We start from the raw sequence: 67,776 nt of genomic DNA on the forward strand, positions 1-67,776 counted from the left end.
AAAACTAAGGGACAGTACCCAGGCTGAGTTCAAACTCTAGTACCAGCACAATGCTTGCCAAGATGTGTCTCCACCAGAGCTACAAGTTAGCAAAACACAATAGACTTTATATTTCTCATGGTTATTTGCTTTCAGAAACTATTCTTCCTTTGAGATATTTTTCCTTCCAAAGCCTAGTTATTCTAGGGGTGGTTAGAAATCGCATGTGTGTGACTCCACAACCGGCTGTGTGTTGCAGACCACCGGAGTGGACCTGAGTTGGTTGCATGAAACTAAAGATTTATCAAAACAGGTGAGACAACACGCAAAATGCAATGGCGACGCCTCACAAGGCCTTCGGCGCTGGGCTGAGGGCCGACTTCGTCCTCCGCAGCAGGCACAGACCTGGAGGGGCGGGCGGGTGGAGGGGGACGGGCCACCCAGGCAACGTGTTGGTGCGGAAAAGGCACTGGAGGAATCCTAACCTTGCAAAGCTCTTCCCTGTGTGTGGCAGCAAAACTACATTAAGATAGCACCCTGAAAAATTTAACTATTCTAGAATCTTCCTCCTACTCAATGTTTCCATGTCTAAACTTAATATTTCTAACATTCATTTCTCTGTTGATTTTCAGTTGCTACACAAAGGATTAGTGAAAATAAATCCATCTAATATGAGTAATAGCTGGGAAACAGGCCCTATCCTAGAACCCACAAGCAATCTGAACTCCTACAGTAAAGATATTAAAACAGCAAGACATAAAATAACATCATGTCTAAAACCTGGAATTTATGTTTGTTTGTTTTTGTTGTTGTTTTTGTTTTTGCCAGTCTTAGGCCTTGGACTCAGGGCCTGAGCACTGTCCCTGGCTTCTTTTTGCTCAAGGCTAGCACTCGGCCACTTGAGCCACAGCACCACTCCTGGCCTTTTCTATATATGTGGTGCTGGGGAATCGAACCCAGGGCTTCATGTATATGAGGCGAGCACTCTTGCCACTAGGCCATGTTCCCAGCCCCTGGAATTTATGTTTTGATATTGAGTTCAATCATGAGCTTTGGCCAGTGAGTGTGTATTTAAAAGAAAGCATGAACAACAACTTTCATCCTACTGATGGGAAATTGAATACTGAGTTAGTACAAACTGGGATGCAAACATTGGCTTTGGTTACTCAGGACAGTGATGGACCCTTACCCTTAACGCGGACATTTTATCCCTAATTCTAAGCAAGTGGTTTCTGTTATAGCATCATGGATAAATCAATCATCTTTTGGGATACAGTTTTCAACTTATCTATTAAATAAAAAATAATACATACCTCACGATGTTATTACAAAACAAGGAAGACAACAACATTCCACTTTTGTATTTCAATTAAGCCTGTCATCTGAATAGGAATGTAGAAGCATTTGTGTGTGTACATACATACACACACACACACCTTGAGGCAGAGCTACGTAGTACTACACATCACAGAAATACACGGAACTTTTACAACTAGAGCTAGCCATGTTTCCATCAACCTATTAAGCACTTTTTTTGTTTCCTAAAAAACATAGGAGCTGATTTTTCCTATACCCCAACTTAATTAGTGGTTATCTGAGGGAGCACAGGCAGACTGCCACACCAACAGCAGGTGCAGGCAGCTAGCTGGGCCCTGGGTAGATCCTCTGGCCGCAGGGGCCCTGAGGATTTGGAGCAGGGGTCCGAAATGCCACGGGGGCAGGTGTCCAGGTATCTGCATGGCTCTCAGGGGCCTCGGAAGTATTTGATGTGGCTGTCCACGGCTTGCCCGGAGCCCACGTGGAATAAGACAGCTGGCGGAGGATTAGCAGCCTTGGGGCGTGCAGGTCCGCACGCACGCGCAGCAAGGCTGATGACGACACTCCAGGTGGGGCCAGGGGTGGTACAGTCACCCCCCCCCCATCATCGCAGGCCCCTTCCACCCCCCCACCCCCTCCTGGTGGCTTACCTCTAAGCCACAGGCTCCTGTCTTGCCTCTGAGCTCCCCCCCCCCCCGCCCTCCCCCCCCCCCCGAGGGCCCCACCCCATTCTTCTCCCTGGAGACTGGCACTCCCTACTGGCCTAAGCTCCATGCACTTCCAACCTGTGGTTACAGACGAATCACCCTAACTGGCTCCACAGGCTCCCCAAGTGGGTGCAACTGAGGAAGCACAAAACTGAACTGAAAGAAGGGCGTGACGGACAGATGTGTCTGCAAGCAAAGACGACAAGAAACTACAGGTGGTTCACACATGGTCCTGGTGACCAGAAGCAATATCACAACAAGGACAGATTTATACAGTGACAAAACAGAGAAAAGCAAGATGGAGACTGTAGGCCTCTAATCCCTTTGTATTATTTAGGAAGTAGTGATTAACTAGACTTTGAAAGTCACACGTGCAGCATCAACGGTAAATATCATCATCGATAGAAATTAACCGCATCATTTTCGAACCTACACGGTGCTCTGGAAAAACGGTTGTCTGGTACCAATGGCAGCCTATTTCCTCACACAGAGCTGCTATTCTAGCTGCCTGTGAAAGGTCCTTTGGTCCTCCAACTGACGTGGGGCCTTTCCTCTCCACCTGACGTGGGGCCTTTCCTCTGCCTGACGTGGGGCCTTTCCTCTCTGCCTGACGTGGGGCCTTTCCTCTCTGCCTGACGTGGGGCCTTTCCTCAGCTTGTGGGGCCTTGGCTAAGCCTCCTTTAGAGGCAGTGAGGTGGTCTGTTTCTTGGGCTGACTTCCCATGCCTTGCTCATCATGTGCACCACGGTGTTTGGTGTTTGACACGACAGCCACCCTCATGCTTGTTTAATACAGATGTGACTTGCTGATGGTCACAGAGAAATAGTGTGAGCACCCAGGGCTGGGGATATGGCTCAAAGATACAGCACTTGCCTAGCATGATCAAGACAAGAGGAGAGGAAGAGACTAGACAGACACACAGACAACCTGATCACACGCATAGACTGAAGCTGGGTCCTGGGGAACTGAAGTGGTTCCCAAACCCCACATTGTCATTGTTAGGGTGAACCCTTCAGAGACCTTGCTACGCGGTAGTGTGCATCAAGACGCTGTCCGTGGACTCACTGCCTTTCGCCATGGATTCAGTTCTTAAATTGTGTCTACTTCATCCACTGAGACGATCCTTTCTCTTCCCACAAAAGGAAACATCAGAAGGGAAAACGTGCTGTTCTAGAAAGACAGAAAGAAGTCCGTGTGTAGCGGGGCGCCCACGCAGGCTGGGGCGTCTGGCAGCGGGACTGGGGGGCCCCGCGTCTGCGCACATCACCTCGAGACCCCAAGCTCAACTTCCTGGCCCGGCCTGCACCGGGGGCGCGAAGCTCTCCGCTCACCAATTAGTCCTCCTGGACGCCTTTCACGGGACCACCGAGCTTCACCAAGAAGGGAGCGGACCGCCCTTAGAACGCTCAGTCTCCCAGGGCCGGTGACAAGGTGGGACCCAAGGGACCCAAAGAGATTTTTTTTTTTCACAATTAGCATTTCTATCAAGCCTTCATTCTGCAAACAGAAAGCGCAATGCGGAGCCTGAGTTCTCGGCTTGGCATGGGTGACTCCAGCTGTCCTGGGCTCTGAATCCGTGGATTGTGATTGTTCTGCTATTTAAAATAGCGCTTTCTCTCACTGTTCTTTGTAGTTGTTCAATTGCAGGGCTTATTGTTTTTGCCTGTGAACACTTACGTGTTTCCAGGGCCTTTTGTGGTTCACATTGGCTAGAGAAAAATAATCTCTATTTCTCCCAAGTGATGAGATGAGATGAGCCCAAGGGGCAGATGCGGGGTTCACGGACAGGAGGGGGGCGTGGGCCGTCATCCTCCACGCAGATGTGGGGTTCACAGCACGGGCCGTCATCCTCCACGCAGATGCGGGGTTCACGGACGGGAGGGGGGCGCGGGCCGTCGTCCTCCACGCAGATGTGGGGTTCACGGACGGGAGGGGGCGTGGATTGTCGCCCTTCATCTAGGGGAAGTTCTGTCCTAGAGTCCCTCTGAAACGTTTCCTGTGAAGGCGCCGTAAGGCCTTTGTGAACAATAGACGCTTGGGTTTGTGAATCAGCCCCTGGGTTAATTAGAACTCAGACTCGCAGCCTATGCTCAGCTCATAGAATAAGCACTGTTTTCCTGACCTAATTACAAGGTGTTCTCAAACATCATCATTTGGTAAAAGACCGTGTGACTACAAAATCCTTGGTGAACTACATTACTGAGACTCAAAATGTGCCTGTAATTGGGAGACGATGTTTACGATTTGTTCACGAGGGCACACCACAAAGCCCCGTGCTGTTCAGAGGGAGCACGGCGACTGTGTTGGTGTGCGTTCCTCTCGGCTTCTCACCTTTCACCTTCCACTTCTGTCTCACAGACGTTCTGCCGCGCGTTGACTTCGGGGATATTATAGGCTATGTAATCATTTCTTGCCCTAAGCTTCAACAACAGCTTTCCATTGCCACAACTGACTTTCAAAAATCCAACCAATGATTTTTTAAAAATGTTATGCCGTTACCACTATCAACCACAACAAAACTCAGAATCAAGAAGATCAACATTTGGATCCCGATTAAATGGCGAGGTTGCATTTTGGATTAGCTTCATTTGGCTATCAAACTCTAGTTTGACTGAAAAGTTTGCCTAGGCCGAGGAAGCCCTGCAAAGCCCTGGTCTGCACTGGTGCCCCAGTGCCACATGGGAAAGTATCTAAGCTAGGAAGAAGCACATTGTGTGCACCCATCTCCCCTGCCAAGATTTCGGTGGCGAAGACTCTGTTCTTGAACACGCCACCTCCTTCTGGGGAGGCGTCCTGATGAAGATGACGCCAAACCTCCTACAGAAAGCATCAGAAGAGCCCCAGGAACCGGCAGCCGGGCACACTGCTGCCGCGCAGGTGAGCTGCAGCCTAGCCACCAGCAGAGGGCAGAGCAGGCCGCTGCTAGAGACGGCCGAGTCCTCCCGCGTGTGCTAGTTCATCTCCGAAAACCGCCTCTATGCAGAAACCCCGGTGAGTCGCAAGCACTGAAGGAAATGCACTGAGACAAAATTTCAGGGGAAGTAGATTCAGGACTTCGATAGCTTTTGTTCAATAATAAAATATTTCGGGGCTAGGAATATGGCCTAGTGGCAAGAGTGCTTGCCTTGTATACATGAAGCCCTGGGTTCAATTCCCCAGCACCACATATATAGAAAATGTCCAGAAGTGGCGCTGTGGCTCAAGTGGCCGAGTGCTAGCCTTGAGCAAAAAGAAGCTTGGGCCTTGAGTCCAAGGTTCATGACTGGCAAAAATAAAATAAAATAAAATATTTCAAGCAAGGCACCCCAGTGGCCCATGCCTGTTATCCTAGCTACTCAAGAGGCTGAGATCTGAAGATCATGGTTCAAAGCCAGCCTAAGCAGGAAAGTCCATGAGAGTTAGCGCCAATAAATTACACAGAAAAGGCCAGAAGTGGCGCTGTGGCTCAAATGGCAGAGTGCTAGCCTTGAGCAAAAAGAAGCCAGGGACAGTGCTCAGTCCCCGAGTTCAAGCCCCAGGACTGGCAAAAAAAACAACAACAAAAAAGAACTGCCTGTGAGAACTTTCTAAATTGTTCTACAGAGAAGCCTAGGGGAAGCCTATTGCATTATTTTCTGGTGAGATTTCAGTAGAAAACAATAGTCCAATTAGGGACATAGGTTACAGCATTCTCTTTGAGCCACAGGAACGATTGGTCCTTCCATTTCTGCATAACTATTACCTGCACTTCCTCTGCCTGGGGTGGTTTGTAGATGAAATGTATTAGGAAGAAAGGAAGAAAGAATAAAGGAAAGGACCCCTGGTCATGTAGTTATTGAAATGGAAAAGGAAAGAAAAGAGAGAGGGAAAGGGAGGGGATGAGAAAGGGAGTGAAGGGGAAGAGGGAGGTAGGGGAGGAAGGAAGGAAAAAGGAAGGGAGGAAGAGGGGAAGGGAGGAAGGGAGGGGGATGGAGGAGGGAGGGGAGGGAGGGAGGAGGAAGGCATGTAGAAGGCTCACACACAGGTAGAGATGATTGTGTTTGTCATGAGACCCCTTGCGCATCTGGAGGTCCCGCGCCCCCCCACCCACCCCGGGACTGGACCCTCTTTATTCTGGATTGGCCGGGGCAGCCCCTCTTGCTGGAGGCCTTTCATGCAGGATGGGAGGTGACGTCTCCGTCTTACGCACCTACGCAGTGAGCGCCTCCTCTCCTCTGGGCGTCACGCCTAAGCTCTGCCTCGTTTTCCTCCTGCTTTCCAGACTATTCTTCCTCATCAGGAATGCTGGAAGGACCCAAGTTGCTGTTGGCAGCGAATCCGGCTGCCTGCACTGTCCTGCTGTCCTGCGGCCCCCCTGGTTTATCTTGCGGCCCCCTGGTCTGTCCTGTGACCCCCCCGGTCTGTCCTGCGGCCCCCCCCTGGTCTGTCCTGCGGCCCCCCCTGGTTTATCTTGCGGCCCCCTGGTCTGTCCTGTGACCCCCCCTGGTCTGTCCTGCGGCCCCCCCCGGTCTGTCCTGCGGCCCCCCTGGTCTGTCCCGCGGCCCCCCCGGTCTGTCCTGCGGCCCCCCCTGGTCTGTCCCGCGGCCCCCCTGGTCTGTCCTGCGGCCCCCCCCCCGGTCTGTCCCGCGACCCCCCTGGTCTGTCCTGCGGCCCCCCCTGGTCTGTCCTGCGGCCCCCCCTGGTCTGTCCTGCGGCCCCCCCGGTCTGTCCTGCAGTCCTCCACCCGGATTGGAACGCTTTCACATCTGCCTTTCACATCTGCAGCCGTGTTCCTTGGCCAGCCATTCTCAAGCTTTCCCTTAGGAGCCCAGAGCCGTGTGGAGAGCGCGCACGGTGAGGAAGGGAGGGTTCCGACTCCCAGAGAGGCCTGGAGAAGATGGCAGGCTCCCAGAATCACACCCGGGACTCCCTGGAAGAGCCGCACCCCAAACCCCAGTCCACCGCTTCCCCTCTCCCTGGAGAACGCACTTCCATTTTGAGCCCTCCTGCCTCCGGCTGCAGCCCATTGCTCCCTCTGCTTCTATGTTTAGAATGGCTTCCCCGGCACGCGGCCAGCGGAACAGGTGCGAGAGTTGAGCTTAGTTCATCCGTCCTCCCTGAGCCACTCCAGATTCTGGGGGGCGGGGGGGGGGGCGGTGGCTGCCTTCGGAACCCCCCGGGACCAGAGCTTTCCATGTTCACAACAAATCTAAGGGCAGAAAAGAACGGAAGAGGTGATTTTAGCAGTCATAACTAAAATTACTTTTAATGACATCAAATAAAATGAAAGACGGTGGCGGTGCAGTTTCCCTGTGCTTTCAACAGAGCGCGGAGCTGCCCCTGAGAGTTTCCGCGCAGTTCTCGGCACCCTACCACTCGAGCCGCGCCTCCCCTTCCGCTCTGTGGTCGTTGCTTGGAGACAAGAAAGCCTCCGACGCCAGCCTGGTGGCAGCGAGGATGACGGATGGACCACTGCCACCGGCCTCTGTGTGGTCAGCCGAGAGAGACTCAGACGCGGACTTCACGCTGGAGGAACCGCCAGTCGCGCATTTAACGTATCACGCTTAATTCCTATCTAAGTTCTTCCCTACTTTATGTGGTACTTTAAACTCCAAGGCACTTTTATCTCCCAACCACCAAATAAAGCAGGCTTCTAGGAAAAACAAAGAAGGAAACGCCAAAACAAAAAGCAAACACACACACAAATGGCTACCAGTGGCTTACGTGACATAAAAATATGAAGTTCACCTCGCCAGGTTGCTCAGGTCTCTAACCTCGGCTACTTAGGAAGCTGAGACCTGGAGGACTGAGGGTCGAGCCATTCTGGACAGAAAGGTTGACAAGACTCCACCTCCAATTAGCCTGCAAAAATCTGTGTCAGAGGCATGGCTCAAGTGGTTGAGTGCCAGCTGTGAGCCACACACCCGCGTAAGCCCAAAAGGCCCTGAGTTCAAGCCCCAGTGTTGGCGCGCGCGCACACACACACACACGAAATTCACTTCCTCTTCACAGGCTCTGTGACCTAGTGGTAGGTCAAGGGGCATTCAGGGGAGGACGCGTGCTCCTCCGAAGGGCACCGACCCCCCTCCACACCAGAGCAGGTCTCCTGGCCCCCCACTGACTATCCCCACATTCCACCCCCCTCTGAGAACTGCACCCGAGTGGACAGAACACCTCGCTTCCCCTCAGAAGGCTGAATGTAAAAGCCGAGTCCAGAACTTGGGACAGGCAGTCACTTCCTGCTCGCTTCATAAGAAACAAAACTTCCGGCCCCTATTCCAAGTCCATGGCGGGCTACTTTTTTATTTTTAACTCTGGCTTAAAATTTCTCCAGGTACCCGTATTTCTCCCCAGAGAGCAAGTCAAGCATGGAGAATAACAAAACACACTGTGAGACGGCAGACTGTCCACACACTTCCCACTCCTGAGGGGGCTTAGGGCAGGTGCACGCGCGGCTGCTTCTCCCCGCCGCTGCGGTGGAATGTAGATCGTGTTTGCCCTCCACGTGAGCCCTGCCGGTCAATGTGAACAGGCTGTCTGTCACACACATTACCTCAGTGTGCAGCCGCACTCATGGACAGGCCGGTAGAGATGAGTCTTCTGAGGTAGCTAGGGATACTTTATGTTGAGTCCAAGCGTGCTCCGGTAGCCTCTCTCTGCTGGGAAGGTTTGTACCGTTGAGGGAGGCCTTGTCTGTATTAGCTCAGATATAAGGGTATGGTGATCTCTAATGCACAGATGAGACGGGTACAGAAAAGGTCATCTGTCTCCATTTCTAATTAGAAATGTTGGAAGGAGGCAGAAGCCCTGCTCCTGAACCGCAAGGTTGAGTCTCGCTCCCACACTGCTGGGTGTGAATACGGTTGTGTGCATTCTGCCATAGCGTCTGTTGTCCTCGTTCTCGATCACACTGGGAAACGCCTGGGAATGACCTCAAACCACTTTTAGAAACCAGACGTACAAACCTGAGGCTCCCAAGCCACCCACCAGGGCGGCCCTCCCAGAGAGGCCCGTCTGGGACCCTTCTTACTTGCAGGCTCAAGCAGCGTCACGTCGAGCTGCCATGTTGCAAAAATCACATTATTCAAAACAGTTTCTCCACCAGGCGATGATCTGTGGCTGCCAGGAAGCCATTGAAATAACAAGCTCTCGAGAGACATTTGGTTTCATTGGTCTTGTTTAATTTTTAAATGCTTCATTTCTGGAGTCAACTAGGACACTGGTCAGACTGACAAGGATTTGTTTGCTGTGCGGGGGAAGTGCATCCAGTCACGGCTCCCCCCCTGGAGAGCCGGATGAGCCGACACTGGGTAATGTGATTCTTGTGAAGGCTCTGCCTCTCCCAAATTCATGTGCTGAAGTCCTAACCTCCAAGAGGAAAATGGGGGCTGATTACAGTCCCAATAAAACAGAACCACACTAGGCCTGGTCATCCCAGTCACCGTGGAAAGACACTGGGAGGAGACATGGCTGCTATGAACGAAGAAGTGAATCCTAGAGGTCAAATCAGCTGGAGCCTTGATCTCACACTTCCCAGGCTCCACAGCCTTGATCTCCGACTTTCAGCCTCTGGGGCCTTGAGATGTGTCTGTTGCTATGAATCCACTTGGTCTGTGGTGTTTCATAATAGCAGCCCCAAAGGACAAACACAGAAGACAATGTGCACCCCGGCCAAAACTATGCAGTCGCAACAGGAATAGAAAAAAGGATCTACTCAAATAAATACATTGAGTTCACTATGAAGAAAGAAAAACTAGAGGGAATTTCATTTTGGAGTAGGATAATAAGTAACTATCTCCAGTGTGTGAAACTCTCCTTGTATGAAGTCTAAATGGCCGTCTCCGTGTCTTCTTCCGACGCTGTCCTTGGTGACTTCCTGGTGGGGAGCCGTCGGGTGAAAAGGTGTTACTAGCAGGCTGACCACACACACCAGCCTGTCCTCCCTCCAGGCCCCAGCTCCCCCTCCCGGCCCCTCCACCCTCTCTGCCATTATCCAGATTCTTTCCCTTTCTAGCACCAGGAAGATTCGCCTAAATTCTGGCTAGTGTGCTATTCTTTATTCCACGGGTTTATGGTGCACAAATGCTGGCCCTGGCTACCGCTCTGCCTCCAGTGCCTGCAGCTCTGGCGCACCTAGCATCTCCCTCGACCTCTCTCCTCGCACACAGAAGGCCTCGAGTGATGAAGGGTTTACTTCCTGACACACTCGCTGTGAAGTGGGAAACACTGGGCGTGGAGCGCGTTCACTACACACGGTCCACAGTCTCACTCGGCAACCCGGCATGCTGCAGCGCCCCCTGGCGCCCCCAGGCGGCCCTGGGCGGGATCGCGGGGAGCAGGTGTATCACTGTTATCCCATCACAAAGTCAGGAACTGTGGATTAGGGACCATCTAGAATCTTCACGCACACTGTTCCTTCTTCCTGAAACTGCTCTCCAGGCTCTGCGTGGGGGCCCCCTGCTGCTTTCAGTGTAGCCCCCTTTCCTCAGGAATACCATCGCTCCTCCCACAAAGCTTCCTCCAGGTCCCCTCTAGATTAAAACGAGGGCCACAGTGACATTCTCCTCCTGAGGCTTTGTCTCCATGAATAAATGGCAGCTCCTTCAACCTAGGGGACCTCTGTGGTTTTTCTCCTGTTGTTCTCTGTTGCGTGTTCAGCTTACACGCACCTCGGAAGCATGGGACACTTGCCAAGGGCCAATCCCCTTTCCACACCCTGCAGCCCAAACCCTGGCTGGAGCATAAACCTCTGCACCAGGCTTTGCTGGCTTCTGGATGAGGGTAGACAAGACGCTTCCTCTCGCTGACACCCGCCCCAGCACCCAACACCCAGCACCCAGCACACAGCACCCAGGCTCAGCCCTGAGAAGGCAGGAGGGGAAGTTGATTGCATTAGAATCACACCAGGAAGCCACGCACGGGACCTGACCGCAGTCAGACCAGGCCACGCTCCTTGCTACTGGATATGAGCCACTGAGCCATGCATGGGGCTGAACTCAAAAAGCAGAAGGCCAGAGATAAAATTACTGAGAATTCCAAGATAACTGCAGACCTTTAAACCCATCTTGACTCCCATAAGCTGGTCCTGGACAGAGATGAGAGATATTGAGGAGGGGAAAGTGGCGGTCGATTTCCACTGTCAATAGGCAGGTGATTTCCAAAGAAATAGGAAAGACACCTGAGTAATATTCAAGGCCTGCACCTGTGAAAGATTCCATAGGAATCTCCTGTTGCCTATGTAACAGAAAAAATTAAATTACGTTGTCTTTTAAACTTGTTGCTGGGCTGGGGATATAGCCTAGTGGCAAGAGTGCCTGCCTCGGATACACGAGGCCCTAGGTTCGATTCCCCAGCACCACATATACAGAAAACGGCCAGAAGCGGTGCTGTGGCTCAAGTGGCAGAGTGCTAGCCTTGAGCGGGAAGAAGCCAGGGACAGTGCTCAGGCCCTGAGTCCAAGGCCCACGACTGGCCAAAAAAAAAAAAAAAAACTTGTTGCTAAAATTTAAATTTTTGAAAAAAGTCCCATGTTGTTATAAAGGAAGAAAAGAAGTCAGTCGTATGTAAATCTCTAAGCCCTTATTAAGGAGATATTCAGATCCAGTGTCTGGATCCTAATAAGGAATTGGTTGAAAATAACATCCCCACAAAAAATGAGGCATCTTATAGATGCTAATTCACAATGATTTAAGGTAGGCTTACCTGAAACTTTCTTTACTTTTTTTTTTTGGCTAGTCCTGGGCTTGGACTCAGGGCCTGAGCACTGTCCCTGGCTTCTTCCCGCTCAAGGCTAGCACTCTGCCACTTGAGCCACAGCACCGCTTCTGGCCATTTTCTGTATATGTGGTGCTGGGGAATCGAACCTAGGGCCTCGTGTATCCGAGGCAGGCACTCTTGCCACTAGGCTATATCCCCAGCCCACTTTCTTTACTTTTGACATAGGCATCTAAAAGACGAAAAGTAAAGTCTCATTCGTCCACCCACCCATGAATTTGTTCAAAACGCCTTTAGACTGCCAGTGTGTGGAGCGCCCGGCCGGAAGCACAGAGAAGAGCACAGGAAACAGAGGCTGTCATGCCGAGGGGAGGATTAAAGAAAGCCTTTTCCCTCCCTTCCTTGGAGAGTCAGCCATTTCAGCAAGGAACACCGGGCACTTTCTACACTCAGACTCTTAGTGCTAAAGGAGCGGCCCTGCTTCTTGGCTCACAGTGAGCAGAGCATATGAGTGTGTGCTCACACTTGCACACACGGTGGATTGACACCATGACAGCAGTTCCAAGGGCTCATTCTGTTTTCCATATCCATCGACCTGTCTGTAAGGGAGGAGGAACCTTGCCCCCATTCTTGCTGGTCTGTCTACTGCGGTCTCCAATCAAACACAGAGGAAGCAGAGAACGAAAGGCGGGACGGCGGGGCACGCACGCGCAGGCAGGCAGGACGGCGGGGCACGCATGCGCAGGCAGGCAGGACGGCGGGGCACGCATGCGCAGGCAGGCGGGACGGCGGGGCACGCATGCGCAGGCAGGCAGGACGGTCGCCCTTCTGCCACAGTGCAGCGGGCCGGCTGCGCATCCACCTTCCCCCTTTCTGGTTTGTCAAAGACGTCCGTCTTCTGCTGATGACATTAAAATTTAACTCCCAGCGGCGGTTGCCGGCCATCCGCGCAGCAAGCTAATGGAAGTTCTACTGTGCTCCAAACACTTTTTCTACCAGAAATGTCAGACGGTAGGAGGTGGTGTGGCGGCGCGCGGGGCCGGGCCGGGCCGGGCCGGGCCGTGGAGGAGCGAGGACTGCGTCGGGAGCCCCTGCGAGGGCTCGCGCCGATTTCGTTTCACTCCGACCCCTCCCTGCGTGAAGGGCACGAAGTTAAGACTTAGCAGAGTAGACTTGTGGATAGCACCCCGGAGGCACACAGCCGTCCCGCCCTCCACACATCCTGCCCCTGAATTCAAGCCTGCCCCCTTCAAGATGAGAGGCAGAGCTCGGTGGCCGAGCTGAACACGCGCAAGCCCTCAAGGTCAAACCTAGCTACCCGCGATCGCACACACACACCACCCTTTTCATTCCTTTCACTATATCCTTCCTTTATGTTAATAACTAAAACCCTCCTCCCTATTTTCCCATTGACCTTGCCCTCAGACCTAATCCTGGATTTATTTACCCAGGATAAGGTAGAAAGGCAAGGTCAATGGGAAAAAGAATCTGTGATTCTATCCCATAAACCATGTATGACATCTTAGGTAGTTAAAAACAGTTAGGGCCCATACAAAATCTGTCCCAGCCAAAAACTGTGAATGGTGACTATGAACACTGATCAGTACAATGTACATATAGATTGATGACTATGAGTTATGAGTATAAATATAGATGAGTGTAATACACATATAGGTAACTATACTATGTGTACAGAAGAGTACAATGTGTATGAGCATGAGTCTATAGATGAATATGATGCATATATAGATACTATAATGAGTATATAAAGGAATAGTAGGAGTACAGAGCTGAGTATGTAGATGAGTATAATAGATACATAAACGAGTATAATGGATGTATGTTTATAGATGACTATAATGAGTATATAGATGGATAATGCATATATAGATAAATATATAGATGACTACGTCTACAGATGAGTATAATGTGTATATAGAATATGAGGAGATGAGTATATAGGTGACTACAATGTGTATAAAGGTGAATATGAATATATAAATGAGTATAACGAGTATATACATGAGTAAGAATAAATGAGTATAAGCACACATAGATGACTATAATACATATATAGATGAGTACTATGAGTATATGGATGAATATGAATATATAGACAAATACATGGATGAGTATACTCACATAGGTGAGTATAATGTATATACAGACAAGTATGAATATATACATGAGTATTATGAGTATATAGATAAATATGAGTATACAGATGAGTATAATGAATATACAGATGAGTATAATGCACACATGCACGCACACACACACACACACACGCCCACATGGTTCATTATTATAGGACATCACTGTCCCTGTTGTTTTGAGAGGGCTAGTGATGTTTTCCTCCGAGCTCTCCTTCAACCTTTCATTGTGCTTCCTCTGTACTGTTTACTCAGTCATAAAATTTAGTCGTTTTGGCTCTGTCCAAAGTTTTAGTAGAGAGCATGCCATACTGAATCATGAGCTCCAGCTTTTACTGGACTCTGCTCCTGACAACTTGAGTGAGATTAAGCAAGTCGCCTTGGAACTAACTGCAGATCGGACTTTTCCATCCCAAAGTAAAAGGCTGGAGGTAGGTGCTACACTTTTCTGATTTTATTTCTCACAATCCCTATAAGAGAAAGTGGAACTTCATTCACTCACCTGTTCCAGTTTGTGAAATGGGTGCTGGTGAAAGAGAGATAAGGAGATGGAGAGGCTGAGCACCTCTGTTACAGGAGACAGAGAGTAAGCAAAGGAACACAGGATGTCAGCTAGGGAGGAATGCAGGTAACCGGATGAAGATGCCTGGAAGCGACTCAGCCGACCAGGGAGGATGTTCCTCGGGAGACGGCCTCCAGGGGGAAGTAACAACAGGCCACGTGAGGAACTGGCAAGACACAGGGAGTAGGCGCAAGAAACTGCATGTTTAAGGAGCATTTGGGGAAGTGAGGTAGAAGAGACCGGAAGAGCTGAGAGCAGGAGGCAGGGGCCAGTCAGAAATGGCGCTGCGCTTCCCGATGCCGCCATTTCATTAGAGGTTGTACACAGAGAAGTCACAAGAAGCCCCACCTCGGGGCTGCTCAGTTGGCCGCAGTCAGGAGCTACTGCACTGGGCACGAGCCGCGCAGATGGACTTGCGGCAGCTTTGGTTATATGCGGCAAGTTTAAGAGAGGGAGTGGAGTCATCCAGGATCCCTCTTGGTTTTAGGACTGAGGAACTGAATGGATTCTGGTGTCACGGACCTAATATTAGCTGACCTTGTACTACAAGCTTTAAATCCAGCAGCCCTTCCCATCTTTCTTCTTTGTGTCCCTGTTTGCCTCATAAACACTTGGAAGAGCTTTCTTTCTTCCGTCTGCCATGTATTTACGGGGTGCCTACCACATTCTAGGTGCCATTTTAAAGGGACAGAGCTATTTAGTCCATTGTAGTACAGTTAATTTAAACAGCTCAAGTTGGAGCCTACTTAATCGGTAATCTAAGCCACTGGTGAAATGAATTCTTTTTTTAGCCTTGGCACACCATCTGCAACAGATGAAGCTGCCTTAGCTGCGTGTCAGCTGTGAGCAAATAGTTATGGCTCTCCATTTGTAATATTCCAGAAATTCACAGGAGAGAGACAGCAGACAGCTTAGCTTTGTCAAACCTGGGCTCGGCTGTATCAGCTGAGAATTTCGCTTGTTAGGAAAGAAAGCCCCAGATCCAAAGCCTGCTCTGCACTGTGTTCTGGGGATGTACGCGGCCAGCGGCCCCCGAGACGTGGCCCTCCTCATGGATGCTTTCCAGAGGCACATCCGAGGATGGTGTCTTTAATTTTTGTATTTAAGCGTGGAAATCAGAAGCTGAGGTGATGACCCCCAGTAGTCATATTGAGTTATGCTAAAAATTAACTAAGACCCTTTATAATCGAGGCAAAACAAGGCCTGTTCAAATGGCTTGACTTCTGGAAGAGGAATCTCCGCCGCCTCTGGCATCGCCCTGCGCCAGCCCCCACCAACTCTAACATTCCTCTAAATCCTCACAAACTTGACTGCCTTACTCACACACAAACCCTTACTTATCTCTGATCTCTTGGATTATCGTTTTAAGATTCTCCAGAGAAGCAGGTGCAAAGCCATTCGTCAAGGCCTCCTAGATTTTGAATATATTCAGTTGCATTTGTGCACATTTCAGGTCATTTCCACTTGAGCAAGGATGGCAGCACACGCTCTCATTCGGAGTTTATTCCTAGTGTCAATCTCTGCGTGGCTGGAGCCATCTCAAAAAGCCACGTACGGCCAGACACTGGTGGTTCACACCCTTAATCCTAGCTACTCAGGAGCTGAGATCTGAGGATCGCGGTTCAAAGCCATCCCAGGCAGAAAAGTCCCTGTGAGACTCTTGTAGCTAATTAACCACCAGGAAACTAGAAGTGGCCCTGTGGCTCAAAGTGGGAGAGTGCTCGCCTTGAGCAAAAGAGCTCAGGGACAGCACCCTGGCTCTGCGTTCAAGGCCCACAACAGACAAAAAAAAAAAGTCCTGTATTCATTGCCTGAGAGACTCACCAATGAGTGCTCGCCTCCCAGGACCTCACCCCTGGCACTGCCCAGGGAGAGGCTTCTTGTTATAGGTTGTGCTGCCAAAGGGCCAAGAAGAAGAAGAGAACAGCACTGCTCACCGCGGGGGCTGGTGACGGGCGATGGAGGAGCCGAGCTCCTGCTCCCCACTTGCCAACCCTGCCCTGGTTACTAAGGTCACCGAGGGCACTAAATAAAAACGGCTGAGAGTGGGGCTCGGAGGGTACAGCCCAGGGCCCTGAGTTCAAACCCCAGGATCACAAAAACATGAAAATAGGCAGTAAAATAACAGATGTAGAGACATTGGAATTCAGTGTACAGTTCTTCCTATTGATGCAAAAAAAGAAGTACATCTTCACCTTCATTTTTGAGTTTCCTCTATTTTGTTATCCAAAATAGTTTAGAATACATTTATTAACTTATGTATCAGGTACTTATTGTTCTATAATCAGGGAATAAAGAAATGAACAATTTTCTCCACAATGAGTGTAGGTTATTAAAATGCAACTCCAATAAAAATTCCAAGCAGATTGAATGTGACATGGGAATTCTAAACAACTCTAGAGAACAGTAAAGATGAAACTTGTTTCTCAAAATAACAAAGAATAAGAGACTTGCTTCTTCACCACTTCTAGAAAACTACAGAAATTAAAACATATTCAGCTAGCCTTCACAGAAGGCAGAGAGATGAGGAGAGAGCAGCTTCTACGTGCGCGGTTCTAAGCAAGGAGGCCGGACGGTGTCTGCCCAATGGATGGTGCCAAGAATGGGACTCAAGTGAAAGAAACAAGGCAAAGCTCTACCTAGGTCAGAAGTAACATGTCTATTTTGCGTGTGGATTAGTCATCGGGTGGATTAATAAACGCAACCGAAGTAGGAGATAAAGAAAAATCAGGGATATTACATATATATATGCGTGAGTGTGCATATGTGTATAAGTGTGTGTGTGTGTGCGTGCACACATGCATGCCGGTTCTGGGGCTTGAACTCCGGGCCTGGGCACTGTCTTTGAGCTGCTGTGCTCAAGGCTAGCGCTCTGCCCCTCGAGTCGCAGCTCCAGCTTGTTTGGTAGTTAGGGATCAGAGCCTCGGGAGCGGGCACCGATGGCTCACGCCTGTCATCCGAGCCACTCAGGAGTTGGGAATCTGAGGGTCGTGGTTCAAAGCCAGCCCAGGCAGAAAAGTCCCTATGTGACTCTTCTCTCCAATTAACCAGAAGCTGCACCGTGGCTCAAAGTGGTAGAGCGCTAGTCTTGAGCAAAAAACCCTGAGGGTCAGTGCCCAGGCCCCGAGTTCAAGTTCTACGACCAACAACAAAAAAAGAAAAAGCTCATGAACTTTTCTTCCCAGGCTGACTTTGAACTGCACTCTTCAGAATCTCAGCCTCCCGAGAAGCTCGGCTTACAGGCGTGAGTCACAGGCGCTCAGCCAGGGATATATATTTTATCATCTTGGGATGAGGAAGCCTGTTCTAAGTAATGAAATCGATGGAAAAAAACGACACACTCAAATGTAAAAATGGAGCATGCCTGTAGAACTTGCAAAACAAATTTGGAAAGGAACAAGAGACTGGAAGGCGACACGAGAGCACACACAGCGGAGGGTGGATTCGTGTAAGGAGAAGACAAGCAACGAAAGGGCTTCATGGAGCCAAAGGCAATCCACTGACTAGAGTGAAGAAAAGCACAAGTCTAAGAGGGCTGACGTTCACTCCGTGGGTGGAAAGGGAGAGCAAGGAGGCCCACGCGGGCCGCACTCTGCTAGAGCAGTGAGCAAGGGGCTACTGATCCTTTACTTCCCAAGAGAGCTGGGTAAGGCGCTCGAGGACCAGGCAAACGTGGGGGTCCTGTTTAGCCACAGCAAGGATTCCTGCCTCCAGAACCCCACTCGCCCCTTCCTCCACTCAGTTCTGTGGTCCTCCATGAGTCACCCCTTGCACACATGCTCAGTTCGCTCGCTCTACCACTCCGCTGTACTCATGTCCCTTTGAGTGTGTCTGTCCATCCATGTACTTGTCCAGTTAGTAAGCAGTTTACCCTCTCCTTCATGCCAAACACGGTTTCAGACACTTGAGATTCACTCGCGAACAAAACAGATGGTTATCGTTGCGCTCGTGGGACTTACACCTGAACCGACTGTGGCTCGGGCCACTGGGAGGGCAGGGCAGGGGCAAGTCCACGGGAGAGGTGCGCACTAACGACAGAAACAACCTAGGTTGGATCCTCTTGCTGCACAGCAGCCTCCAAAGCCCTTGTGCAGGGCCCCCACCTCACTCTCAGAGTCGGTCTTTTCTTCAGATGTCCCCAGCAGGCCCCATTTCTGACAGTTTCTTCCACCCAGACAATTTTTCCAGAATGCAGAAAAGTTGTCAGCATGCCACGGTGGTAAGGTAATGCTCAACGTATCCTCTGGCGAACGAAGAATAGCTAGAACGTTTATTTTCCACGATCTACCTTACCTTTATTGGAGCTGATTATCCTGTTAACGCTTGCAGCATACATCTCACACTCTTGGGGCCTATTAAAAGCTTGTGGTCAGTTAGGATGCTCTGAGTTGTTTATCTCGCATGGGATGTTGCAAGAGTAGATATGGCCCTACACACGAATGCATGGCGGGGGGAGGGGTTATCACTGGATAAATGAGAACTGGTCACAAGCCTGGCTTTGCTAAACTCATACTGAAGTGCTACAGAAAGTCCTGCGGCCTGGTAAACATGTGCTCCGTTTCTAAAGAACAATCTATTTATAGCCCCAATCTTCTCAAAGGACCTGACGTGACCAGGCTACTACCTTTCTAGAACCTGATTTTTACCAACAGCATCCCCTTCCTCTACCCACATCCCTGCCTCAGGTAACTAAACATCTGTGGATGTTCTTTCTTCATATACAGGTTGACTTGGAGGCCTTGACTTAGAAAGAATAAAAAAAAAAAAAAGAAACTGTCCAGGTCAAGAAACCCAACCCCCTCTGCAGCCACCGGAGCTCCGCCCTCCGCGTGGACGGCCGGCCTTGCAGGCCAAAGAGGGAGCGAGGGCTGGGCTGCTGCTCCTCCCGCAGGACGTCAGGGGATATTCTAGAAGCTCTGCGGCCGGCCGAGGCTGGTCAGGTGGCTGCTGGTGGCTCCCGCGTCTTCCTCCTCCCTCCCCGTCTCCCCGCAGGTGTCTTCCCGGGAGGACTGAGCCCCGCAGGGCCGGCCGGCTGCCGCTTCCCGGAGGGAGAGGGCTGGAGCACGCACGCACCGGCTCGCCCACCCACGCCGTCTTCGGGATCCCGGGTGTGTAAGGTGCCTGTGACGGGGAGGCGTGCTGGGGTGGCGGGGGTGGGGGTGGGGGTCCCCGGTCTCCAGCTGGGAGGCAGAGAAGGTTGTGGTAGGATTTGAGAAGCCGACCCAGTCCTGGGACAGCATGGGGGGGCGGGGGGCTGCCCTACAGACGTGGGGTCGCTCCATTTCCAGTGCTAAGCTGAAGCCACCCGAGCGAGTGGGACATTTTTCTTTTACTTTGTGGAGAAAAAAAAGAAGGAAGAGAATCAAGATTTTGTGCGCAGAGCGTAGAGCTCCATCTTTGTTTTATCTCGGAATCCATTTGTACACTTGGGGTCAGCTCAGTGATGCGTTATTCGTTTTAACTAAATTGGCAGCACAGAACCATACAGCCTCTGCCCACAGCTCTAGAAGCTGTGGACGACGTAGAACTCCCCCCGCAAACCCCTCACGTGTGTTTTGTGGACAAGAAGGTCTTTAAGAGCACGCCTAGGGCTCTGGAGAAGGGTGCTGGGGTGAAGCGGGAGTGGAAACCCCTCCCGTGCGCGGTGTTGGTTAGCAGGACCGGCGCGGCCAGGCCGTTTCTATTCCGGGAGGCCGCGCTGACGGGCGCTGACAGATGCAGCCCTCGGAATGCGGCCGGGACCGGGAACAGGCGCAGCTGATTCGCACCCTTGGCAGGAGCACACCCGGGGATCCCAGCTCCTCCGGCCGGGAGGGACAGGGACAGTGACAGCTCAGCACATGTGGCTCCTCGGCGGCCCCGTGCGGAACCTCTCGGTGCAGGGCTGCGGGAAGGGTGTCTGGAGAGCGAGGGTGCCGCAGTCTTGCCTATGACTGCATGACGACCCTTTTTTATAACTACTTCACCGGGGGTGGGCGGAGCAGGGAGTCACGACTTTCTCGTAGACAAAGGTACAGTTGTGTCATCACTTCTTAGCAGCCCCCAGTCTAGTGGCTGGGCCATGGGCCTTTCTATGAAGCTCATCAAAGAAGCTGCGCCACTGACAAGTACCTAGAAACACAGGCGTGGTTTGCTTCAGGATTCTGCAAGGCTCATGAGCTCTCTGAAACGCACCTCACAGCCGGGGTGCGAGATAAGACAGACCTGCTTTATCGAGCAGTCAAACCACAAATCATCGTTTATCCCATTAAATTTAACTGGATATCAGTCGTGAGTATTGACTGGGGCTGTGGAAAGCCAGATTGAGGAGAGAACTGAGGCAGGAGAGACCTTGGCACTGGGAGCAAAACCCAGCTGTGTTCCCAACGGCCAATTTTAGAACTGAGAGGAGGCCCCTTTATGCGACAGGTGATTCAACTGGGAGGATTACTAAAGCCAGGTTTCAGTTTTGCTGTGATCAAGAAGACATCAGATCTTAAAAATGCAACTGCAAGCCTGTTTGCTTCAACAAACACAACATGCCAGGGAAGAGAAACTTTATTAAACTTTCACAAACACCAAAATATTTTTTAATTGCATTGGGTCCTTTTATCGTATATTCAGAGAATTGCAGTTAATTTTGTGTATATTTGACCAAATCTAGACACAGGCTCTGTTCTTTAAACCAATAGGATAGTGACGGTCTCTTTAAACAAAAATGGTAACTGCCTATTTAATCTAATATTTAAAGGACGTGCCTGATTATCTGATCAATAACTTCATGCGAGCCTTCTTTGCACCTATTTCTATTTTTGACTAACCCAACCTTGAAATTTTGTATCCTTCGTTCCCTTAAAAAGACAGAGAAATTGGTAGGATTTGCACATCAAAAAAACATCTTTTACACTCAAAAAGACTGGAGCTAGGAAGAACCGTCTGTGTTCTCCATGCCCCAGATTTGATCTTCTGACCCTCAGCTCCTCCGCTCAGTCTGTTTTCTCAAGCTGGGGAAAGCTGGCTGTTCATCTGCAGGTTTTAACCCACCCTGAGTTCAGGGCTCCGTTCTAGGACAAATCCTTGCTCTAACACACAACATACCTACTTGTCTGACCATGGACAAGCTGCCTTTTTACTTTTTCTAGGCCTCGAATTCCTTACAAAACACACAAGCACAACATAATCTACCCTTTGCAGTATTTAAACTTAAAAAGAAAAACATAGAAGTAAAGACCTAAGCCAGGGTCCCCACGGAGCAAGCTATTGATGGATAAATCCCTATCTGTAATTATGTTAGGTAGGAATGGGAATATCATTTTATCATACAACGTAGATTTGCGTGTGGTGACTTACATTTAGGAATAAACGATTTCAAACTGGACAATTCTAAAGGAGGCTGTAAAACGCGACTTGCATGCCCAGCACTTGGCAAGTGTTGATTCATGGCACTGTCACCCTGGATCAGGAAGAACCGGGATCTTTGGGGGGGCTCTGGGGATTTGGCTCTGTCCCAGAGCTAAAGTGCAGCTCTTTCACAGGTCTAAGAGGCTCCTCTCGACTAGGCAGGGTGGGGCAAGGCTGTGGTACCCCTATCCAAGGAGGGGACCTCTCTGGGTTCCCTCCAGGAGTGAAGGATAGAACTCCTTCTACAACCCTCTCTGCCTGTGCAAAGTCTCTTCTCTGACCCAAGAAGGAAGGGACAGAGGGGACCGGCAGGGCCTCCAACTATTGGCCCATGGCATTACCCCACCCCAGCCGCCGCGGGGGCCCGCTCCGCTTGCCAGCGTTGCTGCGATGGTACGGCCGCGTGCCCGCCAGCAGCCCCCGGACAGCTCCACCCGGAAAGGTTTTCCTCCCTTTGGCCCGAAAGGAGGAAACTGATCACAGGCCCCCGGGCAGAGAGAGGCAATCAAGGCAGCTTAGCATGGGTGTCCCAGGAGTGGAGCTCTCCCCAGAGCATGGGAGCCACGGGAACCGTGGGGGGCCCGGTACCCAGGTCAGGCGCCCCTTTGCAGCCAGGCTCAAAGCATTAACCTGACACAAGAGGAAAAAACAAGTATAAAAAGAAAGAAAGTTCTCATCCCACTCCCAGCTTTTTAAAAACCCACGCTCAATGAAAACAGAAAGCTATCAAAAGTGACCGCCCGGGGTCCCGGGGCCGGCGGGGCGGCCTAGGAGAGGGGGGAGCGGCCGGCCCTTCCATCCCCTCCCTCCTGCCACCCTGGCCTCTCCCCGTGGCCGCCCTGGTGAGGGCTGTGCGCTAGCGAGGCCGTGTGGTCAGGGAGAACGCAGCGACAGGGGCTGTGTGGATCGCCACACGCTCCTCTGACCTAGTTCCCGTGCACAAATGACCTTCACCCCTCCCTCCCTCTCCAGACCTTCCAGCAGCCCACACCGTCGCCCTGAGGCCCAGAACCGTGACCCGATGAGCGGATGAAACGGACTTAAAATTGTTCCTTCCACAGGGCCTCCTAGGCACTGTGCAGAGTTTCTCTCCTCTAAAACTACCTGCTCCTAACTTAAAATGATGGTTGGCCAAGTGGTAGTGGGTGTGTGTGTGTGTGTGTGTGTGTGTGTGTGTCCAGTGCCACGTGCCTCCAGACTGTACTCCCCAGAAAGTCCCCAGTGTGAAGGTTCAGACAGTTCACTCAGAAGCCTCTGGGTTCTGAGCTGCCAAACGTGAGGGCAGGACTTCTCTGTGGCAGGGCCCAGCGCAGAACACAGCTGCTGTCATCCGTCCTATTGGCTTTCCCATCCTGACATCGCCCCGGCGAGATAGGTCCCTTTAGTTTGCGTCCCTAAGTCCTGGCTAATGGAGGCACCGTGTTCTGTGCAACGTGTTTGGCTAACCGGACCGTAGCCACCTGTCCCAAGTTTCCTAACGTTCCAGCGTTCCTATCAGGGCAGGGCTCTGGGGCGCAGCTCCAGCACGCAATTGAAATATCATCCCTACGTGCCACCAATTAAATAATATCTCGCCGATGGGCACAAAAATACTTGGCTTTCAGTCAGAAGCATCCAGACTACTAGTATCGCCTTCAGACAAGAGTGTTAATAAGTTTATATCTGCATGAATAAAATATTGGCCCCGTGGATTCTTCCAGAAATGTAAGGGCATTACTCCCAGAATTCACTGGTGCTATGCTTATGTAGCACGGTTGGCATAATTTTGTGTTTGTCATGACTTCTCTCCCTAGCACAAATTCCGTTTTTCACCATTTCACCAACCCCAGAAAACTGCTTCCTCCAGCAGGCGGCTTCTGATAGCTGCTTGCTGAACAAAAGACTTTATAGTTCCCCCAGGAAATTCCACATAGAGACTCTCAATACGTAAATCAACCGCATGCAAACACTAAAATGTGGTGGCTTCGTAGTCCCTTTAACAAAATGGGGCCACCCCTGTGCAAAATAGTATGCAAAAACGACTAAGAAAAGGTACATGTGCGTTTATCATCTTAAGAAATGTGAACGTGAATAAAACAACGTGGGCTGAATGGAAAAGAAGAAACACTGACAGAGAGGCAGACTCTGTTTCTTTCCTCTGGGGGGCCTCCTCGAGGGGGCAGGACCAGGAGGAAGGCAGGAGAGAGTATGGAGTGGGGAGTCCTTCAGTCCTTGGGGTGCGGTGGGCGGGGGGGGGGGGGGGCCGTGGGCTCATTCCTCGTTAGCAAATGTGCTTCTTAAAATAGCTCAGGGGCAAAGCACTTGCCTAGCAAGTTCAACGTCCTGGGTTCAGTCCCCACAATAGGTTCCATTGCGACTGTGAACGAAACGTTCTTTCCTCAGCATTTTACAGTTTTCCATGGGTTCCTCAATTTTCACATTTTCATGGAGGAAATCCTTCAACACGGTGATAATTCACTTTCTCATGAGAGTGAGACGAAGTCCTTAAATGATGATGAAGAACTGCTCAATAATCGCTGCACAGTGGAGCCTGGGTTGTTCCACTGTGATCAAACAGCCCCTTGGCAAGTCACCTCTGGGAACAACGCTCATTCTTCTAGAATCCTCGTCATGCTTGATGCTGAAGTAAACGGCAAACTGTGCACGTAGTTTAAAGGCTGTGTTTACATTTCTTTACATGTATTCTGAGAACTAATCTACCTTATGTCATTATAAAATTACTAACCTATAAAATGTTTGTGCAATGTGGGATTTCCAAAGAAATCACAATGTAAACTATGTCTTTTTCTCCTCCCCTCTCTCTTTTCCTCTCCTCTTTCCCCTCTTCCTCCTCTCCCCCCCCCCCCCCCGCCTGGCTCTCCCCTCCCTCCCTTCTCCTCTCTCCTTTTCTAGCAAGCTCTTGCCTGTGACAGTGTGCTTGCCAACATGGCGCCCAAAAGGAAGTCTGTCAAGAAGAACAAAGCAGACCTCAAGGAGACAACCATCATTGTGGAAGAGAGCCCACTGAGCAAGCTCAACGCTTTGAATGAGCTCCTAGAGGGAGGCAATGGCCTTAGCTGCATTTCTTCTGAACTAACGGATGCTTCTTATGGCCCCAACCTCTTGGAAGGTTTAAGTAAAATGCGACAAGAGAGCTTTCTCTGTGACCTCGTCATTGGTACCAAAACCAAATCTTTTGATGTTCACAAGTCAGTGATGGCGTCGTGCAGTGAGTACTTCTACAACGTCCTCAAGAAAGACCCCGCAGCTCAACGAGTGGATCTCAACGATGTCTCGCCCCCAGGCCTGGCCACGGTCATCGCCTACGCCTACACGGGAAAGCTGACCCTTTCCCTGTACACCATCGGAAGCGTTGTGTCCGCTGCGGTTTACCTGCAGATCCACACGCTGGTGAAGATGTGCAGCGACTTCCTCATCCGCGAGATGAGCGTGGAGAACTGCATGTATGTGGCCAACATTGCCGAAACATACTCCTTGAAAACTGCCAAAGCGGCAGCCCAGAAGTTTATTCGGGATAACTTCATTGAATTCGCAGAGTCAGATCAATTCATGAAGCTTACGTTTGAACAAATTAATGAACTGCTGATAGACGATGACTTACAGTTGCCTTCTGAGATCGTCGCATTCCAGATCGCAATGAAATGGTTAGAATTTGACCAAAAGAGAATGAGACACGCAGCCGATCTTCTGAGCAATATTCGCTTCGGTACCATCTCCGCCCAAGACCTGGTCAATTACGTCCAGTCTGTGCCGAGGATGATGGAAGACGCCGACTGTCACAAGCTCCTCGTGGACGCTATGAACTACCATCTGCTCCCCTACCACCAGAACACGCTGCAGTCGCGGCGCACACGCATCCGGGGCGGCTGCCGCGTCCTGGTGGCCGTGGGAGGCCGCCCGGACCTGCCGGAGAAGTCCCCAAGCAGAGACGTCTTGTACAGAGACCCTGAAAACGGATGGAGCAAGCTGACCGAAATGCCAGCCAAAAGTTTTAACCAGTGTGTGGCTGTGATGGACGGCTTTCTCTATGTCGCCGGTGGGGAAGATCAGAACGACGCGAGAAATCAAGCCAAGCATGCAGTCAGCAGTTTCTGCAGGTAATGAACAGATCTCGTGTGGCTCAGTGCTGGGGGGGAAACTGCCTTGACGGAGAAGTAACCTACTCAGGCCGACCAGCTTAGCTTACTGCTCGGTAGCAATTAGGCTGCCACATCACGCGTGCGCAGCACTGTCTGTAAAATGTACTACAGAGTCCACAGTTCCAAAATGTTAGGGAGGCATAGAAGGCAGGGTTGCTTTCATTTTACATATGAGAAACCCAGTACCCAAAGAACTCAGACCACCAACAGGTAGCTATTCACATTTCCATGTGTTTAGGACTTTTGAAAAAGAAAAAAAAACCCAAAAACCTCAGTTTTTAGTGCTAAGTGGTAAAAACAACAACAACAACACACACACAACAAAATTTCTTTTAAATTGCTGCTGCTGGCAGCTGTCTGATTCATAATCAGCAAACAATAACATTAAGGCTGTGACAGTTGGTGAAATAGTTGGAGAGTGAATGACAGACAATGTCATTTTTGAATGTGCCCCCAAAGAGCAAAAACATGGTAAGCCCTTCAGAAGTGGAGTTCAAAGCTACATTATGTCCTATCTTTATGGAAAAAGAAAACAAGGTTCGAGTGGAGGAAATGTTTCAAAGGGGTGCAGGTGTGGAGGCCGAGCCGCGGATCAAGTCGGCCACGGGCCGAGGGCTGGGGGCCCAGGCCTCCTCACAGGCTTCCTTCAGGAAGGTGAGGCGTGAGCTAGCCTGCCTCCCGGCTCTACCTCACCGCACATCACATAAATCACCAGCTTCCCCCGATTTATTCCCCCCTGGCCTCTAATAGTCAGGTTCGCTTTGTTTCCATACTGATTTCAGTGCTTCCTATTGCGCACTAAAAACCAAATCTCTATCAGCAAGTGGTGAGAAATAGAAAAGCAGAAAAGGCTAGGCCTCGGTGTTTGAGGCACGGCGTCCCTTGGCCCCCTGCTGGTGGATGAGGAGGCCTTGGTGACGGCCAAGGCGGGCGCACCCGCGGGCTCCGCTCGCGCCCGAGCTAGGCCGCGAGGCTGGGTTAGGCCCGGCTGGTGTCTGCGGACAGAGTCGCCATTTCGGCGAGGGCTTCCGCCTCCCAGGGCACGGAGCCCCCCGCCTCCGGGCCGATGGGGAGCGGGCGGGAAAGGGGACGAGGCCTCCCGGTCCGCGGAAGGGGGCGTGGGCGCCGGGCCGCCCCGGGTCTCGGGTGGGCCCCGTTCCCCGCGGCCCGGGCGTCAAGCCCCTCCCTCCCCTCTGTGCCCCCAGGTACGACCCCCGCTTCAACACGTGGCTCCACCTGAGCAGCATGGGGCAGAAGCGCACGCACTTCAGCCTGAGCGCGCTGGACGGGCTCCTGTACGCGGCGGGCGGCCGCAACGCCCAGGGCAGCCTGGCCTCGCTCGAGTGCTACGTGCCGGCCACCAACCAGTGGCTGCCGCGGGCGCCCATGGCGGCGGCGCGCTGCTGCCACGCCAGCGCCGTGGCCGAGGGCCGCCTGCTGGTCACGGGCGGCTACGTGGACGGCGCCTACTCGGGCTCCGTGTGCGCCTACGACCCCGCGGCCGACGCGTGGCGGGAGCTGCCGGCGCTGGGCGCGCCGCGGGGCTGGCACTGCGCGCTGGCGCTGGGCGGGCGCGTGCTGGTGCTGGGCGGCAGCCGGCTGGGCGCGCGCGGGGAGCGCGTGGACGTGCTGGCCGTGGAGAGCCTGGGCCCCGGCGCGCCGCGCTGGAGCCCCCTCGCGCCGCTGCCCGTGGGCGCCAGCACGGCGGGCGCCGCGGCGCTGCGCGGCCGCGCCTTCCTGCTGGGCGGCTGGAACGAGGGCGAGAAGCGCTACAAGCGGTGCGTGCAGAGCTTCAGCCCCGAGCTCAACCAGTGGACCGACGAGGACGAGCTGCCCGAGGCCGCCGTGGGGCTGTCCGCGTGCAGCCTGCCCATGCCCAGCCGCGCCACGCGCGAGTCCCGGGCCAGCTCCGTGTCCTCGGTGCCCGTCAGCATCTGAGCGGCGGCGGGGGGCGGGGGGGGGGGGCCGCGGGCCCTTCCCAGCCGCAGTCCGCCCCGCGGCCACCGGGGGGCGCCGGGCCCCCGGAGGTGAGGTGCCCCCCCCCCCGGCCCCCGCGGCCCCCACTGACTCCGGAACCGGAACGCCCGCCGGCCATCGACCTGCGGGGGGGGGGGGGGGGCCTTGGACCGAGGGCCCGCCCCGTCGTCCTCCCCGCCCCCTCCCTCCCCCCCCCCCCCCCCCCCCGGCGCCCAGGAAGCTCTGCGGCGGACCCCGCCCGGTCCGGACGCGCAGCCACAGTCGCCCTCTCCCCCCAGTCTGTCTGTCGGTTGGCACCCCGGCCCCGCCACGCCGACCGCGCATCTCACAGGCAAGCGGCACACCAGCCAGGCCTGGGTCGACTTAGGGTCGCCGGTCAAAGGGCCTCCTCCCCTCCTCTGCCTGACGTGTTTGCCAGGTTTGGGGCATTGCCATTCATAGAAAGTGGGTTATGGGCGATTGGGTTTTGGAAAACAGAACCCTTTAAAGGGCTATCCGTGAGACAGATGGAACTATGACTTGCTTTTCGTGAATCCATTTTCCCACCTTGTCTAGATAGGTCACTGCCACAGTGATCTTCACAGTAAGATACAGCTGTCCTTTCTCATCGGCAGAGTCAAGCAACCATGATAGGAAAATACTTTTTAAAATTGCATTTGCACTGAATATGTACAGACTATTTTTTTCTTGTCATTTCCTAAATGATACAAAACAACTGCTATTTGTGTGGCGCTGCATCGTGGAAGGTATGATATGTACTTGGAAATAACTTCTGGTATACAAGAAGATGGATGAGTGTCGTTAATATGTAAAATTTTACGCCAATTGTGAAAAACATTTCTAATAATACACGCTGTAGAAAAATTTTCTATATTGCCCTCAACCTCTAGGTATTTCATAGTGAAATTCAACTACAAGATGTTGACACTGCAAATTAAGAATAAAACATTGTTAGTGTACACTGCTTCTTTATGTCATAGAAAAGGAGTAGTTCACCAAGTACAGATTAAGCCTACAGGCATGTGACACCTTATCTGCCCACGCTGGGACCTAAAGCTCTGTGAGAAAGTCATTTCTGGGGCAAGTCAAATCACTGAGCGCTCACTCTAGCACCGACACACCCATACGACCTGTGCATAGCCCTACACCTTGTAGCAGCAGTGGTGAAATTCACTTTTCACTTGTGATCCATCATTTGCACACCATTTACAAAACCTACACTTTTCCCTTTCGCAGCACTCATTCACACAATGGCAAGGTATGCTGGTAACTTTTAGAGGAAAAATGCTCAAATACCCCTCAGCGGGCAAACACGGTAGGTAGATGTGCCCTGGCTTGAGATGAGGTGCGTGAAGAGGAGGAAGGAGCTCGGTCTTGAAATTAAGACAGAACTAATCACTTGTAATATTTTATGATGGAAAAACAAGGAGGGATAATGAAACTTGAGGATTCTTCATCCATCAGAACATGACAAGATAGGCTGTACAAAACCCTGACAGCGGCTTTCTATGAAGAAAACCAGAGATCTGTTAGAGCTGGATAAATTATTTGAGGTTGCCATCTGAAAACTCAGAAAAATAAAAATACCCATGTGGGCTCGACACTGCTGTCTTCGCTTCCTCCACAGTTAGGCTACTGGAGACCAGTGTATATTTGGAGCTAGGATTTCTGATAACACCTCAGTAGACAGTGTGGAATGAGGGTTGGGCACTTTTGAGCCCTGAAACACCTTGCATTGCACATACTCTTTACATAGTCATCTTCCACATGCCACTCAGGAAGATTCTTTACTTCCCAACTGAAAATTTTACTGCAGTTCCACTATGATTTAAGTCTTGGGAGCCAATAGTGTACCTCCTTTTATTTTTCTGAAAGAAAGGGACTTGTCATTTTTATAATGCCTGGGTCATATCTATGAATAAGCAAATGCATCTAGAGAAATAGCATGTTACCTGGCAATGGGTATAACAAAATTCAAGAACTCAAATTGTGTGTGTGTGTATGGTTTGTTTTTATTTTGTCGGTTGCGGGGCTTGAACTCAGTGCCTGGGTGCTGTCTCTGAGCTCTTCAGCTCAAGGTTAGCACTCTACCACTTGAGCCACAGCACCATTTCTGGTTTTTTGGTAATTAATTGGAGATGAGTCTCACCGACTTTCCTGCCTGGGCTGACCTTGAACTTCAGATCTTAGCCTACTGAGTAGCTAGGATTACAGGCAGGTGCCACTGGTGCCGGGCTGTATTTTGTTGCTGTTGTTAATGGGCCAGAGACCTGATAAGGTCTCCAGGAAGCCACTTTCCTGTAGCTTATCCCTCTTTACTTAGGATCTTAGGACCGAGTTATGGTCCTAACACACGAGTTATTTTCAGTGTACTGGATGACTTTCACTCTTATTCCTGGTAGTAGGAAGTGAGGGTGCAGGTGACGCAGGCCCATGTGCCCCCGTGTTGTTGGTGAGTGAGGGTGAATGCAGGTGACGCAGGCCCGTGTGCCCCCGTGTCGTTGGTGAGTGAGGGTGAGTGCAGGTGACGCAGGCCCGTGTAACCCCGTGTTGTTGGTGAGTGAGGGTGAGTGCAGGTGACGCAGGCCCGTGTGCCCCCGTGTCGTTGGTGAGTAAGGGTGAGTGCAGGTGACGCAGGCCCGTGTGCCCCGTGTTGTTGGTGAGTGAGGGTGAGTGCAGGTGACGCAGGCCCGTGTGCCCCCGTGTCGTTGGTGAGTGAGGGTGAGTGCAGGTGACGCAGGCCCGTGTGCCCCCGTGTTGTTGGTGAGTGAGGGTGAGTGCAGGTGACATGGGCCTGTGTGCTGACAGCGGTAGTGGGCCTGATAAGTGAGGAAGTTAACTGAGGTAAGGAAGTGTGTAAGGAATGGATCTAGGGTTCTAGCAATTACAGCGAGTGTGTTTCACAAGCATGTGGATAAGCAGAGGTTACTTGGAAATATGTAAGGGAAAAGTAACTAAAGTAACATCATTAATTTACTTTTCCCTTAGTTACAACCAAATGAACTTGTGTCATCCCTAATGAGCTGCCCTGTCCCCTCCGCTCACCAATGGGTGCATTCCTTCGCACGAGGCAGCATGAAAAGGACATTTTATTTCAGTATTTCTTTTCACCCCATTACAAACTAGGGCATCATTTCCTAAACACACTTTCATGGGTCATTACTGGAACTGGAGACTGAAAGTATTAATTTACCCTATAGCACACTCCATGGGAAAGACCACTTCACCACCCCATCCAGGAACTTGAAACAGAATAGCTATCTTGGATACTCTTCATTGTCTATTTATTTGGCAAATGTTGGCAGAAAACAATCTGGTACTGTAGAAGGAACAGGAGAACAAAATGTCTGCAGTGTTATTCTGTCAACGTGTGCAGAAGAGCTCGATCAAAGACCAATGTGGACAGTTTAGAAGTATTCCTTCTGTGATGACTGGGGTGTTATTAGGGTGCTTGCTTTTGCTTTTTCTGATTTTATTGTCATTATTCACCTAAATAAAACAGCAACAAAAGGAAATGATAAATACTTGAACGGATGTTACACTACTAGAAGAAAAAGGGAAACAAAACAAAACAGGAACAGTGACTTGCTTCGTAACTCAGACAAAAGCCTGGCTCTGGCCCCCCTCAGCCTTGATCATTCAGAAGCCATAGATTAAGTGGATTTTCCAGTCCCTTTCTATCCTGACAAAGCCCAGCCGGCACAGGCTTAGGTGCACCATCAATTGCAGTGAAAGAACTTGAGGGGAAACAAAGTTCAGGGGCTGGGGATATGGCCTAGTGGCAAGAGTGCTTGCCTTGTATACATGAAGCCCTGGATTCAATTCCCCAGCACCGCATATGCAGAAAATGACCAGACACTCTACTGTACAGAAAAAGTACGTCTCAGAGAGCGCAAGACACTTGCCCCAAAGGCTCAGATAATAAGCCCCAGAAGTAGACTGAACCCCAGATTGGAACCCCCTCACTACCGGAACCGTGCACCCAGACCTGATAATGGATGTGAGCTTGGATGAGGAAAGAGACGGTTTTGAGGTTGGGAAGGTACCCCAGGCGCAGGGCAGGTGGAGACGCCTGGCTGAGAGCGGAAGTTATGTACAGGTATCTATTCACCTCTGTGACCTCACTGGCCTCGGCCAACAGGGACTCAACCCATGTCCACGAGTGCTCTGGCGGGGAGGGGACTCGGGTGGCCCCTGGAAGGCTTCCAGGAGACGCTGTACTAAGCATGGACAAGCAGAGAGGAGGGACGGCTGAGCCTCACAGGGCTGACTCGCCTGGGAAGGCCCAGAGGGCTCTGGGGCAGGGCTTCCCACTCTGTGGGTCAACGTTAGAAGACAGCGGCCCTCCACCTCAAACAAGCTAACGAGGGAGATGCAGCCCTCAGATTCCTTTCGTCTTCATTCACTCATCCCCTCGTTCTGTCCTTCAGAAAGCTTCTGGGGGGGGCTGGGGATATGGCCTAGTGGCAAGAGAGCTTGCCTCCCATACATGAAGCCCTAGGTTCGATTCCCCAGCACCACGGAAAACGGCCACAAGGGGTGCTGTGGCTCAAGTGGCAGAGTGGTAGCCTTGAGCAAAAAAGAAGGCAGGGACAGTGCTCAGGCCCTGAGTCCAAGGCCCAGGACTGGCCAAAAAAAATCCTATACATTGAGACCCATGACTGACAAAAAAAAGATAAACAAATAAATAAAGATTAAAAAAAACTTAAGGCCTTTTGTGATTGCTATTACCTGGCCCAGAAGAGGAAAATTAGGGAAGAATCAGGATACTAGTCACGCTGCATATCCCACGGTCTGAACAGAGGACTGGTGCCTTTGCATCTGGCGGTTTTTACTCTGAGCTCACACTTGTTTTTCACGGTAGGCTACACGTCATGGGAGTCTGTCTCCTGCCCCCGTGGGGTCATCTCTGCTTTCAGAGAGGAAAACCGCACAAAGTCTATTTTTGTGAGCCAGGCATTGAAGTGATCCACATCAGCTCCACCCATCTCTTTTTGGGCAGAACTAGTACACAGTGGTACCTGGATGTAAGGGAGCCGGGGGAAGCCTTTGTGTAAGCCAGGAGAAAAAAAGAAATGCTGTTTTCATACACCCTGGTCTCTACAACGAGCAAGATTGCTCCTCTTCCCCTGTAGTTATGAAAGGAACAAACAGTGTCCTAGTCAAAGTGACAAATGCACTCCTTGGCTCCATTCACATGACAGAGGTCTCCTTCTCTCCATCATAAGATAGACAACTAGCATTCCTGTGATGCCTTGTACTTTCCTTCTGAAGAGCAAACCCACACAACACCTAACTACCAACCCTACAGATCCACAGCATGTATTAAATGAATCAGTATGCACTCAAAACTAGCTTCCATAAACGATCAAGGAGATCCATCTAATATCAGTAATTGCCCTCCTCACGGCTCCCAGCCTGGACTTCCCTGCCCCCCTACTTTCAGAATACTCTAGATTCTTCTTGATTTTTACCCTTTCTAGAACAAGGTGGACCGTAAATTATACATCTGTGACTCAGTTCCTCTCACTCCAGCTATGTAAGGAAGCTCTAGTACAGGGTGGTTTAGGGAGAAGAGAACACATGTGCGGAGTCTAAAAGAGGACATGTATGCACTGATGCTTAGTCAATGATAAAGAAGCGGGTTCCTGGGTGAAAATCAAGTGAGAAAACTAAGATGGTGTCACCTGCCCCTCAGGTCTTATTCCCATGTGCCACAGAGCTCCCACTGAGAACCATTTTACTCCATCACAGTTCCGTATGCGGGTAGCACAGGAAATTGTGTATGCAAAAAGGATTTCCTGTGTTGTTTAGTGAGTGCTCCATGAACACAGCCATGAGCCACGCGTGTGGCTGGAACACTCTCAGGAGCCAGGCTCTCCAGGAGGTGCCTCCGGTGCCCAAAGCACTCTCCTCCAGACAAGCTGAGCCAACCCTACAAAGAGCAATTAAATTAACAAGCACTTAGGTTTCACTGCGTTCTGGGTCCTGGGGGGAAAGGCAGGTCCAACCCAGAGCTCACCCTCAGGGATGATCAGAGGTGCTGGAAGTTTTCCAACCGGTGTCCTTCGTGTGAGTCTCCTTCTGTCTCCAAGCCCCGCGCCCATCATGACACATTCTCTGCTCAGGGCCTGCTTCTAGACTTTTTGGCCACTTCACTCAGCAGGAGGCCGAGGGGAAGGTGCAAGTGTTTTGTACTCTTTCCTACGCTCTCTGAAGCTTCATCACCGAGCGAGCTCTTGGCCACGGGTAGAACTCTCTACAGCTTCCACCCAGGGACCCCAAGTCCCTGGTTCCTGGCAGGGCTCACATCACCACCTCATAGAGTGTCACCACTGGTACTGTCTTGTTGGTTTACTTATGTCTGCCCTTCCTATTAGAATAGCTTCCTTGAGAGCAAAGACCATGTCTATATTCACTGCTGTACTTCACATTGACAATGTCTGTGACAGGAAGTCAGTTTGATTTGTGAAATAAATGAGTGAATAAAATAACAAACCATCACTTCTCACTGAGTCCTGTTCTTGTAGTACTTATGCATTCATTGAGTATCAACTGCATGGGAAGCACATCTTCTTGCTACATGAACCACTAGAGGTGAGAGTGAACGATGGTAGGGACACAGGGGAAAGACTTGCAGTAGGTGGAGTGTCCCCCGTTCCAGGAAAAACTCACTCCAAAAAAAAGTAGGATATTGCTAATCCCAATGCTATGTCCTAGATTATTTTTTTTTCTTTAAGTAGTTGTGCAAAGGAGACCTAGATTCTTACCATTAAAATCCATCTCAATAAGTTGGTGCCTCTGAGGAAGTTCAGTCCTCTGCCCTTGCATGATTACACTGGTAAAACCACAAAAGACAGAGGGCATCCTTGGGATGGAGAGAGCTCTGTTACAGTCCCTGGCAGGTGGACGTCTAGGCTAGAGAAGGGAATTTTTAACTCCCGGGTGAATATCCGCCCCTCCCTGGAGGGTGTAGGCGTGTGAACCCTCTGATTGACATGTGCCACAATGGTGCCCTGGCATGCCGTGTGCTTGGGGCCAGGGCTACTTTGACTCCTGCTGGGTTTGATACAGGTTCAGGAGGGCCTACAAGGACCAGAGCTCACAAGCTGCAGCCAGCCTTTTCCATTTTCTCTAAGCATTGTACAAATAATAGCTTCCCAATTTTGCAGTGAACAAAACAAAGTTAGTGAACACTTGTTTAAGGAAGAGCCAGAACATGGGGCTGGGAATATGGCCTAGTGGCAAGAGTGCTCGCCTCCTACACATGAAGCTCTCGGTTTGATTCCCCAGCACCACATACATGGAAAACGGCCAGAAGGGGCGCTGTGGCTCAGGTGGCAGAGTGCTATCCTTGAGCAGGAAGAAGCCAGGGACAGTGCTCAGGCCCTGAGTCCAAGGCCCAGGACTGGCCAAAAAAAAAAAAAAAAAAAAAAAGAAAGAGCCAGAACATTCCACAGGGTCTGATGCAGTCATTTCTGTTGCACAGAATTCTAGCAACTGCAGGCAGAGCTGCAGCATCCAATATATCGTGCAGCAGGGCCTGCTGACTGCCTAAAAAAATACCTTCAGAAGTCCTCAGATACCTATTCAATGCCTTGCTGGTATTGTCTCAGTGCTAGAGATAACACCTGAATGTCACCAGACTTCCAACAGAGACTCTGATATCCACTACTGTGACTGCTTTTGTAAGTAAAGAACCAATGTTTTAGGGAAAGAAAAAAGAGAGAACCAAAGTGTTGCACCTGGGTAGATGACCATGGAAACACACGAAGCTGTGGTGTGAGTAGACTTGGTCAGTGCAGACGCAGAAGCCGAAGGTGCCCCCAGCAGACTCCTGTCCTCCAAAGCTACAGACACTGTGTTTAGAAACCCCTGACCAACATCTGAACTAGGGCTGGGAATGGAGCTCTCACAGTACAGTGCCTTGCCCTAGCATATGCAAAGCCCCTGCTTCAAGACTCAACCCTGATAAAAACAAATCTGAACAAGCTCAACATTCCACTCGAGAATACAATGGAACTTCTTAATGCAGAAAAATAAGACTCATCAGCTTTTACTTCATAGGATGATAATGGCTTGACTTCAAGAACAGACACTGAACGTCATTTCACAATCAACGTGGTCTCCCATAGCTTGACACCAAATATGTCTTAAATGCATCTTGGAAGAATTCTGAACAACTTCAGAGGGAAATAATGGGCAATTTGAATAAGAATGGTACTTTAGGAAAGCCTAAATGACTATCCCTAGAAACTCTGGGATAAAAGAAAAGAATATGGAAACCTAAGAATTGGGGGGGGGGCTGAACTCTCAAATGTAAAATAACTGAAAAAGTCAAACAGTTAATATCTCTGACTCTGTGCTGCAATTGATCTACCTGCTGCTTGATTTAGAAAATTACAGAAATGATGTCAACTTGGAACAAGACAGGAAAAGTGGATCAGAACATGGAGACTACTCAGTCACACATCGATGTAAAGAAAATGCACAGGGCTGGGGATATAGCCTAGTGGCAAGAGTGCCTGCCTCGGATACACGAGGCCCTAGGTTCGATTCCCCAGCACCACATATACAGAAAACGGCCAGAAGCGGCGCTGTGGCTCAAGTGACAGAGTGCTAGCCTTGAGCGGGAAGAAGCCAGGGACAGTGCTCAGGCCCTGAGTCCAAGGCCCAGGACTGGCCAAAAAAAAAAAAAAGAAAAGAAAATGCACAGATATTGTGACTGTACATGTTCCCCCCTTTAAAGGGTTAAAGGAGAAAATAAGATAAGAAGCTTACAGATGAAATTATGTCTTGATCAATCTGAAAATTCACAGCTTGAAGGGGAGATTCTGCTAAGACTTCAAATCCTGACCGCACGCTATCCAGAACATAGACTGGAACTTGCTCAACTGAGGCTGTGGTTTACCTCCTAGGAACACAGAAACATGGGCTACATCATCCACACAAATGGGAAGCCCAACTCCTCCATACAGCAAGGTGGATAAATGCATGGGGAAATAATTGCAAGAAAAGCTGGATTATTTCCCAGGACTGTCAAGAAAGGTGCTTACCAGATTTCTTCACCAAAAGAAACCCAAGGAGGCAAAAGAAAAGGAAAAAAAGAGAAAACTAATCCCAAGAGACTAGTTAGCTGAAACAGGTTTAAGTCCTGCTCTCTCCAAGTAGCTCTGCAGCAGGTACATAATGCCCCCCCCCACACACACACACAGCCTTCCGATCCTGCACCAGTTTTATTCTACGGGGCAGGAGGGAATTTACATAATTGAAGTAGTAGATCTTGAGCAGCAGAGATTATCTTGCATTGTCCCAAAGGGCCCAATCTAATTACTTAAGCCCTTAAAAGAGAAATTTCTGCAGCCAGAGGCCAAGGTCTAGAAAAAGACATCCAAGACCTTTCCAGTGACTGTGTATTGTGTATGTTCCAGTGGCTCCTGGATGTGGGTGCCCCATAGGAAGCTGAGAAGAGGCCACAAGGAGTCCACAGAGGTCCCTAGATAAGAGCCAGCAAGAAACATGAACCTCAGCCCTACAGCTGCAAGCATATAAACTTTAACAACCATCCAAGCAGGCTTCCTCATGAGACTGCTGGTCACACTTTGACTCTATCCCTGTGAAACCAAGAGCAGAGAAACGCATTGAGAGAAAGTAGACTTCTGACCTATTGAACAGGGGACCACACACGCATGTGTCCTCATGGTAAGTCCTGAGTTCTCCAGCAGTAGTAGAAGTCTAACGTCCCTGCTACTCAGCAAGCAGCCCTGGACACAGGCCCGAGAGGCAAGGCAAGGACAGGCTCCCACGGCGAGGACTTGGGAACAGGGGAGAAGGACACAAGAGTGGCCGCAATCAACATGCATTGTATTTATAAACTGATTTGCTGAACGAAAGTCCTTTGTACAACCATTTGATGTTACAATATATATTGCATGGTCATGAAATTCAAGCTTCTTCATTACTTAAACCATTATTAAAACTTGGCATGCCTTGCCAGCAAGAAGCAGCCAGAGAGAGTCTTCGCCCTTTTTCATAACTATTAAAAGGCTGGAATGTTAGGTCCTCTCCCTGAGGGCTCCATGCAGATGCCCCCACCTCATTAAGTCTCCACCCAGTTACCTGGGTAACCTGCAGACCTGGAGGCAGTTACCTCCCCTCTCCCTGAGGTCACATCCTAATCCACCTGGCCACACCCCTTGCCCCTGCCCTAGATATAAGGCAGGGCTGGGTAGGGGTTGCTCTCTCTCTCTCCCTTCTCTCCGGCCATGGATCATCTTGGCCACAGGCCAGCAGTTCGGTAATAAACTTTCTTTCCTGCCTGAAAAAAAAAAAAAAAAAAAAAAAAAAACTTGGCATGATCAGGTAAAGACATCTGAGAATTTCAAGATGGTTTCTATATCCTGTGATAGTTATTAGAAATCAATAAAAGCAAACTAACATTTACTTCAATAAATTTTTTTAAGTTTTTATTATAAAACTGATGTACAGAGAGGTTACAGTTTCATACGTTAGGCATTGGATACATTTCTTGTACTGTTTGTTACCTTGTCCCTCATACTTCAATAAATTTTGAAAGCCCTAAATAGCAATACCTTCAACTAAACTTTATTGTATTTTTATTGGGTTAAGCCTAAACGCATACACTAAGTTAAACACATAGGGAATTTATATTTTGCAATGATTTGTTTCTTTGAAATGCTTTAAGAACACTGTTCATTTTTTAGGTTATTCCTTACTATACAAGTATTTCTAAGGGCTGGGAATATGGCCTAGTGGCAAGAGTGCTCGCCTCACATACATGAAGCCCTGGCTTCGATTCCTCAGCACCACATATATAGAAAAGGCTGGAAATGGCGCTGTGGCTCAAGCTGGCAGAGTGCTAGCCTTGAGCAAAAAGAAGCCAGGGACAGTGCTCAGGCCCTGAGTTCAGCCCCAGAAATGGTCAAAAAGAATAAAATAAAATAAGTATTTCTAAGTTGTTGCTGTAAAAATAAATATTTATATATATGGAAATTTGAATATCTTTTATTGAGCATATATTTGGACAACATTATAAATTATAATTCTGTCACATCTTAATAATAGCAAGAATAATATTTATTAAATAACAGAACTCAAGGGGCTGGGGATATGGCCTAGTGGCAAGAGTGCTCGCCTCGTATACATGAAGCCCTGGGTTCAATTCCCCAGCACCACATATACAGAAAATGGCCAGAAGTGGCGCTGTGGCTCAAGTGGCAGAGTGCTAGCCTTGAGCAAAGAGAAGCCAGGGACAGTGCTCAGGCCCTGAGTCCAAGGCCCAGGACTGGCAAAAAAAAAAAAAAAAAATAACAGAACTCAACTTAAAAGAGATAAATCAGAATGAATTTTAAGAAGAAATGATGCCAACCTCCTATGACCACAATGTATAGGATTAGAGAGCACGGATAGAGAAAAGGTGATAGACACGTTTTGAATTGTGTCTAACAATCTACAAGGTGTTGGAGACCAAAGGTGAACAGACCTTGCTCGGCATCCCAGGGGGTATGTGGAAATGAGGCAGGAGAACCTGCGAGACAGACATGTGAACAGATTATTGCTGTATGATGCAATGTCTACACTCACAAGGGCATGCATACAGCCTCAGGAGACTGCTACAGAAGGGATGGCAATTTTATCTAGCAGGGTCAAAACAAAAGAGGGAGTTTTGAGCTGAATTTTGCATCCAATGTTTGTGAATTTCAGGTTACTCTGGCTGGAGACTGAGAGGAGAGGACTGTGAAGTCTACATCTGGTAGCCTCTTCTTTGGTCTTTGGAAAGTAGTCAGTCAAAACTGGGATTTGGAGGATTGGATTATTATTCTCAGATTTAATAATGGGCCTCAGACCATTTCTTTCCTCCACATTTTAAAGAATTACCATTAGGTGACCCCTTTGTACAACTACTTAAAGATGATTTTAAAAATACTATTTTTAAAAATTTCCATTAAGCTGGCATGGTGGCCTAGACCTATAATCCCAACTATTCAGGGGGCAAAGATGGGGGAATAATGGTTCAAGAACAGCCAGGGTGAAAAAAAATCAGCAAGATTCCATCTCATCAAAACAAGCCTGGAGGGGCTGGGAATGTGGCTTAGTGGTAGAGGGCTTGCCTAGCATTCATGAAGCCCTGGGTTCCATTCCTCAGTACCACATAAACAGAAAAGGCCGGAAGTACTGCTGTGGCTCAAGTGGTAGAATGCTAGCTTTGAGCAAAAGAAGCCCCACACCTATGGTCCCAGCTACACAGAAAGTACAGGCAGCAAGATCACCATCTGAGGCCTAACTAAGGGAAAAAATATTACAAAGTCTTATCTGAAAAGTAACTGCATCAAACAAGGACTGGTGGCATGGCTAAAGTGTGCATGCTTTGCAAGTATGAGGCCTTGAATTTAAAACCTTAATGCCACCGACAATAAAAAGACAATTAATTACCACTAATCAGAACCAGCCTGGCTCACTTCATCAAATGGTTCATAAAGATCAAATCAGATCATGTGTGGAAACATTTTGAAAACATTAAGAATTTGTCTGGATTGATGGCATTCAGTACTGAGCTGTCTGTGGCCAGTCTTCACTACTGCCACAGTACTAAAAGTACTTAATTTCTGAGAAAGTGCCGAGCACATTTCTTCTTACTCTCTTATGTTCTCTGTCTTTGAAGGATAAGCTAGGGCGTGCTTTACTACTCAAGACATAGAGAAGAATGAGGAAAACAAGAATCCAAAGGAAACGGCCCAAACAGGATTTGAAATCCAATCCTTGCCACCAGACCATTCCATATACACACAGTACACACAGAACCCCTATGAGAGGCGCCTTCTGGCAACTATTGTAACAGACACCCAGGGCAGATTCTATTAAAATGATCAGCAGGAAGATTCATTCTTTCCAGTACTTGACTGGGGGGGGGGGGGGGGCGGCGGGAAAGCCAAGCCTTTAAATTTTAAAAGAACAGCTGGACACCTTGGGGTCCCCATTATAGTTCTAGCTACTCAGAGGGCTGGGATCTGAGAATCGTGGTTCAGAGCCAGCCTGGGCAGACTTTGCAGAGACTCTTATCTCCCAGCAAAAAGACAGAACTGGAGGACGGCTCAAGCGGTAGAGTCCCATCTGTGAGTGAAGAAGCCGCACCCGAGCGTGGGACCCGTAGTTGGAGGCCCAGAGCAGGCACGTGTGTGTGCACACACCCGCATACCCCAGGCTCCCATTTTCCCCCACAGGCCTCGGGTCTCAGGGACTTCCTGTTCTGCTCCCATCATTCTAAGTGTAAAATTCCTTGCCCTTCTCCACCGTAGAAATTCCTCTACACCTGGTCCCCTAAAACTCTACTTGAATCTGAATCTCGGCCACTCCCCTGTCTCTGTCCCGCTATCCGTGACAGGTTGTGGAAGTGACACTAACATTACTTGGCCACGCGAGTGTTTAAAGGCTGGCAGTGGGTGCCATGGTTAGGTGGGTGAATCCTCCAAAGGTTCATGGGAGAGGTCTGGTTCCCAGGCTGCTGCTGCTGGGAGACAGGGGGCCCTTCAGGAGGTGGCCTGGTGAGAGGAGCTTAGCAGTACATCTCCAAAGTGAACTGTAGGCCAGGCAAAGCGGCGCTCCTTCCAAATCCTGGTATCCAGGAAGCTGAAGTGGGAGGATCGTAGGTTCAAGACCAACCTGGACTACGCCAGCCTGAGCTACATATCAAAACTCTGAAAGGAAATCACCAATAAGGTCATTGTGGCACCTTGGTAAGTCATTTCGCTCAGCTTCCTGGCTTCTGAGATAGCAGTTTGCTCTACTCCACGATCCTGCTGGAATACTCCACTCTGACCAGAGGCCCCAGCGATGGGGCGCCTGGTCTCAGACTGGAACGTGCAAAACCATAAGCCAAATAACTCATTTCTTTGTAACTTAATTATCTTGGGTAATCTGTCATTGTGGCACAAAGCTGGCAAATACAGAAAAGTACTATCTAGTCAGCCTATTTTCTATATACCTAAAGATGTAGAAGTCTTTGCACTAGTTTATAGGAAGAATTTGAAAGAGTATGGAGGAGTAGTTCAAAGAAATCTCAGCCTGTAAGTGGATCTTAACAGGCAGCCTGGTGAGGGCTCAGAGGGACCGCCTGACAAGGCTTCAGGTAGAATTGAGGATGTTATGGAGAACTGGAGTGGATGCCATCATTATTACACCTGGCAAACAATTTGGACAAGTTTACTTAACACAGGAGACTTCAAGACAGCAAAGCATTTGGTCTGTGACATGGGTGTTAGTTACTGACTGCTTTTAGTCAAAAATTTAGAGTAAGAGAAGTAAAAGAAAGAAGCAGACTGAAAAGGTTTGGAAAATTACCAGGCTGGCCAGGAAAATTGTGGGCAAGGAAGGCTCAGTTAGTCACTCAAGAGATTAGAACTGATAAGAAGCAGCCAAGAACCTTGCCTCAGACGAAGAGGAGAGAGCCTGAGGAGCGCGGGGAATCCGCACCGCCAGCCTACCCATTGCGATCTGTTCCTAAGACTTGGTAGAGCAGAATAGAGCTCAAGGAACCCGTGCAGCCGGACTCATCATGTCAGAGCTGTTTGCCTGGGTCCAGCCTGCAGTCTGAGGGCCTGGTAGTCATGGTTCAAGCAGGCCCCTATACGGCTCACGGCAGCAGTAGATTTTAGCATCACTCTGGAGGCATGCGGAACAAAACAACTCTGGGGTTATGGCAGCAGTTATGAACCCTAGCCATATATTCAGTTTATACAGTACAGTGTTTCATTATAGTTCATGAGCTCATTGTACCCAAAGAAGCTAATAAACTAGAACAAGAGCTGACATATCAGGTTTTTCAGTCAAACCAGTTGCTGACAGCTTGCCAAACTGCCTTTGCCTTTTTGCAAAAACAAAGGCCAGGGTGTGTGCTGCGGATTTGGGGTCCTTTCAAATAGGCCCTTGTGGGGTGAGGTTGAGTTGAGCAGTGGGAATGAAGAGGAAACTGCGACGAAGAGCCTAGAAACATGCAACTGGTAGGCACGCGGGAGCTGCAGGCAGCAAGCAGACTTCCCCAAGACAATAGATAATGAGGGCTGCAATGATAAAAGCTAAAGGTGGCTCCCAAGTCCTTCTACCACAGAGGCCCCAGAAGCCAGTCGGAAGCTTCAGGACTTGGCCTTGCTTTGGGCCAGTCCTTCCTCGCTATTCCTCCATTCCTCTTTTGAAATGGGGCTTTTGCCTGTACCTGTCCCACCACTGTGTCTTCGAACCTCATGGGCTGATTTCAAGGGCTGACTGTAGAGACTGTCTGAGTCTTAAGAGACTTTGGACATGGAGCTGAAATAGTTAAGACTCTTGGTGCCACTAATCAACTGAAGGTTCCTTTGCTCTATTTGGATAGAGGAAGCTCCAGGTACACCTAGAAGTTAGAGGGCAGCTGTGGAACCCAAGAGAACTACCAGGAACTGAGATTGTGTGAGGCGAACGTGATAACCACTACACTACGGAAACCAGTTAGGAACTGAGATTGTGAAGAGCAAAGACCATTGAAGAGCTGCGGGCTCTGGTTACTGGAGGAGTTCCAAAGGGCCTCTGTGAACCAGCAGAGATGGCTGCCAACGGGCCACCACAAGTGGTCGGAGGCTGAGCTACCAGCTCAGCTCCCTTTATCTGCAAGATCGCAAGGAGGCAATCGGACTTCCCAGCAGAGGCTTTGTCAGGGCTCTGCTGCCCCACTGGCTGTAATCATCTCCTAAGGCAGTCCTAAAGGTGCTGATCTCTGTAAGAGACATAGCAAAGTTGCTCACAGTCCAACAAAACTCAGTTTAAATTTTTTATTATAAATATAGGGCGGGGGGCTGTGGAGGGAGAAGTCAGAGCTCTGAAAAACTTGTCGGAGAGTGCTTGAAACATATCACACAATAAATGCTAAAGAGTATAGTACTTCTTCCTGCAACATTTCCCCTCTTTGCCTCCACAATGGGACCATGAGAACTGTCCTGCACTGAGGCATGGCTACCAACAGGGCTGATTGGTGCTTCTGCTGCCACAGGTACACAGTGATCTTTATACCTGTGTCATCAAACACAGACCAAGGTAAGAGGAAAGGCTTTAGGAGCGAATAAAGACATCAGAGAATTCCCCACCGACAGGCACAGACTAAGACAACAGGAATTACAAGAACACTAGCCATATAGTCAGAAGGGTTTAGACAGTACAGTGTTTTGTTATATTTTCATGAGTTCATAGGACTCAAAGAACCTAATACAGTAGAACAATAGCTGACATATCAGGTTTTTCAGTCATATTATCAGTTGGTGACAGTTTGCCAGACTGCCCTTGGCAGTTGCACTAAATTCACATAACAAAAAGAGGCAAGGTATTAGAATAACCACTAGCTAGTTGGCTTTTAACAGTCCTCATTCTCTGAATGAAAGGTAAATCAACGAAACCAGAGATTAGCCTGTGAATGACTGTCAAGATTGTTGAATTTATTCTTTTACTAAAGCAGACAAACGGTGGTGAGCAAAATGTTCATGCTACTTTATGGAATTTGAGTTATTATTTTACTTTGGCCCATGATAGTATATTAGTTTTCTGGAGCTGACATACAAATTATCTACAGTGGTGTGGCTTCAAACAGTAGAGATGCATGTTTTTACAGTTCTGGAGGCTAGCAGTTCAACCTGACATTTCCAGCAGTTTGGGTTCCTTCTGGAGGACTCTAAGGGAGAGTCTGTTCTGTGAAACTCTGCCAGCCAGCCTTGGCATGCCTCTGCCTCCATTGTCTCAAGCTCATTGTTTCTCGATGTGTCTCCATCGCCACACAGTCTTCTCTCTCCAAGTACAGATGTGTCCAAGTTTCCTTCTTTCAAGGAAACTAGTCATAGATGGATGCAGTAGCTCAAGTCTGTAATCCTAAGATATTTGGGAGGCTGAGATTGGGAGACAGTGGTTTGAGGCCAGCCTGGGTAAAGAAAGTTCACAAAAATCCATGTTGACCAATGGCTAGTTGTGGTGGCCCGTGCTTGTCATCCTACACTATGAGGACAGCACAATGGCTGGGTACAGTGGCCCCCACCGGTCCTAGCAACTCAGAGAACACAGCAGGAATATTGTGGTCCAGGGCAAGCATCAATTGAGATCCTATCTCAAAAACAGCTCATGCAAAAAGGCACTGGAAGAGTGGCTCTAGTGGCAGAAAGCCAGCCTGTCATGTGTAAATCTCTAAACTTATAGCTTAGTACTGCCTTTAAAAAAAAAAAAAGACAAGTTGCGTTAGATTTGGACACAACCTAATGACCTCAACTTAACCCAATTAGACCTACAAAGATCCCCGTTCCAAATAAGGTGAAATTCGGAAAGATCACGGGTTGCGATTTCAACATCCTAACGTAACCAATAACAGGTGGTACATTCGTTACTGCTAAAGAGAACGCAGCATTTATCAAGTCCTGCCCTGTGGTGCAGCATCACCTGTGCTTAGATAAGGAAGTCAAACAGGCTTCACCTTTGGACTTGATTCTCTTCCAGTAGTTTTTCAGTCAACTTTCATTTTGAGAGTTGCCTAAGTTAGAATGAATGTTATTTTCTTTTTCTTAAGTCTGTTAACTCTTTATGTGCAAGCTATTCCAAAAAAAAAAAGAGTAAAAGTATGAAAGCATCCTTCATTTGCTGTTAATGAAATGGAAAGAAGAAAGAACCAGAGCCATTCCAGAAGTTACTGAACTACCACCCGGGGCCTGTTGTGTACAAAGAATTTGACTAGAAGAACAGAAAATGGGGTCTGACTCTTCAGGAAAATCTGAAATAGAGTTGGTTATTCAAGCCTCTCTACATGTTAAAGCAAGAAGGTTGACTTAGAGGTATGAGCTTCCAAAACTACAAACCTAAGTGACAAGGGAAAGAGCTTGCATCTCCAGATGGGCACATGGCTCTGCCTTTCCACAATCCTTTAGAAAGGGACAAATCAAAAGAAAAATCTTCATCATGGAGAGATTAAAAGTATTTTCTGAGCCCGGCAATGGTGGCTTACACCTGTAATCCTAGTTACTCAGGAGGCTGAGATCTGAGGGCTTTTTAAAGTCAGCCCAGACAGGAAAATCCATGAGACTCTTATGTCCAATTAATAAAAATCCAGCAGTGGAGCCATGTGGCTCAAATGGTAGAGCACTAGCCATAAGCAAAAAGCTCAGGGATAGGGCTGGGGATATAGCCTAGTGGCAAGAGTGCCTGCCTCGGATACACGAGGCCCTAGGTTCGATTCCCCAGCACCACATATACAGAAAACGGCCAGAAACGGCGCTGTGGCTCAAGTGGCAGAGTGCTAGCCTTGAGCGGGAAGAAGCCAGGGACAGTGCTCAGGCCCTGAGTCCAAGGCCCAGGACTGGCCAAAAAAAAAAAAAAAAAGCTCAGGGATAGCGCTTAGGAAAAGCCCAAGGCAGGCACAAAAATGCACACATTTTCTGTTTGATTGCTTACTTAGATAAGGCTTAGCAACTATGACCCACATACCACATGTAATTGCTACCTATTTAGCCAATAAGGTTTTATCTGAACACAGCCACACCTATACATTTTATTGTCTGTGACTGCTTCCCACTGTAACAGCAGAGTTGAGTGTTTCCCATGAGGTCTAAAATATTTATTTCTTGGCCCTTAACAGAAAAGGTTTGCTAGCCCTTTTAATAAAGAGCTACATAAGATGACTACGTAAGACACTGGAGACTAAAAAAATACCATAAAACTCTCTATAAAGGTATTATAAGGTGAAATAAGGATTACAGGTAGAAACTTGCATTGAATCTCTTGGCTTCACTATTTCTTTGACAAACCTGTGAGCTTAGTGGTAAAAGCCTGGCATTAGGGTCTACTAGTTAAAAAAAAAAGTTTGTTGTAAACAACTAAAAATTTCTAATAATCATGAGAATACTAAAACTCAGGACTGTTCAGAATCAGGTTCCCACAAATGAGAGAAAAGAAGAGACTGAACCACTAATAGAGATTTCTGGGTTTTTATTTGTTCTGGGAAGCTCTGGGGCTTGAACACAAGGCCTCAAGCTCACTAGGCTAGTGCTCAACTATTTGAGCCATGCCTCCAGCCTGGCTTTTTGCTAGCTAATTGAAGATGGATTTTTCTGCTCAAGCTGGCTTTTCACTGTGATCCTCCAGCTCTAATCCCCCTGAGTAGCTAGGATTACAGGCATGAGTAACAAGTGTTAGGCTCTACAGTAGAGCTTTCTTGGGCTTAAGGCAGGGGGCTAAGAGCACCCTTATTATCCTTGCTTATGAGCATCGTTTGCTGTTGAGATGAACTCTGGTACAACTTCATTCATTGTTTCCATTCTTTTAATGGGTTTTTCCTCTTTTTCCTGAGTCATCAAACCATAAGGTATACCAAACAGTGCTGGAGACCTTGAGACTGTCCCAGAGCACCCAGGACACCTGCACTCTGGAATAGTCTCCTGCCACTTCGTCATACCACCCAGTCTCTCCAGGCTCCTGTGTGTACTTCCTTTTCCAGCTCTCCCATTGTGATCGGCCCAAGCAGGGCCCATCTGGCCAGCCACATGGATGAATGTCTCAGTTGAAATGTCTGCCTGCCTTCCCATCACACTACCTTTGCTTCCCGGCTCTGCAGCCAAAGTGCCAGGCTGGATCTGTCCCCATCTGCTCTGACCTCATCATTTTCTCCCTAAGGGCACAAATGTCCAATCTCCACCACTAAGCCACTGGGTCATCTACATAATATGTTGGCTATTCTCTTTTTTGCTGAATCTATCTCTTCATTACACTTTCTGTGTTACCTCATCTTAGAACACCAGAATCCAAAGGTCTGTTGATCCTTCCTACCCATGAGAATAAATGAGAAGTATGTCTGACATAAACAACTAATAAATGCCAGCCTTTGTGGCATCAAGACCTGAGCCAATGATTGTAGCTTCTTCAATGATACATGTGTTCACCACTTCTCCTCCTGAGAGCACGATTCATCTTCCAGTTGCTAAAATAGTACTCTTGTCTAGTATTTCTTTTGAATAGCCCTAGATTCCAGTTTCAACTGGCAAAGAAAAGCTTCACAAATGTGCTATAAAGTAGAATAAAATGAGAAGGCAATAATACCTGCATAAATTATTGTTCTTACATTTATGGCACTGAAACACTTTTGTTGAGATAGTCACAATCCTTGAACAGTTTCCTATTTGAAATGTTTTATTTTAAAAGTATTTAAAAATTTTTAATATAGTATGTTTTCACTAGTTTGTTATGCCTTTTTTTTTTTTTTTTTTTTTTTGCCAGTCCTGGGCTTTGGACTCAAGGTCTGAGCACTATCCCTGGCTTCTTTTTGCTCAAGGCTAGCACTCTGCCACTTGAGCCACAGCACCACTTCTGGCCATTTTCTGTATATGTGGTGCTGGGGAATTGAACCCAGGGCTTCATGTATACAAGGCAAGAACTCTTGCCACTAGGCCATATCCCTAGCCTAGTATTTTAAATTTTTATAAAGCCTCATTATTAAACCTTGAATCTCAGTGGAGACCTTGAACTTGAACTTTTGAACAGTGCCAGTAGTGTACAGAGATTGTTTTTTTTTTGTTTTTTTTTTGCCAGTCCTGGGCCTTTGACTCAGGGTCTGAGCACTGTCCCTGGTTTCTTTGTGCTCAAGGCTAGTACTCTGCCACTTGAGCCACAGCACCACTTCTGGCCATTTTCTATATATGTGGTGCTGGGGAATCGAACCCAGGGCTTCATGTATACGAGGCAAGCACTCTTGCCACTAGGCCATATTCCCAGCCCCTGTACAGAGATTCTTGAAAATGAATTAAAGAAATTTTGCGGTATGGGATAAAAGACAAGCCTTTGGGATTCAGGGGCAGAATATTATGGTTGGAATACGAAAATGTCCCTAACAAGCTCATATATTGAGGTTCAGTCATGAGCTGACAGGCTCTTGAGAATTGGTTGAACTGTCAGAGCTCTGACCTAATCCCTAATCCATGAAATAATTTCCTGATGGATTTACATTACAATGGCTTTACTAGAAGGTGGCAGAAAGTAGGAGCTGGGCTTGTATGAGAAAGTGCTCATTGAGGGCATGCCCTGGAAAGATAAATCTTCTCTCCTTCCCCTTTTCCCTTTTACAAGTGATCAGCTTTACTCCATCACTTACTCCATCAATGTTTCCAACCTGCCCTCAGACCACAGAGATTGAACCTGCCAACCATGAATTAAGACCTCTAGAATGCCATTAACAAAAACTCCATTTAAAAGTTGATTCTTCTCAGATATTTGTCATAGCAACCAAAGCCCATTAACATGTCTTTATATAATTTAGCATGCAACAAGGAACGTCCTGCCTCAATACTAGTACAGAACATCCACTGACAGCGTATTTACCCAGCATGCCCACTGTTCCCATGACACACTGCTACACTGCCCACGATCACGATGTACAGGGCGTTTACTGCTCCCCCTGTCACTGCTCATTTCTCACCCACCGAGCTCTCCACAAGCCATCCCTGGGACTCAGGCCTGCAGCAAAGAGTGGAATGTAAGTCTGCAAGCTAAGGTGCCAGTTCTCAGGCCTAAACTCAAAGATCACAGAGGACAAACATGAAGTATCTTCTTAATATCACCCCTCAGGTGTCTGCTTTAGAAGCAGCAACACAGGATGGGTAATGATTCGTGGTCTTGAGGGACTGGGACAACAGCTTGATGGTTTCTGTGAAATTTCAGACAGGGAGCATGATCTTGGGTATGAGATAGTCTGTGTCTTTTGGACCAGGTGCCTGTTGGAATAGCTGGACCTGGAACTATGCCTATCCTTTCCCAACGCCATCTTGTTCAACAGAGCTCAGAAGATTCTTTATGATTTATTATTACCTTTTCCCCAAACTATCATAAATGTGTATCTATCCTCATGACAAAACTCTGATTTGCTTAGGAAAATATCACAAAACTATATCTATTTTCATGATTAAACTTGGACTTCCTTAAGAATTAGAGTCATGGGGCTGGGGATATGGCCTAGTGGCAAGAGCGCTTGCCTCCCATACATGAGGCCCTGGGTTCAATTCCCCAGCACCACATATACAGAAAACGGCCAGAAGTGGCGCTGTGGCTCAAGTGGCAGAGTGCTAGCCTTGAGCGGGAAGAAGCCAGGGACAGTGCTCAGGCCCTGAGTCCAAGGCCCAGGACTGGCAAAAAAAAAAAAAAAAAGAATTAGAGTCATACAATTCTTGTGCACATCAACCAACAGATTGATTTTATGTTTAATAACTATACTTGACATATCTCAGTTAGACCCAACCGTTGATACTAATTCACTTTATGGACTCTCTCAGCGGAGATTAAAAGCAGTGGCATTCTCTTCCCTAGCCCATTCTCCAGGGTCATGCACAAATGGACCGGGAACATTTGTCCAACCCTGGTCTAAAACTGAAGGTCTCTTGAAGTGAGGTCCAGGGTAACGAGATTTATGAAACCTTCAACAAATTGTTTGTTATAAACTATCACATCATCCTCTAAAAAAGAAAGGAGGTTCCGTGTGTCTGTGTCCCTGAATGTTGCTTATCTAATCCTACCAAAAGAATCTTGGGGGCTCCCGGCGCCAGCAGCACTGAGCACCACAGCAACTCCCAGTGCCACCATGACCAAATGCTTATGAAGGGGGCACAACTCGTCATGGCCCATCTGGGAAGGACAGTGGCAATGTGGAGAGTGGAGCCCGGACAGGGCTACAGCAACACAGGTGGCCAGCTGCTTGCCAGAGAGCCAAGACCACTCAACGTTCTTGCTATTCTCCACCCATGATGCTCTGTTTCACTATGTGTTTACTCCTTGTAAATGGGCTTTCCAGTCCCCTGATGTCAGTATCTTATCCCATGTCTATGTAGATGCAGTGCCCTTTGGTGCCTTTCCTGTGCTGATGTTCTTGACTCTAGCCTCTGGAAAAAATTTAGTACAAGGATGAAGAAGAGACTTTAACACATTCAAAGCATATCAAATGCTTGCAGCTTACTATGTATCTCAGAAATAATTACCTGGAAGTGAAAAGGCTAGTAAGGAAAGGCTTGAAAGTACAGCTCAGTGGCACAGAGCTTGCCTAGCATGCATGGGTTCAATCCTCAGCACCACACCAACAAAAGTTAAGAGAAATTTCCTTCTACTCTACATTCCCTTGAGAAACTTAGGTGTCATAACAAGGAAGGAGAAAATAGTGGAGGGAATAAAGGAGAATGAATTATGAGGTATGCTGGCTTGAAGCCACATGGCTTGTGGGAGAACAAATTCTTTGACTACTCCAAAACAATACTGGCTCTCAATCTTCTTGGAATCAACATGATTATCCAGTCTTTATGTAACAATCTCACTCCTGCACTTGCATGAGAAAATTATATAGCACAGATTGACTTCATTTTTTCCAAATGAGTGTGAATGAACAGACTTTTATTGCAAGCGTTCTCATAGCATCCCTTGAAACAACATGCAATACCTCAGCAAAAAGGAATACTTAAAAAAAAATAAACAAGTGGTTGCGTGAGGAAATGTTGCTGAAACATAAAATAGCCCGAGAGCAATTTGAAGGCAGACAATGTGAGAGAAGGAAATTTCCAGGCCTGGGTACATTTCCTGGATAAGAAATCATTCACTAACTAGTTTATTCAGTTGTTTATTTTTCAAGATTGCAAACAAATGATCGTGTCTGCACCACGTTGAGTTGACATCACATGGTAGGTCCCAAAACTGCCTTCCACTGTCCAGCTATCACTGCACAAAAGGAGGGGTGGAAGAGTGAGAGTCTGTCTTGGTGTAAGGAGTTGCTCATGTGCGGCCTGCTTTTACTATAACTATATCTATGCTCTCCTGCCTAACAGTGCCATTACTCATAACTAAAATATTTAACTATAGAGAAAAGGAGATATTTTGTTTGCTCCTTCGATTAGTACCTGGATAGAGCAAAGAAAAAAGATATGAAACAACATGGAGAGGAAAACTAAGGCAAAACATGGAGTAGACATATCCCTCACGTAAGCCGGCACATTTCACTCTGCAGAGCACATGGAAGAGAAAAGATCCTAGAATTTTTTTAAAGACTCCATCCCATTACCTCAATCCTAGGCTCATTTCTTTGCCCTAAAGACTGAGTTGAGGCCTGGGGTCTATCTCAAGTGGCAGAGCACCTGCATCCAAGGCCTCGAGTTCAAAAACAAATAAACAAACAACACTGCTGTGGCTGCTCAGTTCCCTCCAAGCCAGGTACCAGTGGCTCATGATCATAATTCTAGCTAACTGGGAGTCTAAGAACAGGAAAATCAGGACCTAGACCAATCCAAGCAAGACCCTTGCCCCTCAACCAATAGCTGAGTGTGCTGGGGTGTTCCTGTCAGCCTAAGCTAAGTGGGAGGCTGAGGCCAAGAGGATGGAAGAACCAGACTGGCCTGGGAAGAAGTCCACAAGATTCCACGTCAATGGAAAGATGCTAGGCATGGTGGCACAATCTCTCCTCTTTGTACACATCTCTACAGCTGCCAACATCAGTCGTGATGGTACAGCATCTCCACATCTGTCATAGTACAAGGGGAAACCGAAAATAGGGGGATCACGGTCCTGGCGCATGCTGTCAGAAGACAAGACCCTAACTCAAAAAGAACCACGCTAAAGAAGCCGAGTAGCCCTAACTCCACACCCAGGACCATCAAAGAATTAAAAAGCTCCAACTTGTCTGGTTTTAAGAGAGACATGTAAAGTCTGAAGTATTCTATTTCCTCATATCCCTTTAGTGTCCTACCCTATTTTTTTTTTTTTTTTTTTTTTTTTTGGCCAGTCCTGGGGCTTGGACTCAGGGCCTGAGCACTGTCCCTGGCTTCTTTTTGCTCAAGGCTAGCACTCTGCCACTTGAGCCACAGCGCCGCTTCTGGCCTTTTTTCTATATATGTAGTACTGGGGAATCGAACCCAGGGCTTCATGTATGTGAGGCAAGCACTCTTGCCACTAGGCCATATTCCCAGCCCCCTGTTTTGGTAACTGCCCTTACCCCCACTCCCCAGGTGCCTGCCATTACTTTTCTCCACTGCCTGTGGCACAGTCGATGGCACAGTGATCAGAGCTCTGCTATCCGCCACGTGATCACGAGTGGCACCCGTTCATGCCCACAGCAGTAGACTTTGGAATAGACAGACTGCCTAGTCATGCAGCTCAGCACTTTCTCTATTCTCGATTTTCTCAAGTATGGACAAAGACTTCTTCCGTAGTAGGAAGTACTGGGAGGATCAAATGAGCTTTTAAAATCGCAAAGCCTCAGGCTCAAGGGTAGGCAAATGAAACAGCACCACATACCATCGGCATTCTGGCTCTGCTCACCCCCCACCCAGGAGGCACAAAAACCTAAGTGAGTCCACATTTGTATGGAATCCGGGGACCTATTTATGAGACAGGTGGAGGGTAGGGGACTTTTTTCCAGGGTGCACTTCTGAGCCCCTCCTTCAGCATCCCTCTGCACCTCTCTCAGCCCCAAGAGAAGCCTCAGGAAGACCTCCAGCACAAAGGCTGAAGGAAGACAAGCAGTAGACTTAGCACTACAGCTCTGAACAATGACCAACATTAAAAGTCTGCAGAGTAAATGTTATTGCAAAAAATAAAAACGATGGACAAATGCATGAAAAAGTTAAAATTAACTACCATCTTTACTAATTGTTAATATACTGAGTTAAAGAGTTTAAAGTTATTTCAAATGTTTAACTAACTCAAGGATCTCTAAAGGGCTGAAAATGTAGCTCAAGTAACATAGCACTAGACTTAGTAAATAAGCCAAGCAGTACTGTAAATAAAAAAGAAAAGAAAACTCTGGAGGAAATAAAAACTTTCCTTAATTTGTTAAGGAAATCATAGTACTTAAGAATTTATGAAAAATGTCTTGGGTTTTCTGAGAAAAATCCCATAAATTCACCATTCATGAGTGATAATAATTTCATTTTGTTAAATAACTTTAGATTCCAAAACACAGCAGATTTATTCAGCCATAACCATAGAGGCTGAACAGCCTAGATCTAGACAGTGATTTGGGGGTGTGTTTGACTGAAAATATAGCTGGAAATTCTATATTTAGAAATGTCATAGAAAATAAAACCTATACTTATTAATGTAAGGATAGCAAGCAACACACATGAATATGATTTTCTCATTCTTTGGTTGAATTTTAAGTTCACCTAATCATCCTACATTTTCCCATAAAGGATAAAAGCTCTCTTAGATGGTTGTATATAACTTGATAATGTAAGTTAAGATAGCTAAAAATAAAAAAGTGGAAAATAAAAGTAATTCTATGAAATAGTACCAATGACCCAAAGAAAAATTGCTAACTGTAGGATGCTATCTATAGTACCACCTTGGAACCAAGTCAGGACAAAACAGGTAACTTTTTATAAATATATGAAGTTTAATGTTTTACTCTTTATAGTTTAAGCTTTCTCTGCCTTAAACACATTATAAAAATACTCTAGTGCATTTCTTAAGGTCTTCTAATGAGTCTTCTTAGAATCAAAGTGACAGCTTATTGTCAAATGAAATTAGTTTTTTCTATACAACAACTTAAGGGAGTAAAAACTATGGTGGCATTGGCAAATCTCATAGGTGCTAGTCCCTGTTAGAAACCTGTGCCTAGGCATACTATTTTACTAGACTGAAGACTGGAATATTGTCACTAGCCTAATGAAGTAACTAGTTTAGGCACACCAAGAGAGACAACAGCTAGTGCAAGTCTTGCCATTCTCCACATGCCATCTTTGGCATTTGAAATATAAGTGCTGTTAGAACCCAATTCCCATTCCTTATTCATTTATTATCAGGACTACTTCTATAATATAGAAACTTCCCTTAGTTAATGATTTTGTTCTTTTGTGGTATAATTAGCACAGGACAGGATAAGAAAGGATGAATGCTTGTCTCTTTCTTTTTTATTACCAGATCTCAAAATAATGAGTTGATTTCCCAGAATCCTCTATAAGTGATTGAGGGCTCTTTCTTTTTTTTTACAAACTCATAGATTCAAATACCATGTCTCAATCTACCATTCTGGTTTTCCTAGTGAAATCTGACTGTGTATTCAAATTGGATTCTGAGTCTTCCTGACATGACTTTTTAGCACTTAACAGTATGTGCTGGCTGCTATAGTTTCAATGTATGCCCTCTAAAAATCCCTGGGTTGAAGCTCAAACCGTGCCTTAGTTATTTTGTCAACTGAGATTAAATAATGTAAGAGAAGAGATTTATTAAATCATAGTTTCGGAGATGTCAGCCCCATGGTTACTTGGCATGGAGCATGTGGCCCACTTGATGGGCAGGGAGCAGAGAAGGCCAGCGGGAAATGGGCTGGAAGCGGGCTGGAAGCAGAGAAAGCTGGTGGGAAAGGGCTAGGGGTAAAACACACCCTTCAAGCCCACTGGAAGAGGCTGGGAGTAAGACACACCTTTCAAGCCAGTGGGACAGGGCTGGGGGTTAGACATGCCCTTCGAGGGCAAGGCCTGGTGACCTACCTCCTCAAACTAGACCCACCTTCTAATGGTCCGCTCATTAAAAATTCATCAGTGATTCACTGGTGAAATTAAGAGCCCTCATGATTCAGTCACCTCTGAACATGGCTTTGGTCCCAGGCCTTCAATACAGAGTATTCAGGAAGATTTAATCTAAACCACACCAACTCCCACTACAGTGATACTGGGAAATGGGATCTTTTGGGAAACGATTAAGTCATGAAGGAGGGTGGATGAATTGGAGGGTACTAGCTCAGGCCCTCTGTGTTCTTCTTTCTTCCCTCCCCCTGCATTTTTTATGTAACAATGCATCCTGTACTATGTGCAGGCAGCACAGAAATTCTCATTTGCTGTTACATAGTCTGCATTGATTGGTAAACATTTGGACTATTTCTAGCCTTTTGTTTCTACAAACAGTGTTGTAATGAGTATTCTCCTCACAGATTATAAGTGAACTTTGAAACTTCTGAAACATAAATATTCTACAACTAGGAAATTACTAGGTATCTCATGGGCTGAAGTGTTTAGTTTGTTTAAACTCTTTTTACTCTACATTAGTTTGAACATATCAGTGTGGCTTCTACATGTCTCATTTTCATTATATAATAAAATCCCCTTTGTAATTCAGAACTTAATGAGCTCCTAACAAATGGTTCATAGGTAGTAATAAAATGTATTTCTTTGGCAGAAGTGGATCATTTCATGTTGACAAAAGAAATAATGCACAACGAAGACATAAGCGTGTAAAAGTTTTGTGGGATTACACCCTTAAGGAAACAAACAAGCTTCTGGAAAATCAAACCGAATTTGACAATGCACAAAATGGTATATTCTCAGCTTTTAAGAAACAAAGTTCAATATCTGGTTACAGATTCAAATCATAAGAAAAATATGCTATTATAATTGCAGTTTTGTCTAATCTACTAAGCATAAATAAATGTTTCTAGGAGTACTGTGAACTATCCAAATAAATAAATTGCATTCCAGATATAGGAATCCTGATTTGTAGCCCGCCAGCCAAATCATCTATGATACTCAGTCTTGATTGCTAGCCTGTGGGATCATATGATAGGATGCTGTCTGTCTCCAGATGGACAGTTGTCAGACTGATGTTGATTGGCTGGTTGTTCACAGGAGGAATCACCACACATTTTGGTGACTAGAGGCGATGTGCTCTGCATTGAATCTGTAAGAGTTTGGTTTGGGTTTTCCTATGCTATGCAACAATAGAGGTAATAAAACCCATAAGAACAACGCGTTGTTCCAACTTCTTTTTTTTTCCCCTTTATTGTCAAAGTGAAGTACAGAGGTTGTTCCAACTTCTTAAGGCCCACACTCTACATCTGAAAAGACTCAGAGGACCAATAAGTTAGTAACAGACCAAAGTTCCCCCCAAAGCAGGAAATGGCACTGTCTGAACAAATGATCAGTTATCTTAGGCAAGTTAAATATTGACTCCACTACCAAGAACAAATAGGGCATTTTAGCTTATACCCACTGGAATCAATATTTGGCTAGTGTCCATGCTTTACAGAAGACCATCTTATGCATTTTGGAAAATAAGTAGAAGAAAGGGCCTCAGGAGCAATATACACTCATGAAAAAAAAGGCCTGAGAATATTTATATAGAAGTCTACATGTGTTAATTAACTAGTATTATGTCAAAAGACACATGAGCCCTAAGGGAACCCTTCACATAGAGAAGTTTTAAGAAGATGGTATAAGTTTTCCAGTGGCTTTAGGAAACCAAGTGGCTATATGACATTGAGATTGTCATGGATGAGAGAAAGATGCAAACACGAGAGGGGACCCCACACACAAGAGCCTATGGAGGGGGGAGATTCATGGGCTCACCCAGTGAATCTGAGGGGTGGGTAATGTCTGGGAAGTGGTGGAGCTGAAGTCAGGTAGCAATAGGTTCAGTCAGTGAACTCAGCTTCAGTGGTGAGGAAGAGGATGTAGAAAATTAGATTTCCCCTACCCTCTAAGTGCACAGCTATGAAAATAGAATGCTAATGGAAATGAAAGTAAGGTCAGAATCTGAGAATGTGTCTTAGTGGTAGAGTGCTTGCCTAGTATTCATGAAGCCCTGGGTTCGATTCCTCAGTACCACATAAACAAAAAACCTGGAACTGGCACTGTGGCTCAAGTGGTAGCCTTGAGCAAAGAAGCTCAGGTACAGTGCTTAGGCCCTGAGTTCAAGCCCCAAGACTGGCAAAAAAAAAAAAAGAAAAAGGTCAGAAAATAAATATACCCCCTGCCCGCCACCACACACATACACACACACACACACACACACACACACACACACACACACACATATACACCCCACAAGATAAGCATCTACCACTGAGACATGGCTCTAACTCTTTTTACACTGGTTATTTTGAGATAGGGTCTCACTTTTTCCCAGACCTATACCTAGACCTCAATCTTCCTGCTTTATAGTTTCTACCAAAAGTGAGATGACAGGCATGTACCAACATACCCAACTTCTTCCCATCAAGGAGCCTCACAAACGTTTTTGTCCAGGCTGGCCTGGAACCACCATCCTCCTGGTTGCAAAGTCCCACATAGATGGAAGGACGGGCACAGGTCACTCTGGTTGTGAAGGGCAGGAGAGTCTGGAGAAATTTTCCTGAGCTTGCCTCAAACCATAATGTCTCCTACACTCAGCAGCCTAGGTGGCTAGGATTAAAGTTGTGAGCCACTGCACCCAGCTAGGCAGGAATATTTCCTAAGCAAGGAGACGATGCTACAAACTGAGATTGTCTAACCATAACTATAGATATCAAACTCCTCCTCTGAGATTGTGTCTAACCAGAACTGACCAGCTCTCAAGGAATGCTTTCATGCTTTTGCTATTAAGAAAGTGCTCAAGAAAACCAAGAAATATAAATATCTGTTGCAAAGATAGAAGGTGTCATAGGAATAAAATTTCATGCTGCTGTGCAAAAAAAATAAAGCCAAATTCAAAGGTAAGATGGAGGAACTTGAGATTATGTATGATCTGATAAAAGTACCAAAGTAAGTAAACGATTACATATAAGGATTCAAGGCTAACGTAGATATGCTAAGAACTGCTGAGTATAGTTAATCCTTAGATGGTGTTTACTGTGTGTCTGCACTCATCTCCTTAGAAGCAAAGGAGCAAAATCAAGTAGAGACACTAATGTTTCATCAACTCTCAGATTTTTTTATGAAGAATGAAGATGATTTATTCGCTAACTCAGCACTTACCGAACACTAAGGGGACAGAGGTGAACTTCTTACCAGTGGGCTACATGTGGATCTTTTGCTGTATCCTGAAAGAAATAACCAGTATTGCTGCACAGCCCTTGCTTATGTTAGGAAAGAAAAGAATGCTATAAACAAAATATGGTGACTTTGAATTAAAGGAGCGACCCCATGATTTGTCTCTCACATTGGCCTCTACTACCCACCACCTACCCACCTCTCCTACAGTACTCAGGGGAGTCTCCAGGAATGTCATGGTTCATTGGAAAAGGTTAACCACTGGAGAAAGTCTCTACACACCCAGGGCATGCCTGCTCCGATGGCATTCCGAGGGAAGTTCTGAGAGACTATGGAAGAGACTTCATGATCTGCACAATAAGACAGCTTTTGCTGGTATGCATCCCCCCAGATCTTTCCTGTATATCCTCCTACAAAGCATCTTTACAGGGATGTCCACAGGGAACCCCCAAACACCTCCTACCTAAGCCTCCACTGGGACTTGTGCTCTGGAAATCAGTGAGGCTTTAACCATTTGGACTTTGGGGAAGCTGACTTCCTATGCTTAATAAACTGTATCTTTTCTCCATTGTAATCTATCTATTGTTGGATTGTTACAGTCATTTTTTAAAGAGCAAAGGGCAAGTGCTCCTTGTCTATATGCTGTTATTATCAAGCATGGAGAATCTACACTTTGCCAGTGCTAAAACACTCTTGTCCTCTCTTACTGGAATTCAAAAAAGTAAACTGTTTTCTAAATATTATTTTTCTGTAACTCTCTCTCCAAAGCAACTTGATATGTCCAATTTTGAGTGAGTTTCTTAAGTACCAAGTAATGCACACACACCCACACCCATACCCACACTCTTTCTCTCACACACACTCTCTCTCTCTCTCACACACACACATTGTCCTTCATTCATTCATCTCATTTCAGTATCTTGAACATAAGGGCTGGGAATATGGCTAGTGGCAAGAGTGCTTGCCTTGTATACATGAAGCACTGGGTTTGATTCCTCAGCATCACATATATAGAAAAGTAGAAAATGGCCAGAAGTGGCGCTGTGGCAGGAGGGGGAGGGGGAGGGAGAGGGGGAGAGGGGAGGGGAGGAGGGGGAGGAGGGGGAGGAGGCGGAGGAGGGGGAGGAGGCGGAGGAGGGGGAGGAGGGGGAGGAGGAGGAGGAGGAGAAGGAGGAAGAGGGGGAGGAGGAGGAGGAGGAGGAGGAGGAGGAGGAGGAGGAGGGGGAGGAGGAGGAGGTAAAAAAAAAGTATCTTGAACATACATCTCAAACTCATGTTAAATTCATGAGTCATGTTCAATCCTACAGGTGGCAGCCAGGTAGATTTCCCACAGGGACACAGGGCTTATAAGCTTTGCTGCTTTATTATACAAGAGGAGAAGCCCTGGAAATGTGAGCACTAGGGACTGAAAGGTGAGCCTGGGACAGTTCTTCCAGGCTTACTTGAGCAGAAGAAAGGAAGCGAATGTGAAGCTCTACTCAGCCCTCATAAAAGCACAATGAGTCAGCAAAGCCACAGTTGAATCAGCACAGTCACACTTCCTCTGTTCTGTGTACCTGTTACCTTAGACTGACCCTGTTATGGAACGTACCCAATGCGAGAGAGCATATCATTCCAGCTATCTATCTAAACACAAAGAGAGACTAATGAAGAGGTAGGCAGAGACCAGCCTCCTTTCGGCACGAGTATATCACTATGTCATGTTCAGCATTAAAGTTCATGATGACTCAATACAACTATACAAATCTGCTCTGAGTTGTTTAAAAATTCACTTGATATAGAAGAAAAGCCCAGTATCAGATTCTTAAAAGCATGTTTGTTGCTGGTTTATTCATCTGCAAGTGTATACTTAGAGTTGAGGTACACACCCATTTACACACAGGAGTGCTGAGAAGGCATGACTATAGAAAAATGAAATGAAAAGGCACTGAGTCACAGCCAATGGTGGTTATTTTTAAATAGGAAACAATACTAAAAATTGGTCACAAATTCCCTTCACATTGGTATTCATATAAATGCATACATTCCCATATCAAAACTCTTAAAACAAGAGGGAAGCTGGGAATGTGTCTTAGTGGTAGAGTGCTTGTCTTGCATGCATGAAGCCCTGGGTTCGATTCCTCGGCACCACACAAACAGAGAAAGCCAAAAGTGGGACAGTGGTCAGGCCCTGAGTTCAAGCCCCAGGACTGGCAAAAAAAAAAAAAAAAAAAGAGGGAAAACAGCTGAAACTTGAACTAGGATTACAGTGAAGGAGCCCACAGAACATTACCACACAGTTATAATTTTCCTTACTCATCATCCAGGTGCTACAGGGGGAGAAAAGCTTCTCCCTCACCAGGCTGAACTGACACTAGATTAGATGGCAAAAGAAAAGATACAAGCATTCACTGAAATACACAGGGGAAAAAAAATCACAGGAGCCAAATGAGGTTCAGTTGTTAGTGTGACTCTGTAAAGATACCGCCTTAACCTGTAATAGCTTAGAAACCCCCACTTACTGTAACTTGGAAACTCACCTTGCCCCCCCAAATAAAAACAACTCTAGGCTGAATTTACCAGTATAACAATCTTTATAATTAATTTTCTCAGAATTGCGGGGGCTGGGAAGACACCATTCTTATATGCTGCAACAGCAGCATCGTCGTTTGGAACTTTAACCATTTTAAAGTTAGTTACTAAGGAAACTTTAATTGGCTATCATCTTTTTCTTTTTTCTCTTTGCCTTTATATATTGTTAAACAGCTAGTTTTCCTAGCCATTTGAGTTGCCACTGTATATAACAGTACTATATGGAGGTGCCTGCCAATAAAAGGTCATAGGATGGAAAACTATGTGCTACAAAATCCATTGTAATATTCAATGTATCTGTATCAAAATAAGCAAGCAAAAGCCCCTCAGATTTTACTGTGACTACTCACTAATTCAATGAGGTTGACAAGAGTGATTACTTATTAACTCAGAGGTCAGATCCTTAAGTCCTCTTCTCTAGAGGAAAGACAGTTAGGGACACAGGCAATTCTGAGGAAAGTAAGTTACTATTATTACATACATTGATGGATTCACAGAGAAATTGGCTTGCAAAATGATTATCTGAAATATGAACAAGCCAGAGAAAGATGTGTTCTTTTGGGCAGGTATGGTGTTCCTGTACTTAAGAAAACGCCAGTCCTTCCCTGCACTTGCAGGAGTTTAGAGAGATCCTGATCTAAGACTATTTCTTAAAGGTAGCAGTCAGGTGTTGTCACTTTGTGAGCCTAACATCATACTCTTTCACAAGTGTGTTGAGGTACAAATCCATGGTGGAAAGTTCACAATTATCAATGTGGAGTTGGGAAATATTTCCAAGTATATTTACCTAAGCAACTACTGTCCACTGCAAGACAGAGGAACCTTATCTGCTCTCCTCCCCAGCAAAATCTCCATTTACAAGTATTGGGGCTCAGAAAACAGCACCCCAAAAGGCAGTGCTTTCATATGCTTAAAGAAACCATCTCAAACTCAAGGCCTCTGATTTTTCCGCAAGCCTGAGACCAGGATCTCTCAAGGTTCCTTATGTGACAGGAAATTTCTACCGAAATAAACGGGATCTTTGAAGTTCCCGCCCAAGGAATTTCATCAAATAACCAGGAAGAGAGGAACGGTTGTCACCAAGCCGAAGCAGACTTTTCTTCTGTTCTTCTGCCTCATAACCTAATTAGCAGTCAAAGGGCCACCTGGGGATACTACTCTCTTGGGATTAGGAGGGTGACCCAATAACTGGGAAACCGAGCACACTAACTCTCAGCAACATGCAGTCCTTACAGGAGCTGACCTCGGTCATAAAGGAGTTGACTTCCACATCCCAGCTTTTCATTGTTTTCATGGACAATGAAGTCATGCTCAGAGTCTCTAACTTATCCAAGGTCTCACAGTGACGCAGAGTCTTGTCTGAATCAGAGACACCAAAGTGTCCACAGGAGCCAGCCTGATCATCAAAACAGGTTAACTGGCTCAGATGTGTTCTTTACAGAGAGTTGTTTTGTTGATTAAGTTCACTGAGTCATTATTTTCTTATTTCTCATGAAATGTATATGGCTTTCATTTATCTTTGCTCTCTCCAAAAGACAGAGTTGAAAAAAAAAAGGGGGGGTGGGATTGGCTTTTTTCTTAAGTCTACTTTGAGAAAAACAGCACCAGAAACTATGATAAATGAAGGCCCTGGTACTGCAGGTCAAAAAGCAAACAGGGAGACTGCTACAAACTGCCTCACCCAAGCTCACTGTGTAAGAAGGGTATCCACCCAGTCTATACTCAAGGCCTTTGGATTTTTTCACCTTAATATTTCAAATAACAAGTGAAATGTTAGGAGCAAACACTGCCTTAGACAAAGGAATTCAGGTATCTGAACACTAAACTCAACCTGTGAACTGTGAACTTGGAAACTGATTTAGGGAGTTATGGATGAATCTTAAGATTCCTAAGTAATATTCATCATCTTATCACACTTACCATTGGGCTATGCTAAGTATGCCTTCTGCAAGGCCCTTGATGTCTTGATTTTTTCATTTATGTAATGAAGATAATATTTATACCAACTATACATGGTTTCTTCTCTATGCATTGTCTGTTCTTTCTATTTCATATAAATGTACTAGTATGTGAACTTTTGTGTCTGCTTCTTTGGCTCAATGTAATGTTTTCAAAGCTTATTTGTGCCGCAGTATGTATCCCTTCATTCTTTTTTAAGACATTTCATATAAATATATCACATTTTATTCACTAGATGATAGGAACTTGAGTTGATTTTACTTTTCTGGTTCTTATGAATACAGATTACTGTTATTAACATATAAATCTTATGTGATCCTATCATCTCGATCTCTGCAAACATTAAAAAAGTAGACATGCCTCTGTACATAAGATTTTTTTATTTTTATTTTTTATTTTTTTGGCCAGTCCTGGGCCTTGGACTCAGGGCCTGAGCACTGTCCCTGGCTTCCTTTTGCTCAAGGCTAGCACTCTGCCACTTGAGCCACAGCGCCATTTCTGGCCGTTTTCTGTATATGTGGTGCTGGGGAATCAAACCCAGGGCCTCATGTATACGAGGCAAGCTCTCTTGCCACTAGGCCATATCCCCAGCCCCAGTACATAAGATTTTATAAGGGAGAAGCGACTGATGACTAGAAATTACTTGTAGTGGCTGTCACATCATAAGCATTCAATTAAATAGACATGCTTATTATTAGCCACTATAATATTCAACAAAATGATTAACCATACATGAAATTAACTGAAATGTATTAGACTAGATTAGCACACAAAAACATATCAGACTATGCTGATATGAGAAGACCCCTCTTCTTTCAAACATGTTTAACAGACAAAAACAAAATATTAACCATGATCTAAATATGTTTGTTCAAGCTCCAACATAAGAAATAAGTGAAGTGTTTAGGCACCATAAAAGTAGAAAGCAAGTGAGTAAGGCAGATTTCATGGAGGTAACTGGCTGGAATGTTTGTAGCTAGGAGAAAGAGGAGTGGAAATCCCAGTGGGGCCCCAACTTGGGACTATTGAGCAATGTCATCTTGCTTTAAAGTCCATTTTGAAAGAACCATTGTTGATGTTCTGTCTGCCCTATGCACCAAGCCACATAGTTATCTGGTAATCACTAGTAGAAATGGTGCTTCAGGCTCACAGTGGACTTGCTTTCAGTTTAAGTAGTTCACCATACAATCTCCATTGTCCAAGGGTGACACATGGTGACTGTCCACCACAAAGTCGTCAGTCCTCCTCTTACCCCAGTCCCATGTAGCCTCTGGGCCTGAGAAACCAGCTTTGTACTAACCCTAGGACATTCCTTACATCCTAGTTCTGGTCTTATGATGTATTTACATGTTTTTGCGTGTGTGATGCCTTGATAAATAAACTTGATAGCAAAGCTATAATAAATCTAAAATTTTCCACTCAAAAAAGATTCATGCAATGTAGCTGTGAGACAGACTATAAAAACAAAATAATGGCTATACTGTTAGTCATTTATGCATGGACAACATGTATCTTAGAATACACAAAGTCTTAGGGGAACTCCATGTGCTTTAGAAATCCAGCCAGCTTGCCAACATGATAATGACGAACATAATTGAGATGTGGGCGAAAATCTCTAAAGACAAGCCTTTGCTCTGACATGTACCCTAAACATGTTTGTCTTTATGCCAAGTTTTACTAAAAGGTAATTAAATCCAACCCTGAGAAAACATCTTGTCAAGAGAAGAATTCTCAGCCCCAAGTGAAATCAGGCAATTCTGAAGGATTCAGTTAGCATCTTGGGTCTATTACTTGTAAAGAATGTCTAGACCCCCATAAGTAAACAAGGTATCTCTCAACTAGATAGTAGGCTATAAAAGAAATATAACAATGAGGTGAACTCCCCAGTAATCAAGAAAGACAGAGGGGCTGGGGATATGGCCTAGTGGCAAGAGTGCCTGCCTCATATACATGAGACCCTGGGTTCGATTCCCCAGCACCACATATACAGAAAATGGCCAGAAGTGGCGCTGTGGCTCAAGTGGCAGAGTGCTAGCCTTGAGCAAAAAGAAGCCAGGGACAGTGCTCAGGCCCTGAGTCCAAGCCCCAGGACTGGCCAAAAAAAAAAAGAAGGACTGAGAGGAATTCAAAGTGTGAGAGCACTTTCTACAGGGTCCATAACACTAGACAGAATCTCCTGAAATCTTTTTACCCCATTAGTGCTTCATATAGAGTAAAACTAGTCTTTCTAAACAGAATGTTTTAAGAGCTGTATAAATTGAGCCATATAAAATCATCTAAACTTCATTGTAGCCACAGAGAACTAGAAATACTGACATCTTTTAGTCAGCAAGACGATAAATGTTCACAGAGACATACCATTGTAGAGCCATAACTGCAATCAGGATACTAAGCATTCCTTCATCCTACTCCTCCCCAACCCCTAGATAAGCTTCCCAGAGCTGGGCAACCATGGATCTGTGTCTTATTTCTGTCATTTTTTTTTCTGTTTCCAATGTTATCAATGGAATTATATCTGCTTGTACTTTATACTATGTTTCTGAAGCCTATCAATGGCAATCATGCATCAGTTTCTTCCTTCTATTTTTTGTTAAACATATGCCATTGCAACGCCATGCAGAGCCACATTAGAGCTAGAGGCAAAAGGCTATGTGGACCCTTTATATACTTGTTTATATGTATTTCATAAATACTGTACCAAAGCATTAAAGGAAAAATAATGCCTAGATATTGAAAATTAGTTATATTAAAACTTACAGTATTTAAGTGTAAAGAGTTCATTTATATCAGAACAAAATGTATTACATTTTTATTTCCCTGGCCCATGAATATTGCTTTAAAAATTCTACTTTTTTGTTCATTTCACTTTTTTGGCAGTAATGACGAGTGAACGAACTCAAGACTCTTGCACTTTCTAGGCAGGTGCTCTACCACCTGAGCCATGCCCCCGGCCTTTTATGCATTAGGTTATTGTTTCAGATAGGGCTTTGATTTTTTTCCCCTGTCCACCTAGAACAGCAATCCTACCTATTCCACTTACATAGCTGGGATTACAGGCATGGGCCACCAAGCATGGCTTGTTTGTTGAGATCAAGATGGGGTTTGAGATCAAGGTGACTTAATTTTTTTCCTGGGTTGGTCCTAAACTTGAGTCTTCCCAATCTCCTGAGCTGAGGCTACAGGTATGGGCCACTGTGCCAGGCATGTCTGTGTACACTGTAATCCTAGCACTTAGGAAGAAGAGGTAGGACTGTGAGCTTGAGGCCAGCCAAGTCAACTACATAAATTTCTAAGTCAACCTGGACTACACAGCAAGATCTTGTGTTGAAAAACACCAAGAATCAAAACAAAGAAAACCAAAGACAAAAATAAATTGTGACTATCACACAGTATGTTCTTTTTTTTTAAAATAAATATTTGTATACACAATGGACAGTTTTGGGGGGATATGTAAGAAACACTAACAGTGTTCTAAGGGAGAAGGTTTACTTACTACTGCCTTTTATAGGACTTTAATTATTTTATAAGCATATGTAACTTTGATAGCTGAAAAACTTTTAAATTTAGTAAGTAAAACCCATGCTTCTTATGGGAAAATAACGCAAAAACTCATCCCAAAATAAAGCTCAATTGTGTAACATAACTAAGATATGGAATCAACCCAGATGGCCCTCAGTGGATGAGTGGATCAAGAAAAGGTGTTATACACACACACACAATGTAATTCTATGCTTCCATCAGAATGATAGTGCCTCATCCGTAAGAAAATATCCAAAGAAACATAGGTTGTAGTTTCCTTCATTTGTAGTAATTATAACATGCCTATAAATCTATAGGTAAACACAATAGATGGTAAAAGACAATAAAACTACACTTGGACATGATCAGTTAAACAAGACTCTAAACATTCACACAGTGAGACCAAAGGAGGATATTTTTAGGACAGAATCACAAAGGCTCAATAGCTATGGTACATATGATCACAAAATGATGGTTATCAAAATGAGGTCCAAGAAATGGAAACAACAACTTTTTTGGGTTTGTTTTTTTTGTTTTTCCCGTCTATTGCTGTTTTTTATTTCTGTACTTTTTGTCTTGTATGTAAGTTTATCTATTTGGGGGAAAATAAGGGGAAGCACAGAAATAGTGGGACAAGGGGTGAACTAATTCAACAGTGATAGTCAACAGACACTATTTTGAGAATGAACTATACAACTGTGGGGGAGGGGTGGGAGGGGAAAAACTGGGAGAAAACAGGGAAGACATGACACTGTTCAAAAGAAATGTACTCATTACCTAATCTATTAGCTGTAACCCTTCTGCACATCATCTTTACAATAGAAGTTTTAAAATATTCTTACAAAGCCAAACATCATCCCCAGAGCTACAGTCACATTTTTGAGATTTTTAGCATGTAAAATCTGAGACACAAAGCAGAGATCTATCAATGGAGTCTCAAGCAATCCTTGTGTTGGAAGAAGGTAGCTGAGCACTTCCTGAAAGGCTCTTCCTAAAGAGGATCAGTTCCTTGGAGAATTGTCGAAGCAACATTGCCCAGGCCAAGTCAGGATCAGCAAAGGTGGCCGGTCC

General features: G+C 46.9%; 1 protein-coding gene across 2 annotated transcripts; it reads left to right on the forward strand.

Moving 5' to 3' along the window:
* Nucleotides 1-19,303: 19,303 nt before the first annotated feature.
* On the forward strand, nt 19,304-28,014 carry Klhl31 (kelch like family member 31). 2 transcript variants are annotated; one of them, XM_048347603.1, is made up of 3 exons: nt 19,304-19,507; nt 24,663-25,867; nt 27,115-28,014. In XM_048347603.1, the coding sequence occupies exons 2-3, from the start codon at nt 24,696-24,698 to the stop codon at nt 27,845-27,847; spliced, it is 1,905 nt and encodes a 634-aa protein (XP_048203560.1). In that variant the 5' UTR covers nt 19,304-19,507; nt 24,663-24,695; the 3' UTR covers nt 27,848-28,014. The 2 variants fall into 2 exon arrangements, with proteins under 2 accessions (XP_048203560.1, XP_048203559.1); XM_048347602.1 differs by having other exon boundaries at nt 19,304-19,498.
* The last annotated feature ends 39,762 nt before the right edge of the window (nt 28,015-67,776 follow it).

The sequence above is a fragment of the Perognathus longimembris genome, chromosome 6 (assembly GCF_023159225.1).
Source record: "Perognathus longimembris pacificus isolate PPM17 chromosome 6, ASM2315922v1, whole genome shotgun sequence".
Classification (NCBI taxonomy): domain Eukaryota; kingdom Metazoa; phylum Chordata; class Mammalia; order Rodentia; family Heteromyidae; genus Perognathus; species Perognathus longimembris.

Coding starts and splice junctions, on each gene's coding strand:
- Klhl31 (XM_048347603.1), top strand. CDS start 24,696: ATGGCGCCCAAAAGGAAGTCTGTCAAGAAGAACAAAGCAGACCTCAAG. Junction 25,868..27,114: donor GCAGTCAGCAGTTTCTGCAG/GTAATGAACAGA, acceptor CTGTGCCCCCAG/GTACGACCCCCGCTTCAACA.